This window comes from Lissotriton vulgaris, chromosome 1_1 (genome assembly GCF_964263255.1).
Source record: "Lissotriton vulgaris chromosome 1_1, aLisVul1.2, whole genome shotgun sequence".
NCBI lineage: Eukaryota > Metazoa > Chordata > Amphibia > Caudata > Salamandridae > Lissotriton > Lissotriton vulgaris.
In genome coordinates this window covers 1,065,985,375-1,066,057,463 of record NC_141685.1, presented here as the reverse complement: position 1 = coordinate 1,066,057,463, position 72,089 = coordinate 1,065,985,375, and the positions used below count along the sequence as shown (strand labels likewise).

At 48.2% G+C, this 72,089-nt stretch overlaps 1 pseudogene; it reads right to left on the bottom strand.

Annotated features, from left to right (window-relative positions):
- Positions 1–29,904: 29,904 nt before the first annotated feature.
- LOC147748560 (large ribosomal subunit protein uL24 pseudogene) lies at positions 29,905–30,383 on the bottom strand (annotated as a pseudogene).
- Positions 30,384–72,089: the final 41,706 nt, after the last annotated feature.

Here is a 72,089-nt window from a genome sequence, read left to right as displayed (position 1 = left end):
TGGTAGCAGACGCCCAAATAGGTATATTGCTGTGTGCTTTCCAAAGACAGGTGACCAAGCCTCCATTTGGCTAGTTTGTTTTTGGATAGCACCCGAAGATTACTATTTTTGACTTGGAAGGGTTAGCTACCAACCTGTTTTTATCGTTATATATTGCCAGGGCAGTCAGCACCTTTTGCAGGCCTGTCTTAGTGTGATCCAGGAGTACCAGATCGTCGGCGTATTGCATGAACTGGATTTTGGTCCCCCCATCCTTGGAGTGGCTAAGGCTGCCCCGTACAGGGCTATCTCCATGTCTGCTGTGTATAGATTAAACAACAGTGGTGCTAAAACGCACCCTTGTTTTAGACCTCGATCCGTGTCAATCTTCTCAGATGCGGAGTCGCTCGAAAGTTAGATTCTGACCCACGTTTTTTGGTACAGCGACTCAATTGCTCTTAGCAGGGTCGGATTGATATTCCATTGTGCCAGCTTTCTCCATAGGACAGCGCGATCTACCCCATCGAACGCTGCAGAGTTGTCGATGAAGCAGGCGAATAAAGGGAGGCTTTTGCGCAACTGTGCTTGGTGGGCCAGGTAAGAAAGTGCAGAGATGTTATCAACGGTTGAAGACCCGGGTCTAAATCCAGTTTGACAGAGGGGCAAAAGACCTTCTTCGCTTACCCAATCTGCAAGATCTGACAAGATGGCACTGGCATAGACTTTGCCCTCGATGTCCAGGAGGGCAATCATTCGGTAGTTGGACGGGTCTGATTTAGGCCCATTCTTGTGGATTGGGTGTAAGAGCGAGCCTCTCCAGGAGTCTAGCACATCCCCCAAGAGCCAGCATTCGGCATATAGGTGGGTCAGGTTTTTGGACCAGAATTCTATGTTCGCTTTAAACAATAGATCTGGAAAGCCGTTGGGGCCCGGTGCGCTGTTTTGCCTGATTTTTTAAAAGATTTTAGACACTAGCAATTTTCCAGGAGGGGCCTTCTTATGGGTAATGGAATCTGACTCTTCTCTTACTGTGGATGCGTTCTTTGAGTGAAGGGCGGCTTGGTCTTCGTTGTATAGGGCTTTTACGTGGGCAACCCAGGTAGAGGCCTCGAGGGAGTTTTCTCTGTGATTTGTACCTCGTCAGAGATTGCTTAACCCCTTTGACGCTGATGACGAGCTCAGCTCGTCATGAAGTACACCTCTCGTACGCTCATGACGAGCTGAGCTCGACATGAACCGCAGGATTTTTCAAAGTTCAGCGCACAGCGGGAAAATGAGCCGCACCGATAGTGTTAAATAGCTCCAGAACTCTTGCGATTTCCCGGGGCTCAGCAGGTCAAAGATTTTCAGCCATTGTGCTTCGCAATGTTCGCGTTTTGCGGCCCACACCTTCTTCGAATGGCTTTTTGTGGCCTCTTGTAGCTGTTTTTTGTCTGAAGCTGTGCCATTTTTCCGGAATGCTTTTCGTTTTATATTCAGAAGTTTGGCACTTTCTTTAATTGCCCGGATGAATCCGAATGTGGATGGTGGATGCCAACGGGTTACCCTTGCTGTATTCCCTCAAAGTATCGCCGCTAAGGTCCCGGTGATTCCATCCCATGTTGCTATTGCGCCCTTGTTGTGGTCACTCGGTGGCCAGCCTGCCCACAAATGTTTTCAGTTATTGAACGTGATGGTTGCTGCCTGCCCCCATTTAATTCTTCTGGGTAGCTTTATCAGTTCTTCGCCGTTTGTGGCCCCAATGTTCAGTGTAATTGTTAAGGCGGCATGGTCGCTGTCGCTGAGCGGGTGAACTGAGTAATCCAACATCAAGGGTTGCAGTTTGTCAGTTTGTCACTTAGGATGACAGCGCGGAAAACCAGGAACAGTAGGCTGTTCCTGGTTTTCCGCGCTGAAGAGCGGGTAATACGTTTTTAAGATTATGGGGTATTTTTGTACGGGCTGAGGCTTTATTTTTATGCCCCAGCTTTCCAGTAGCGTATGTTGTCTCTTCAGTGTCTCTACCATGTTTGAGCTGATGAAAGTTAGCTCTGTAGTTTCATTTTTCTCCTCCGGGTCCAGCGGTAGGAGGGAGATAGTCTCGATGTCTGTGGTTTTTGTCCCTTCCAGCCCTGGGATGTTTGCGCAGAGTGTTAAGAGATTGCCGCGGTTGAGAATGTCCCACTTACCCTGTGAGACGTATTAAGGGTACAACATTATTTTCCGGTCCTGGGGTGTTATTTGAGTTAGGTTGTTGGCAGAGTCCACGTCCTTCAAGTTTTTGGCCTGTATGCCAATGAGTGGTGGCTGTGCCGCGCTGGACAAATGGATGTTTGCCTGGTTTATTGGCCCTGTTGTCTGCTGGGGTGCCGCTGCGAGGGGTGGACTAAGTGGTCTGGTGTTGAGTGACCAATTCCCTGCTTGCTCGGGTGTAAGTCCAAGAGTGCCTTGGGGTGCGCGCTGAGAAGTTTCCGACATTGCGTTGGTCGCTGATAATTTGTTGGCGACTAATGTCGCTTGGGTCACTCTGCTCATTGTGGTCTTTAGGTAACTTGTTGGGTGGAACTCGTGGTCACTTGAAGGGACTTGATTTACTTCCCCATCGCATTGTCCTTGCGGGTCGGGCGCTTAGTTTTGTATTTTCAATGACAGAGGTAGCTGGGGGGCTGCAGGGTAGGCCAGCATGCTCGGGTCTATTGCTGAATTAGTTGTATGTAAGGCTTCCGTGGATTACTCAATTTTTCCTGTCATTTTAGTTATGACTGCCGGGTGGGTCACTTTCTGAGTCTCGGTGTGACCGGACATCTGGTTGTCGGGCAGTAGCCATTGCCGAATTGAACTGGTGGAATGTGAATTATTTTTGCTCTTCTTGTTGAGTTTTCTTAGTTTTTTCTTGTTTTTCCTGGATAGATTTTGGAGTTCTGGACTAGCCAGTTTGAAGGTGTGATGGGAGTCTTGATTGTTGGCCTGAGTCAGGATAGCATTTGTTCCGCTCGCGTTGATCGTCGCTGAGGGCGCCGGGCCAGCGGTCTTCTCCCCTTCAGGAATTTCTATGCTACAAATTTGAGGATTTGTTATGCCTTGTGTTTTTGAAAATGCCTGGGCAATGTCCTCTACGGGTAAATTCTGATTCTTACTTGCTTCGTTCTTAAGATCCTCGATTGATGTGGTCATGATGTTTGGTAATTTTTCTAGACTGTGCAGAATTGGGCTGCAGCCACATGACTCTGGCTTTAAGTGTGTACTGTCCTGTGCTCTGCGGATCAGAGAGTTCTGGTGGTCCAATTTAGAGTCTATCCCGGAGATCAGACCCGCGACAATTTGTAAAATGTTGATTTGGGCGTCGAGCTTGTCCACGTGCATTATTGCTGCGCCTGTCATTGAAATGAGGGCCTCATTGATCAGCGATAGATGGTTTGTGATCAATGGGGACTTCTCCCCCTTGTCCGCACATCTGCTCGCAGAAGTTGGTGACTGGGCCATTTTGTCATATTCCAGAGCGCTCGGTCTTGACAAGTTCGGGGGCTGGGTTTGTGGAATGCCAGGTGATGTCGGTGTTCTTCCTTCATTGTCAACATAGATGCTATTAGGCACGTCGGGCATGGTCGCTCCGTTTGGAGTGGAACTCAACTGAGGGTCCTCCGGGCATTGATGGATCAGAACTGGGGGGGCTTGTATGGAAAGGCCTGGGTGGAACCACATTTGGTGTTACAGGTTTGAGAGATGTTCCGCCGTAGAGAGTGATTATTTTTGGTGAAAGAGGAATGCCGAATACCCGAGGAGCTTTGGGGCTTGGAGTCTGCCCGTCCTCCGTTGCCTTATTAGTGGATGAGTTGATCGAAGTCGGGTGGGGTTCAGCTGGTATGGGTACTTTGGGGCTCAAGAAATCTCTTATATCTCTGTTTCCTGCTGGCCCGGTGGATTTTTTTTTGCGCTGAGGCAAGACTTGTGGGCTGTTGACTTAGGTGGGCTGTGTGTCTTCCCTGGTGGGGCTGCTAATATCGGAGCTGGAAATTCCGGTGACGTCGGTGTTGCTCCGGTTGCTCCTGTTTGTTCCCCGTCTCTGAGCCCTGGTCCTAGGTAAGAGCCCCCTAGTCCTGGAGGATAGAATAGCTTCGCCTTCTATCTCCTGGCTGATCTGTGGGGGCGGGGCTTCTCCTGTAGTTGTATTAGGTTTGAATTTCTGGTCCTCATTTTTTTCTGGACACAACGCCCACAACTTAAGTGGGGGGGCTAGGCGGAGCAAGCCTCTCCCTCCTCCAACGACACCTCTGCACTGTCTGCACTGTCTCCGGGTCTCGATTCCGGGTGCTCTGGTTCTGCATGCAGTGGTTGTCGGGCCGCACCTGCTGCCTACCACTTGCCTTCTGGGGACGTCAAAGTGAGGGCAAGGTGGGGGCGTACGGGATCGGGGTATCACGGCTGGATCGCGGCTGGCCGGGTCCACTCGCTTACTCGCTGCTGCCCCGGTGATCCTCTGTGCTCCTCCTATGCTCTGTCGCACAGAACCACTCTTGTGTCGCTCCTTTCCTGCTTCTGCTCCTGCCCGCTAACCCGGTAATCCTTATCCCTCCTATGGCGGCTTGGAGCTGAGCTGGCTGAGGAATGGCTCGTGGAATGCGACGCTCTCCAGGTGGATCTCACCTTGCGGCTTGAGGGTCCGGGCGGAACTCTCCCATGGGGTTTCTCAATTCTCAGTTTGTCTCCCGTCCCCCCGGTATCCTTCTATCGCATCGACTGCACGGTACAAGTCGCTGCTTCTCGCGGCCGCCACGGCTTCTGCTTCTGCTCGCACTCTCGCACTCTCTCACGCCGAGATGCAAGACCCGGACCGGAGTACGCTCAGGACTTTGACTTCGACTTCCTGTCTCTTCCGTCTCTACTAGCTTCTTCCTCCTGTGCACGTCGTTCACTTTAACATTCCACCATAGAGGAGTTCTGCAAGACGCAGATGGAGTGCTGTACTCTTGAGGGCCTATGCCGGCAGGCCAATGCCAAGCCAGCTGACGACACGTCCACCTGATCTATGGAGGGAATGGTATCCTATATAGCGAGCCTAAGGTCCCTGGGCCTGGGGCAAAATATGTGTTGGTGGCCCCCCAGTTCTATAAGACCTTCCTACTGGAGCTGGCTCATGATGTTCTCCTGGCAGGTCATCTAGGACAAAAAAATACCTTTGACATATTAGTCATCTACTTTTATTGTCTCCAGAGATGAGGAAAGCCTCAAATACCTTCTGTAGGTCATGTCCTACCTGCCAGACCAGTGGCCAGTCAGTCAGGAAGCGCAAGGCTCGCCTGTAACCTTTTCCTGCCATTGGCATCAACGGAAGGGCTTCAACATTGTTGGGCCTCTTGACGCCAAGACAGCAATGGGCAACATGTTCATCCTGGTCTTGGTAGACCTTGCTACCTGGTACCTGGAGGCCATCCCTCTGAGGATGGTAACTGTACCTGCAGTGTCCAGGGCGCTGATGGGGATATTTACCCATGTGGGGTACCCCAAAAGGTGGTGTCAGACTGTGGTACAAAGTTTATGTCAGCATACATGTAGGCTATGTGGAAGGAAAGCGACCCCCACCCCCAAACAAATGGGCTTGTTGAGAGGTTCAGCAAAGCCTTCAAATGCATGATCATGGGCCTGTCAGAAGCCATGAGGCGGAAGTGGGACGTCCTCTTGCCATGCCTGTTGTTTGCGTACTGGAAGGTGCCGCAGAAGGGGGTTGACTTAGGCACCTCTGAGCTTCTGTATGGGCACCCAGTGTGAGCACCTTTCAGTCTGGAAAAGAGGGGTGGGAGCAAGCTCACAAGAGGGCCTGCCAGGTTGCTGTCAACTAAGTGCTTCTGGAAACAAGCTACGGTGCATCTAGAAGCCAGCCAGGAGGTCATGAAACAGGGTTTGGCCAGAAGGCCATGTTGGTCGAGTTTTAGCCTAGACAAAAAGTGTGGCTGATGGAGCCTGTGTAGCCCAGGGCCCTACAATACCATTGATCTGGCCCCAATGAGGTGAAAGAGCACACAAGTGGGGTCACTTACTTGGTGGACCTCAAGACTCCCAGGAACCCTTGAAGGGATTTGCACGTCAATCGCCTCAGACCCCACTTCTCAGTTAACTATGCTCCTGGTCATGGATGATGGGGTGGAAGCGGTGAGTGAACCTTTCCCCGACCTCCTTTATTCCAATGAGCAGGATGAGTGAGTGGAAGATGTCAGCCTTCCCCTACTCTGACCTTAGAGCAACAGAGAAACTGCAGCCAGTTGTTGGAGTTTGCCTCTTTATTCTCCCTTACCACAGGACTCACTACATTGTGTACCCATTATATTGACACAGGGGGCAGCACACTGGTGAACAGTAAACTACTGGCTGTCTGATAAGGTGAGAGCCAGCATTAAGGAGGAGGTCTCCACAATGCTGGAGCTAGAGTTTAATTAACCCTCAAACAGCCCTTGGTTTAGCCCAGTAGTGATGGCCCCCAAGACTGCCCCTCCAGGTGCCTGCCCTGAACTCCAGATTTGTGTGGATTACATGATGCAGTCATCAAGACAGACACACACTCCATCCCCAGAGCTGATGATCTCATAGATCAGGTGGGAGCTCACTAGTTCCTCAGAACATTTTACTTAACTTCTAGGTACTAGCAGATTGCCCTAACTGAGGAAGTTAAAGAGAGGTGTGCATTATCTACCTCAGAAGGCCACTTCCAGTTCCGAGTGATGCCCTTCGGGCGGAAGAACGCCTCAGCCACCTTTCAGAGGTTGGTCAACCAGTTCCTGGCTGGGCTGGAGAATGTCAGTGCCGCCTACTTAAGCAATATTCCAGTCTTCAGCTCTAGTTGGGAGGACCATTTGTACCACCTCCGGGAGGTGCGTCAGGCTCTGCAGAGGGCAGGCTTGACTATCAAGGCTAGTAGCTGACAGATAGGGCAGGGTTTAGTGCTCTACTTGGGACACTAAGTAGGAGGAGGCAAGGTGCAGCCCCTCCGGGACAAGATTGAGATCATTCTGACTTTGGAGATCCCCCCCCCCCAAGAACCAGACAGAGGTGAGAGCCTTGTTAGGCCTCACTGGCTTATATAGGAGATTAGTCCAGGAGAATTGCACTTTTGACAGAGCTGACTTCCAAGAAGCAGCCCAGACATGTGATGAGTGCTTTGACACCCTGAAGTAGGCCATGGGCTCAACACCCGTGCTCAAGGCCCCTGACTTCTTCAAGGAGTTCATTGTGCATACAGATGCCTTCGAGCATGGCATGGGGCAGTGCTCTCACAGGATCAACCTGAAGCTTTCATCAATAAAAGGTACATTTTCCCGGGGAACAGAGGTGGAGTGCAAATGTAAGGAAAGCCTTTACAGTGGTTTGGGCACTGAAGAAGTTAAGACCATACCTATGTGATGCTCACTTCCTGGGTTCAGACAGACCACAGACCCCTCAGATGGTAAGTGCATATGAGGGGTGAGAATTCCAAACTTTTTAGGTCGTCCATCTCCCTTTAGGGAATGGACTTTACAGTGGAACAATGTCCTGGAACAGACCATGCCAATGCTGATGGTCTCTCCAAGTTCTTCCACCTTGGTGAAGAGAACTCCCAAGGAGTTGGGTAGTTCTCCCTACTTTCAGCTGGGGGGCATGAGTTAGACCTGGAAACCTTGGCATGGTTTCCCACTGACTTTTTGCCTTCAGACCTCCTGTTTTTTCTGACTTAGTTTTTGCTTGCCTTAGGACTCTGCACACTTTACCACTGCTAATCAGTGCTAAAGTGCTTGTGCTCTCGCTTTAAAACGTTAGATTAGTTTATACCCAATTGACATATTTAATTTACTTGCAGGTCTCTAGCAAAGTAAGATACCTGTGCCCAGGCCCTGTAAATTAAATGCTACTAGTGGGCCTGTGTGGGTGCAGTTTTAAACTGACATTCCGACCTGTCAAAATAAACCTTTTGCCGAGCCCAAACCTTCCTTTTCAGTACATATGTTACCCTTAAGGTAGGCCCCAGACAGCCCAGGGGGCAGGGTGCCATGTATTTGAAAGGTAGGACATGACTTTTAGGTTTTACATGACTTGGTAGTGAAAAACTCCAACATTCCTTATTAGGTCTCGCCTGAACTAGCACATGCGATAGTTCAGGCGAGACCTTTAGTAAGCAGGTTTTCAAAGTGCTACCAGAGAGGCTTTTGCTGGCCTCAAGCTTTCGGGCATGCAGCGTGAACGTGCACTGGCCACCCGGCTTTTGTAACGGCTCATTAAGCCTTACAGTGCGTAAATCCCCTCCCCTCCCCTCCCCCCTCCCTTCTCGTCAGCTTCATTTTCATGTTCCCCTTTTTCTCGCCTTCTTTGCGATGTTCACTTGATCGCGATCAGTTTCATTGTCATGGGTTGCCGCGCGGCCGCGTCACTATTGCTTGTTTTCCTTTTAGCGTTGAGCTTTAACTGTGGTTATATATGCATGCTTTTCTCTCTCCCACATATTTACAACAAGGGGTGGTGAGGGACAGAGTCTCTGAATTAAGCAGAATACTCTCACCCAGTCAAGAGATCAGGGCTAGATCCAACACCGTTTTTTAGCTCACTGCACCATCCCAGTTTCAGAACCTGGCTGTATGCAAATTAGTCTGTTCCTGTCCCAGTGCATGATGGGAACAGGGCAAACCAAACTACAAAAGCCAATTCTTACACTGGGAAGGAAACAAGCTACCGGGGACCGGTTTCTGGCATTTCAGCCGTCTTCGGCCCGGCTTGCTTGAATCCTGATGGTGCAATGAGCAAGGGACTCACATCTGAGTATACCCTTCCACGCTTCGGGTGGACAAAAATATTTACAACAAGGGGTGGTGAGGGACAGAGTCTCTGAATTAAGCAGAATACTCTCACCCAGTCAAGAGATCAGGGCTAGATCCAACACCGTTTTTTAGCTCACTGCACCATCCCAGTTTCAGAACCTGGCTGTATGCAAATTAGTCTGTTCCTGTCCCAGTGCATGATGGGAACAGGGCAAACCAAACTACAAAAGCCAATTCTTACACTGGGAAGGAAACAAGCTACCGGGGACCGGTTTCTGGCATTTCAGCCGTCTTCGGCCCGGCTTGCTTGAATCCTGATGGTGCAATGAGCAAGGGACTCACATCTGAGTATACCCTTCCACGCTTAGGGTGGACAAAAATATTTACAACAAGGGGTGGTGAGGGACAGAGTCTCTGAATTAAGCAGAATACTCTCACCCAGTCAAGAGATCAGGGCTAGATCCAACACCGTTTTTTAGCTCACTGCACCATCCCAGTTTCAGAACCTGGCTGTATGCAAATTAGTCTGTTCCTGTCCCAGTGCATGATGGGAACAGGGCAAACCAAACTACAAAAGCCAATTCTTACACTGGGAAGGAAACAAGCTACCGGGGACCGGTTTCTGGCATTTCAGCCGTCTTCGGCCCGGCTTGCTTGAATCCTGATGGTGCAATGAGCAAGGGACTCACATCTGAGTATACCCTTCCACGCTTAGGGTGGACAAAAATATTTACAACAAGGGGTGGTGAGGGACAGAGTCTCTGAATTAAGCAGAATACTCTCACCCAGTCAAGAGATCAGGGCTAGATCCAACACCGTTTTTTAGCTCACTGCACCATCCCAGTTTCAGAACCTGGCTGTATGCAAATTAGTCTGTTCCTGTCCCAGTGCATGATGGGAACAGGGCAAACCAAACTACAAAAGCCAATTCTTACACTGGGAAGGAAACAAGCTACCGGGGACCGGTTTCTGGCATTTCAGCCGTCTTCGGCCCGGCTTGCTTGAATCCTGATGGTGCAATGAGCAAGGGACTCACATCTGAGTATACCCTTCCACGCTTAGGGTGGACAAAAATATTTACAACAAGGGGTGGTGAGGGACAGAGTCTCTGAATTAAGCAGAATACTCTCACCCAGTCAAGAGATCAGGGCTAGATCCAACACCGTTTTTTAGCTCACTGCACCATCCCAGTTTCAGAACCTGGCTGTATGCAAATTAGTCTGTTCCTGTCCCAGTGCATGATGGGAACAGGGCAAACCAAACTACAAAAGCCAATTCTTACACTGGGAAGGAAACAAGCTACCGGGGACCGGTTTCTGGCATTTCAGCCGTCTTCGGCCCGGCTTGCTTGAATCCTGATGGTGCAATGAGCAAGGGACTCACATCTGAGTATACCCTTCCACGCTTAGGGTGGACAAAAATATTTACAACAAGGGGTGGTGAGGGACAGAGTCTCTGAATTAAGCAGAATACTCTCAACCAGTCAAGAGATCAGGGCTAGATCCAACACCGTTTTTTAGCTCACTGCACCATCCCAGTTTCAGAACCTGGCTGTATGCAAATTAGTCTGTTCCTGTCCCAGTGCATGATGGGAACAGGGCAAACCAAACTACAAAAGCCAATTCTTACACTGGGAAGGAAACAAGCTACCGGGGACCGGTTTCTGGCATTTCAGCCGTCTTCGGCCCGGCTTGCTTGAATCCTGATGGTGCAATGAGCAAGGGACTCACATCTGAGTATACCCTTCCACGCTTAGGGTGGACAAAAATATTTACAACAAGGGGTGGTGAGGGACAGAGTCTCTGAATTAAGCAGAATACTCTCACCCAGTCAAGAGATCAGGGCTAGATCCAACACCGTTTTTTAGCTCACTGCACCATCCCAGTTTCAGAACCTGGCTGTATGCAAATTAGTCTGTTCCTGTCCCAGTGCATGATGGGAACAGGGCAAACCAAACTACAAAAGCCAATTCTTACACTGGGAAGGAAACAAGCTACTGGGGACCGGTTTCTGGCATTTCAGCCGTCTTCGGCCCGGCTTGCTTGAATCCTGATGGTGCAATGAGCAAGGGACTCACATCTGAGTATACCCTTCCACGCTTAGGGTGGACAAAAATATTTACAAGGGGTGGTGAGGGACAGAGTCTCTGAATTAAGCAGAATACTCTCACCCAGTCAAGAGATCAGGGCTAGATCCAACACCGTTTTTTAGCTCACTGCACCATCCCAGTTTCAGAACCTGGCTGTATGCAAATTAGTCTGTTCCTGTCCCAGTGCATGATGGGAACAGGGCAAACCAAACTACAAAAGCCAATTCTTACACTGGGAAGGAAACAAGCTACCGGGGACCGGTTTCTGGCATTTCAGCCGTCTTCGGCCCGGCTTGCTTGAATCCTGATGGTGCAATGAGCAAGGGACTCACATCTGAGTATACCCTTCCACGCTTAGGGTGGACAAAAATATTTACAACAAGGGGTGGTGAGGGACAGAGTCTCTGAATTAAGCAGAATACTCTCACCCAGTCAAGAGATCAGGGCTAGATCCAACACCGTTTTTTAGCTCACTACACCATCCCAGTTTCAGAACCTGGCTGTATGCAAATTAGTCTGTTCCTGTCCCAGTGCATGATGGGAACAGGGCAAACCAAACTACAAAAGCCAATTCTTACACTGGGAAGGAAACAAGCTACCGGGGACCGGTTTCTGGCATTTCAGCCGTCTTCGGCCCGGCTTGCTTGAATCCTGATGGTGCAATGAGCAAGGGACTCACATCTGAGTATACTCAGACATGAGTCCCTTTCTCACTGCTCCATCAGGATTCAAGCAAGCCGGGCCGAAGAGGCTGAAATGCCAGAAACCGGTCCCCGGTAGCTTGTCTCCTTTCTGGTGAAGAATTGGCTTGGTAGTTTGGTCTGCCCTGTTCCCATGATGCACTGGGCCAGGGACAGACTAATTTGCATATAGCCAGGTTCTGAGCTGGGATGGGGCAGTGAGATAAATAACGGTGATGGATCAAGCCCTGATCTTTGGACTGGGTAAGAGTGGTCTGCTTAATTCAGACACTCTGTTCATCACCACCCCCTTTTCTGTATCGTTTCTCTCTCCCACAGCGCGCGACCACTTTAACTTTCGCGGCCGCATCACTTTCACAGCAGCGCGACCAATGCTTGTTCAGAGTGGGCACAGGGACGTGATCTGCACACTTGTGCAACCCACAGTCACGTACAAAGCTCCTTGGAATTGCTGGAAACCATAGTTACTTTGTGCAGTGGATGTTTACGAGGCAGCGCCTTGCAGATAGTGTAGAGTGTGTATAATTAGTGTCTGTTCGTGAATGCGTAACTTGCTGTCAAACATCCTTTCACGTTTTCACGCGCAGTGTGGCGTTTGGGCTACCTCCTCCGCCCTGCACAGTTTCCCGCCACTGCCCGGCCTAGCACAGTGCTCCTTGAAGCTTGGGCAGGCAGCGCCTCGACAGTGGCTGTTCCTGAGGGCTCCCACTGTCCACGGAACCCCCAGATTTCAGAGCAGCCGCGCAGGCTGGGGGTGGGACAGGTCCTAGTCTGGAGAGACAATCTCGCTGCTCAGCTGCTCGAATCACAAACCAGGGACTCATGTAGCAACATAATCTCAATTTGTAGCTATAATAAGTCCCTTATTTCTACCACTGCTCACACAGGAGATGTCACACCTTCGTATATGAACACTTCTACTACTGCCCTGTGAACGCACGTGCACCTGTGCTGCGATTGCTTTCCACCCTTGACGTGAGCTCCCCTCCCCCACCGCTCACTGCCACAACCCCAGCCTGCTCCTGCAATTACATGCTCCCAACACCAATGATCAGTGTGGCAGGGTAAAGCGCGCTATCGTTATAGGTTTCCAAATAACGCATCCAGGGCGTCTAGATCCCAAGTGGGCATTATACGGTGATAATGACTGAGAACGGCTCCGAGGTTGGGAGGTCAGGGGCAAACACTTTGCCAGCTAGAGGCGACTGCTGTCCGATATGACAGAAGGCTTATAACTACGAAACACAGGTTTATGGAGTTTACTTTGTTGATTTCTTATTTCGTTTTAATCAATATTCTCATTTTCTCCTCTTAGTCTATTTATTCTTGGTCGATGGAAAAATTAATTAGCCACTTGTATTTCCACATGTATTAAACTGGTGCTTGTATACTTGCTAATAGGTGTGCGTTTTTTTAGTGCTCACTAGCCACATACTATGAAAAAACAATATTCTCTTCTGAAACTATTTTCACTGCAGTACAGGTATATGCTTGCATGGGCAGCTACTTCAGGTTCATTTATAAACCCTATTCCCTTTTAAACTTCCAAGGGCTGCTGATATGCATAGCTTTTGGGCTTATTTATTCTTGACTGGCAGAAAATAGAAGCACTCAGAGTGCATAATGTTTATATTTTCCTAATGCAGACCGGAAGACACGTTTTAGGTCTGCAGTATTCAGCATATTATTATTAAAATAATCGAAAATCCATAGTGCTATTTACAAAAGGTGAACACAAACACACAAAATATGCCCTATTACACAACACAAATGTGTCTTTTCATGGTAGTGAGCCCTTACGTGTGCATCCTAAAATTCCTAAAATTCCTTCAGCTGTCACCACCCCTATGGTGCAAATTGGAAACAATACATCAGTACATTTTGCAAACAAATGTACACTCCTGACTGGAATATCCTTGGCGACGTAATAGGCATTAGAACTCAACCATACATATGCAGAACATATTATAATGTGTCTTTAAAAACATGGACCTCGTAGTGATTAGTCTTAGACAAATTCCAGAAAGTCATCCAATGACTCTGAACCCACGCCACAAATATGGCAGGTGAAGTAGTGAAAACGGTAGTGTTCATAGTCATTACATATTTGAAACCTCAGAACAACTTCTTCAGAGGGGTTAGGTAGAGTATATGGGGGGAGAAAGAATAAGCCCAAAACCGGTCCTCCAGGAAGAATTATTTATTTATTTATTTATTTATTTTTTAAAAAACCTTTATTGTGCATAAACAGCAGACAAATACGGGCCTACAACCACCTGGCCGGCCACAAAACTGTGAGCACTGTTGCGAGCAATACGGTACATCGGCAGCGAGGTGACATTATTAAGCAAGCAGTTAGTGTTACAGTGGACCATGCCATACCGCCGATATACAGGAGGATTGAGGTTAATTTTAAAGTTTATAAAAACACATAAGCTAAAATTAAGTCCAGGAGAGCCATAGTCCAGTCCATCACTTTACAGAAGTAATAGGCAACGTGTAGCGGGCGAATTCCATGAAACACAGGAAATTTGCAATCAAAATAACAGCATCGCGGAGGTAATGACAGGAGAGGGAAGCAAACACTACTCCGAGATCAAACACAAACCCACCCAGATTCAAGCCAAACCATAGCCCCAAGGATAAAAAGGACAAGAAAAATAAAAGAAGAAAGAAACAAGGCCCATAGAAACGAAAAATTACACATATATATCCCCCCACCCTACACGCATGCAGAGGCTACGGCCTACCCCCCCCCCCCTTGCAGTGTGTCTGTCGCCCATTAGAGTACCCGAAATATAGAGACAAGAGACAAGGAAATAGAAGAAAGAAAAAGAGAAGCAAAAGAAAAAGTGAAACAAAAGGAGAAAAATATGGCCCATAGAAATAAAAACGAACCAATGAGGACCCCCCACCCTACACGCATGCAGAGGCTATGGCCTACCCCCCCCTAGCAGTGTGTCTGTCGCCCCAGAAAGAGACCCGAAATATAGGAATAAGTAAGAAGGAAGAAGAGAGAGAATACCATAAAGAAGAGGAAGAAAAGAATTACCAATCACATAAGACCGGGGGAGGGCCATAAGAACATATCAAAAGCAATTCGCACACATTATTCCGGCCACCCTTACCCCAGCCCCACTGCCAATACTATATCAGTTCGCAAGATCCCCGGCAGTCCGTCAGCACCCCAGCAGTACGAGGGAAAGTTCCGAGTCGAAAGAGGACACCCGCGTCCCTGCCCCTTACAGTAAAACGCAGCAACTTAGCCCAACTAGATAAATAACAGCAGCACAGTGATACCCAAAAGCCCCGGACAGGTAGTACTCAGGCCACCCGTACCCCGTCCCCACAATCAATACAATACCAACGTGACACAGTCCCAGCAGTCCATCAGCATCCCAGCAGTACAATTAGGACAGTCCTGACTAGGTAAGGGGTGATCTCAACCCTGACCCTGTCGATACGGAGTAGCAACACAATCCAACTGCACAACAGGCGGTCCGGAGACGGTGAGAGAGCAAAGGGACCACAACAGGACGAAGAGGCGGTCAGTAGAATGCATCCAACGCATAGGCAGGTGGTCTGCAGTGTTAGGGGGAAAAATCACTCGCAGCCAAGTCACCACAGGGCCCAATACACAAGCGAGTGGCAGCCGATCTCGGAGAGGGGGACGGGTCACGGCAATGTTCCACAAAGAAGCCACGGGGTACGTTTCGCAGTGATGGTCCCCCGGGCATAGCGTGGCTCCAGAGGCGGTGGACCTCCGTGAGGGTGTTACCGCCGGTACCGCAACCATATGGGGGTCCGATAACCCCAGTGTATCAATAGCCACCAGGGCGGAGGCACCACAAAGGCCAGAGACAGGGTATGGCGTAGCATCCGGCTTTAGATGGCATCCTTGGCAAGACAAAGAGGGTACAGTCAGCATCGCGTCCAACCGGGCCCCCAAGTCACAGGCCACTGTAGACATAGCAGCCTTCAAGGCGTGTAGGGCTCCCATAACATCACTGAGCTGCAGTGGCTTCGCAGGGAGAGAGGTCGCAACATGATCCTGCTTCCAGGGCAATTCAATGTGGGGCTGTCCCGGCAATCGGTCTCCGTCACTCCCTGCAGGCGTCTGCGCGTCCCGCCAACGGTCAGACCAGCCAAAAAAGTCCAAAGACACCAGGGCAGCCCCATCCATTCTTCCCGGTGTCAAGGTGGCGTGGGCAACAGGTGGCGTCAGCTACTGCAGCCCAGGGTCGACGATCGCGGAAGATGAGGAACAATCGGGAAGATGGCGTCAGCTCCACACTCGGGGACACAATGTATCTTCAGCGCCGTTCCCGAGTCCGAGAGATACAACGTTGCGCCTCCCCGCTAGAGTGTCCATAGCCCAGGGATCAGGCGTGGTGGGAAGCGGAGGGTGTGGAACAGCTGCTCCTCCATGCCAGCCGACCCCGTAGTGCCAGCAATGGCCGCCGTCGTCACACAGGGAGCCGGACGCCAACAAAGAACAAGGACCCGGGCACCTCCGAGAAGCAGGAGAGGAGGGTGAGGGCGTTTTGGCGCTTCCCCTGCCGGGATCAACCCGAGGAGCACACCGGCGTGATCAGCACCGCCTCCCGATTCCGCTGCCAGCAAGCAGTGCACGAAACGGGATCAGGATGAGGCGGAAATCGGGAGAGTGGCGAGATGGTCAGCGGAGCTGAGGAGTCAGGCGGCCATCTTGCGCGCGAGCCAGGCTCCTCCCCCCTCCAGGAAGAATTTTAGTCGCACTCAGTGCTTTAAATGGACAGGTACTGTCTCGCACTGGGTGCCTGCACTTCGATTACCTGTACTCTTCAGCAGCGGTCCAAAACTTTCAACAGGAGGGTACTGGCAGCTTTATGTAGTAAAGAGGTACTCTGGGATAGTGTGTATCCGCGTCTGTATTTCCATTTCAAGCTCCGATCATACTTAAAACTCTGTGCTTCTATACCATGTTTTACAATCATTGTGAAATTAGGTGAGAACATATTCTCGAGTCCAAAGTCCATCAAGCTTATAGCCACAGAGTTACTTTGTTAGCACCAAAGCAAATTTCCATGATTATTTGTGGAAATCATCTCCCACATTAAAGAACAAATAAACACTGTTCCATTATTCCCAGCCTTACATAGATAATGTGAGCAGAGTAAAGCAGACTCCTCATTCTTCATTTATTATTGATCAATGTGCTTTTATGGTTTTTTCTGTCTGAAAAACCAAATAAAGATATTTGAAGAAGACTCCTCATTCAATTTGTCAACCAAAATCTTACCGAGTTCTAGTGGTATGTTCTCTGTGGAAGTTCTCTGGTGTAAGTTTAAAAGGTTCTCTAAGTAAAGTGCCTCCAATGTGTGGAATTCCTCATTGTTTTTCCCTTTATAATTGAGCAGCAATGGAAACAAGCATTTGCATAGCCAATAGGTCCAGCCTTTGGAACCTTATAAGTATTTAGATATGCAGTACAATATCCTTGGTGCAGCAATATCAACTGTTGCATGTCTAAACACTTATACAGTCCCAAAGGCGAGACCTATTTGCTATGCCAGTGCTTGTTTTTCAGTGCTGCAAAGCCTACCTCTCCTAAAGGATAACATTGAAGTAACCTTATTACATTTTATAAGTGAAATTTCCAGATGGGAGCATGTAACCATTTCATATTTGGTGTCTCTGGAATCACAATTTAAAATCCTACCTTGTGGTGAAGGTTGAATTTAAATTACAATTCTGAAAATGTCATTTTTAGAAAGTTCACATTTTCTTGTCCTATCCAGTTGATGCCTGCAGCCTATCTCTGGGTCACATTCTTGGGTGTGAGGAACAGTTGGCATTGTGTATTCCTCCTAGACAGCCACACACAATAGGGATCTTAGTTGTGACTGGATGGGCCATCACTGGCAGGATGGGAGGGAGAAGCAGGACCCAGCCCCACTTACACTTGAATAGGCTCTGTCCTGTCTCAACACAAAGGGCTGCATTTCCCTTGTCTGGAGCCAGGGACAGAAGAGCAGGGCACCTGTGCACTTCAAACGTGCCTTCCAGGGCGACTTTTTAAACGATGTGAGTATGCAATACTTAGTGTGCATAAAGCAAACTTTTGTGTATTTTCTCAGCCTGGTTGCTTTGAAAGCGAATTGTTTTACGATCTGATTCAGTTGACAACTCATTCATGTGAGTGCCTGAGGGCAGCTTATACTTTTGTGTTATTTCACGCAGTCACCTGGGTTTTTCACATATGCACACACAGTTGATTGTTATTGATTTGTTTATTTTGTATGTCATATTGATTACACCATTATTGTACCTTGTTTCAGCTTATGGTCCCCGATGAAGGGCCTCATAGCCCGAAATGCATTGAACTGATGAATTAAGAGAATGTTAATTGAGAGGAAATGAAAAACTATAAGTTAAAAGGACATATAAAGAATATCCTACGGATTTATGAATAAAATAGGATCGTTGGATAACTTGAACTATTGACTCCACAGTATCATTTGAATAAGGAATCCTGGTAACCCCAGGAGACTAGAGAGAAGTGCGCCAGGGGATGCTTTCAATGTTCTATTGTGAGCACTACTTTTTACTCATTGGGAGTATGCCATGGAGTGCTGAGAATGTACTTTACTTCACAGCTGTCCCAACCCCAGCAAGTAATCCAAAAATGTTAAGAAATCTGATCAATTATTGCCCTAGCGCCAACAGCTAATCAAACAAGCATTTGCAATGCAACAGACTCTGCGTTAGTTAAGCTGAAGCAATTCTGTGTGTAACTAGGTTGCTTTTAGCTTTGCTTTTATGAGTTTCTTTTTAACGTTTATGTGCTTACCATGCACATGAATATGAATTTGGGGTAAAATATTACATATATATTCCACACGTATATATCCTCTCTCCTCGTTCTAAGATATGTTTTTAAACCTTTCGTGCGACCGCCGAGTGGATATTAATTTGTTGGCACAGATGCACATGCACGCGCACAAGTCTTTCATAAAAGCACTAGTGCAGTCACCGTCTCCCCAAGCTTAGCTCCTGGTCGGGTTTTGGGAGAAATCACAAACAATGATGTTCGCAGGGTTTTGAGGTTCGCATCGCTGGAGCTGTGTTCCAGTTAATTAATTGTACTTTGTCTTAAGTATTTCTGGGGCCCTGGGCAACACGTATGGGTCTAGGTTAGTTGACGTTGGTCGGTCGACGCCTGTGTGTGTCTGTACATGTCTGAACATGCATATCCACTGAGGATGGAACTGAAACAGAGGACAGGCGGCTTCCGCGTGCTGGGGGTCAAGCCCTTTGACTGACCATTTACATGACAATGCCTGTCGTTAGGTGACAGCAGGCAGAAAGGCAGGGTGAGCTTAGGCCATCAAGATAAGGAAAACAGATGGCTGACAGGCATCCGGTGCTGCTTTTGATATGCGCGCAGCCGAAACCGAAACCTAACAGGACAATGGGGCTAGGTTAAGAAATGGTGGGATCCTTCTGAATCACCCTCACAGTTTGAGCCCTCAGGGCTCCCCTCAAAAGAACAAGAGCATTCACATGGTAAACACTTTCAACTTTGTGCAATTCCTGAGTGGCAGAAGACGTAAGTGCTTGGTTCCTAAGGTTTCTACATCTGAAATAAAAAATGACAAAGAGCACAACTTTTACAGCAGTGGCATGACACAAATGTGCTGGGACTGTTCCCAACAAGTAACCGTACTGCAAAAAGTATGACCTGAGGCACTGGTGACTATTGTCCTCTTAAACGCTCGTGTTACGGTCCTTGTGGGAAACAAACATATGAGGCGGTTAATACAGGCTATAAGAATGAAAGCATCTGAAAAGCCTCTAGGTGGTGCAGGCGCTTAGCCCAACTGAGGAAACGTATTTATTTCTACAGGCTTTAGGGTAAAACAACAGTGAGCAGAATCATGTACTAACTAACCAATCAGTGTGACGAATTTGTGCCCAACGAGATTTTAACCATATGACTGCAGCAATAAATAAACTGTCAATTACATCGACTTGTAGCAATAAAAAAAATGCACTGCACTGATAAAGAGTTGCAAACGTTTGCATGTACTACTAAAACATACACCAGTTCCTATGTGTAAAGCACTGAGCTAATATGTAAACCAGAGGCAACACAATGCGCATCCGTATATGCCATTAGCATATTACCACTATAAAGGGTTGAGCACCTCGCTTTCTATCCAAATATTTGAATACAACATCGCAGCCTGTCTAGAAGCACAGCACGAATAATGCAGGCTCGCAAATCCGGAGACATCATTTTTAAACCTCATTTATGCTACAGCGGCAGCAGGCTTACCAAAGTCCAAGAACTGCTTCATGGAGAGAGGGGACGGGGAGAACTTGGAGAATCGCTCAATGTGCTTGGGTATGTTGGCCAGGGTGTATTCTTCATCAGAAACCTCGCAAACTTCATCTTGGGTCCGGATTCAACGCTTGCTCTTTCTTGTCTCCTCTGTACCAGCAGCCTGCACCTTGCGGCAGAGCCCCAGCCAGCAAGCTTCTTTGCACAAAGAAGCAGGCAGCCTAGCCTCAGCAATGAAAGAACAGCTGTTCAAAGCAAACCCCCCTCTGCCACTCAGTAGGGTTATCTATCCCCTATGTTGGCTTTCACACCCTGATGTCCCGCCCCTCGTCTTTAATTCTCTTTCTTCAACTCTCTCCCCTGAACACTAGCACAATACATGTGTCATAAGGCTATATCTCCTCAACCTGTGCGCTGGCTACATCAGGAAAGCAGTGCCCCGAGCCGCTCCCAAGTGCACGCGTGCACATATTTGAGGGCGACAAGAGGTACAACACCTCCCTCTTTTAACACAAGCGCTCGCCATAACAGACAGTTTCCTCTCTTTCTGCCGTCCCTTTGAGACTGGCTTGGCCTGACTTACGTTTGTGGTAAAAGCTTTTTAATCTTCTTTATGGGGCGAAACAGATGGCCCCATAAAGAAGGTAAGAAAGATTTTACCACAAAAGTAAGTAAAGGAACCCATTCTGAAAAGGACGGGGCTAAAAGAGAAAAAAGAACATCACTGGAACCTCTTCTCCAATGGCTGGCCACCGTTTAGCATGAACGGTGACGCCAGCCAACCGAAAAGAGTGGCGGGGCTTAACCTCGCTAGTGAAAAATACTCTAAGTCATTAAATCTCGCCAGCTCGACTGCGCATGTGTGCAGTCTTTCACAGGCCGAGACCTAAAAATGTATAAAGCCCAACCAGCCCATCTGAACTGCCTTCCGTGTGCAGCTTAGCTCTGCGCCTTCACCTCTGTCTCTGTGAAGGCACTTAACTCTGTGTGGGAGTTTCTTCATTTTGCTAGCACCAGTTTTTTGGTGTTATTGAAGTGTTTTTAATCTCTCCTAATGTCAGTCTTTAAGTATGGGGGTGTCAGTGATAACAAAATTAAAGAAATACCCTGACTTCCCGTAAGTGAGTACCTTTTGCACAAAATACTTTTTGTTCCAACTTGATTTAATAATGGAATGTGTTTTTTAATTTTATTTAACACTGTACTAATTTAGCTCCCGAAAGAAACACAAAACATTTCCACTTTGTGTTAAATGGGAGAGAGAAGAGGATACCCATCCTGAGGCTGAATATCAGAATGTGTATGTAGCATGGAGACTTGATTTCAAATCCTGGCTTCCTCACATGACCAAATTGTTTGATCCTAAGCAAATCACTTTACTTCTTCACTTTGCCTCATTATAACCAAGCATAAAATCTGAGACGACCTTCAAGAATGTAACTGCCTCATATAAGGGTTAATAATCAATATTGTTGCTCCACATACCATGTCGGCCATGCACATGACAAACTAACATCTCTTGTGTTACCCACAACAGTGCTGTCAGGTGGGAAAAAGTTAACGTTTTAAAACCACTGATGGATAATGCAGCGATATATACTGATGCACTAGAGTGAAACACAAACATCCAAGAAATAACCTGTTTCCTATTCGAAAGAGTCGTATCACATATTTACTTGCCATTTCCTGTATCATTTACATGGCAAACCATTTAATCGCTCCGGAACATTTGAAGTAAAGGTCTCCACTGCTCCTTGAAGCTTATGCTTGCATTATACGAAATAACAAAACAAATCTAAACATAAATTATGAATAAGAGCTGCAGCATTTCAATGTGACACCAGCCTAGAATCTTTCTCGGTCTGATCGTAGCCTGATTTAGCAGTCTGCCAGAGCTCGAAATCTGCACCACATTTTCAGTCTGTACTGAGTGATATTTAACAACGTATTAATGCTGCTGCCCCTCACTGAACCCTCTTCTGAGAAACAATAGCCTACTCATTTTTCATGTGATTTTATTATGGCCACCGTACATTAAACAAAGAGAGAGCATTCCAGGGGCTTATTACTATTTTATTCCCTTATCTTGTGGTGCACGGGCCATGTAAGCAAAGAAGTGGGGAATAAAAATATGGCACTGCACCGTACGCCACTTTACTCTGTAGAATTCCACTCTATGCCACTGTTCACTACTCTACGACACTGTACTCTATGCCACTGCACTTTATCCTGCACCACTCTAAGCCACTGCACTCTATGTCACTCCACTCTTCACCACTGCACTCTTCGCCACAGTACTCCACACCCCTGTACTCTACACCACTGCACTCTACGCCACTGCATTCTATCCCACTCTACACCACTGCACTTTAAGCCACTGCATTCTATCCCACTCTACACCACTGCACTTTAAGCCACGCTAGTCTACTCTGCACCAATCTATTCTACTCCACAGCATTCTACAATGTTGTGACACTCCACAACACTCCACTCTTCTGAACAGCAGCCATGCTGGTGAACGACATGGCTATCAATAGATCTTGCATAGGCGTGAGGTATTGGCTTTGCCAATACTTGCTTTTTATCCGAAATTGTTGGGCACTAGTCTCGTATGGTATCCTGCTCAGTGCTTTAAATGGAAATATAAGATGTTTCTTCAAAATAAATATTTGACTACTAGTACTAAATATAGAGTGCATGTACTCACTATATGTAAATGTTATGTTATGATATATGTTATATTTATTTGTACCGCGCACAGCTACTCAACAGTGTCCCGGCGCATGCAATGGAAAAGGAAGCTAAAGCCAAGCAGTAACTAGAAAAGAAGGGTTTTTAATTTTTTCTTAAAGATTATAGGATCCTGAATGCCACGCAATGCCAATGGCAGTGCGTTCCAGGCCAAGCCAGCTTTCCTAACAAAAGAGCCCCAGACAAGCCGTTGGCGGTTGAACCTAGGGGTCTGCGTCAGTAATTGAGAGAAGGAACGCAGCTGTCTCCCTGGGTTATATTTAGAGTACGTGTTTGCTCCTATTAAGAGTATGTGTTTGCTTCCATTAAATGTATTGCACAAGGGCTGAGAAGTACAGGTACTCTCCTTTTCAAATTAAAGAAGTGCAGATAATCAGTACTGGTCAGTACCTGTCCATTTAAAGCACTGTACCCACCTGCTTAGTGAACTTTTGAAAGTTCTGTCTTGTGCTCAGCTACCAAAGGTGTACTAATGGTGGCCTGAGTCAGTCAGTGAGTCTAGCCATTGCCCGGCACCAGAATAAAAGTGGCCCACATTTATGAACTTGACAGTAAAAAAAAAGTGGCCCACATTTTTAAATCAAGCTACTCTCTACTTTTTAAGACATGTCTAGATGGTACTTGAGGGGTGGGAAACCATATGTGATTGTGTATGCTGCTTTCAGTCAGTGTGGTAATATTTGAGAAATGCAACAGTGAAATTAACTACCTTCCTTCCCGATCAAAAACGTATAAACATTGACACATCCCTGCTCTTCTGCCCACAAAGTGTGATGGTGTATCCACGCTGCATGCAATAAGATAGCAGCATCCACAGCCTGCACAGTGCTCCTTGGTACTGCCACCTACTCTTTATTTAAAAATGTTTACAACACAATCCCACACACAGCTATGAAACCTGCCCACACACTGGCCTGTTCGACTGGCCCATCTGACACTGCCAGATTGCCCTATATGTTATCCGAACCTGTCAATATACAAGACCAGGCACCCCTCTACCAAGCAATGGGTCCCGCCAGCAGAGAGGCCAAGGATTGCACAGCTTCTTAGGTGACCGTCCTTTTGTCCAATGTGGGGTGCCCTCCATCCCCTGGTAAAGAGGCAAGGAATGGCATTGTATCAAAAGAAAAATACAGCCCTCTCCCTAATACAAAGTTATGCTTCAATCAGAGAGGCCAATGATTGGATGGGCTCAGGGGCAAATCATTCCTCTGTCTCAAATGAAATGTGATGCGTTCAGCAACACTAGCATTGGATGGTAAGAACAGACTCATCTTTCTTTAAAGCAAGATGATATCTCGATCGGAGACAGGGCCGGCTTTAGGGGAGTGGGACTGGTGCGGCCACACTGGGCGCTGACCTGGGGAGGGGCGCTTACCTCATGGGGGGCACTGTGCTTAGCAACAACTTACGATTTCAAAACACCTTCTGCAGAGTTTCTTGTGCATCCAGCTTTCAGGCAGCAATAAAAATGTCAAGAACACTCTTGTGAATATTGTTCCTGTTAGAGAGAGAGAGAGATCGGAGTTTTTCATAAAGTAGTACAGAGGGTTAATATGCCTGCTGCAAAGAGCATGTACCGTGCACATCACAAATTGTATTTTGTATGACTAGCTGAGTGGATTACTGTTTTTGTCAAAGAGATCCTTGTGTTACCATAGTGCATAAGATATGTCCCTAATATAGAACAGTGACTGTTACATACTGTCATCAACAAAGAGCTGCATGTAAACTGTAGAAAATAGGTTAGGACGTTCTGTTTGTTTCTCCAGTCTTTCTGCATCTATTCCTAATGTTGCTAAAAAGGGTTAGTTTGGGTAGATATACATTCTTATTAGTAAAACCAGTCTTTACCAGCGTTTTAAAACAAATGAAATGCACGTGAAAGAGGGGCTATGGAGAGATGAGAGGCACTTTTGCCCAGTGATAGTCAGGGAACCGAGAAGGAGGTCATGGAGTGGCACCAAAACTGATTGTCGCACTGTGTGCCACCAGCGCTAAAGCCTGCCCTGATCGGAGAGTCCAAAGATTGATTGGGGACCAATACTTCTGTTTCCAAAGGAAGGGATGTTTGCCGCAGACAGGCCACAGAAAAAACTGCCATGTAGACTAAGTCTGTCAATGTCTGCAGTCTTTCAAGTTAAGCAGCCTGGTGGACACACACGCTGCAGCCCGCGGCTTCACCGACGTGGCTTAAAGCGCATGGTGGACCTGGTGGTCCACCACACGCTTCACCTCTCAAAAGAGTGATGTTCCATCGGCAGAGCCAGGCGCCGTGGTCAATGCACGCAGTATGCCATGACCTGCAGAATCCCCACTCCGGGGCCTGCAGGCAGAAGAAGGCCCGGTTCGCGTCACCCTCGGTATCCAGACCGCATGTCCTCCTCCGACAGAGGCTGGCCCGAAAGACGATCAGCCTGTGTCGGCTATTTAATGTTCGTCGCTTTGCATTATACTTGTATTTATTGACATACAGAGTTTTATAAAGTGGTACCGAGGTCAGAGAGACAAGACATACGAAATTCACATACAATTCGCTTGTACCCGCCACCTCTTGCGTCAACGCATGTCGCGATACACGTCAGTCAGATTCGGCCCTTACTCGGGTAATGATCTGGGCGGAAAGAAATTTGGCACCCTCGGTGCAGCTGATGAATAAAACAAGGCAGCAAGTGGCCTGTTTTTAGTTGGCAGGTCAGTCACACATCAAAGCAATGACTGGCCTCTGAGCACAAACTCCCCCTCCTGTTTCTGATTCACTCACAGTTTAACTCCGTGAGGTTAGTGCCAGGGGCGCAACAAACGCCCCCGCAGGCCCCGCGGTGCGGGGGCCCCACTCTCTTTATTAAATGAAGGGGGCCCGGCTCCCCCCTCAGCTCTTCAGTGAGAACTGTGAGAGAGGCTTGCGCTGAAGCAAGCCTCTCTCCCTCTAAAGCAGGTGCAGGCTGTCTGCAGCCTGCTCTGAGCCCCTCGCCCCTCTGACTGAAGAGAAACAAAGTATCAACATACATTGTTTCTCTTCAGTCAGAGGTGCCAGGCCCGGAAAGAGGATGGGGTGGGGGCCCAAGAGAGCAGGAGGCAGCACAGAGCACTGCTCAGGACCCTGACAAGGTCGGGACCTTGACAAGGATGGGCTGGGGATCCCCATAGAGAGAGCAGGAGGCAGCACCGAGCACTGCTCGGGACCCTGACAAGGACGGGTTCTGGGGGCCCCAGAGAGAGAGAGGAGGCAGCACAGAGCACTGCTCCGGACCCTGACAAGGACGGGGGCTTAGCGCAGAGCACTGCTCAGGACCTGACAAGGACGGGAGCTGGGGGCCCCAGAGAGAGAGGAGGCAGCACAGAACACAGCTCGGGACCCTGACAAGGACGGGACCCTGACAAGGACGGGGGCTGGGGGCCCCAGAGAGAGAGCAGGAGGCAGCACCGAGCTCTGCTCTGGGACCCTGACAAGGACGGGTGCTGGGGGCCCCAGAGAGAGAGGAGGCAGCACAGAGCACTGCTTGGGACCCTGACAAGGAAGGGGGCTGGGGGGCCCAGAGAGAGAGGAGGCAGCACAGAGCACTGCTCAGGACCCTGACAAGGACGGGGGCTGGGAGCCCCAAAGAGAGAGGAGGCAGCACAGAGCACTGCTCGGGCCCTGACAAGGACGGGGGCTGGGGGCCCCAGAGAGAGAGGAGGCAGTACAGAGCACTGCTCAGGACCCTGACAAGGACGGGAGCCAGGGGCCCCAGAGAGAGAGGAGGCAGCACAGAGCACTGCTCGGACCCTGACCAGGGTGATAGTGGGGGCCCCCAGAGAGAGAGAGGAGGCAGCACAGAGCACTGCTAAGGGACCCTGACATGGACAGGGTTGGGGGCCCCAGAGAGAGAGCAGGAGGCAGCACAGAGCACTGCTCGGGACCCTGACAAGGGTGGGAGTGGGGCCCCCCAGAGAGAGCATTCTCCAGGGCAAAGCTCATATGTGAAGGGATGAGGCAGCAAAATGGTGCCCTCAGGTAAGCACTCTTGTTAGAAGCACCATGTGGGCGTCCGCAGGGGGAGGCAAGGGGGGGCCGAGAAGGGTGCAAGGCATAGGGAAGAAGGGTGCAAGGTAGAGAGGAGATGGGGGCAAAGGCAGAGAGGAGATGGGTGCAAGGCGGAGAGGAGATGGGTGCAAGGCGGAGGGGAGAAGGGTGCAAGGCAGAGAGGAGAAGGGTGCAAGGCAGAGGGGAGAAGGGTGCAAGGCAGAGGGGAGAAGGATGCTAGGCAGAGGGGAGATGGGTGCAAGGCGGAGAGGAGATGGGTGCAAGGTCGAGGGGAGAAAGGTGCAAGGCAGAGAGAAGAAGGGTGCAAGGCAGAGGGGAGAAGGATGCAAGGCAGAGAGGAGAAGGGTGCAAGGCAGAGGGGAGAAGGGTGCAAGGCAGAGGGGAGAAGGGTGGAAGCCGGAGAGGAGATGGGTGCAAGGCGGAGGTGAGAAGGGTGCAAGGCAGAGAGGAGAAGGGTGCAAGGCAGAGAGAGGGGAGAAGGGTTCAAGGCAGAGGGGAGAAGGGTACAAGGCAGAGAGGAGAAGGGTGCAAGGCAGAAAGGAGAAGGGTGCAAGGCAGAGAGGAGAAGGGTGCAAGGCAGAGGGGTGAAGGGTGCAAGGCAGAGAGGAGAAGGGTGCAAGGCAGAGGGGAGAAGGGTGCAAGGCAGAGAGGAGAAGGGTGCAAGGCAGAGAGGAGAAGGGTGCAAGGCAGAGGGGAGAAGGGTGCAAGGTAGAGGGGAGAAGGGTGCAAGGTAGAGAGGAGATGGGTGCAAGGCAAGGCGGAGAGGAGTTGGGTGCAAGGTAGAAAGGAGAAGGGTGCACGGCAGAGGGGTGAAGGGTGCATGGCAGAGGGGTGAAGGGTGCAAGGCAGAGGGGAGAAGGGTACAAGGTAGAGGGGAGAAGGGTGCAAGGTAGAGAGGAGAAGGGTGCAAGGGGGAGGGGGAGAAGGGTGCAAGGCAGAGGGTAGAAGAGTGCACTTGGGATGGCGATGAAGTAAAAAATGTGCCCCCCCTGGAAACATTTCTGTGGACGCCCATGGCAACGCACAATACTTTGTGAGAGAGAGTGGAGTGAGAGAGAGAGTGGAGTGAGAGAGAGAGTGGAGTGAGAGAGAGAGTGGAGTGAGAGAGAGTGGAGCAAGAGAGTGAGCTGAGCAAGAGAGTGAGAGGAGCAAGACAGAGAGAGCGGAGCAAGAGAAAGCGCAGGGCAAGAGAGAGAGACTGGAAAGAGAGTGGAGAGAGACAGTGTAGAAAGAGAGAGTAGAGAGAGAGGGTGGAGAGAGAGAGTGGAGAGCGAGACAGTGGAGAGAGAGAGTAGAGAGCGAGAGTGTAGCCCCCCTGGAAACATTTCTGCGGATGCCCATGGTAACACACACTACTTTGTGAGAGAGAGTGGAGAGAGAGAGAGAGAGAGTGGAGAGCGAGAGAGTAGAGAGAGTAGAGAGAGTTGAGCGAGTAGAGAGAGAGTAGAGAGTAGAGAGAGAGTAGAGAGAGAGAGTAGAGAGACAGTGGAGAGAGAGAGAGAGAGTGGAGAGAGACAGTGGAGAGAGACAGTGGAGAGAGAGACAGTGGAGAGAGAGTGGAGAGAGAGAGAGCGGAGAGAGAGTGGAGAGAGAGTAGAGAGAGAGAGTGGAGGGAGAGTGGAGAGAGAGTGGAGAGAGAGTAGAGAGAGAGAGTGGAGAGAGACAGTGGAGAGAGAGACAGTGGAGAGAGAGTGGAGAGAGAGAGTGGAGAGAGAGAGTGGAGAGAGAGAGTGGAGAGAGAGAGAGTGGAGAGAGAGAGTAGAGAGAGAGAGTAGAGAGAGTGGAGAGAGAGAGTGGAGAGAGTAGAGAGAGACAGCGAAGAGAGAGAGAGAGAGAGTGGAGAGAGAGTGGAGAGAGAGAGAGTGGAGAGAGAGGATAGAGAGAGAGTGGAGAGAGAGAGTGGAGAGGGAGAGAGAGTGGAGAGAGAGAGAGTGGAGAGAGAGAGTGAGAAAGTGGAGAGAGAGAGAGGGAATGGAGAGAGAGAGTGGAGAGAGAGAGTGGAGAGAGAGAGTGAGAAAGTGGAGAGAGAGAGTGGAGAGAGAGAGAGTGGAGAGAGAGAGAATGGAGAGAGAGAGACTGTCTGACTGAGAGAGAGAGAGAGACTGACCCATTTCGAGAGAGAGAGAGAGAGTCTGTGATGGAATTGGGGTCACAGTGTGTATGAAGCTGTGCAATGCCTCTTAAGATTGCTATTGTCTACTAATAAAAATGTATTATCAAAATGCGCTCTTTGTAGTTACATCTGCTTTTGAAATACTGCATTGTCGCTTTGTCTAGTGTTTTAAAACGGAAACGAGAAGGAGCAGTGGATGCACTTTTGTCAAAACCGAACGATGAGTGGGTCCGATGTTGTATATCATGACAGGAGTCTGCATCAGGAAACCCACCTAAAATTGGGCAAACTTCCCTGGCGTACTGATGGCAGGGACCCTGTAATGAATGGACCACCACCTATGATAGCCTGTTGGCAGACTAAGCCCAACCTTTAACTCCACCATCCAGTGTTACTTACAACGGCTGTATTGGTGACAGTGGTGTAACAATCGCCCCGCATCCCCTGCAGTATGGCGGGTCGCTGGCCTGAGAGCTCTAGAGTGGCACGGAGGATGGGAGGGGGGTCCCCTCAAGTTTCGTTACGCCACTGGTTAGTGCCAAATTGTTGGTGGTGTAGATGGCAGTGTTGGTGAGTGGTGGCAGGGAATGGGATGGAGATGGGAGGGGAAGGAAGGAATTATTGGGGTGTAAAACGCTACCTGTGGCAAGTAAATTTAAAAAAACAAGCATTGGCAATGCCAATAGTTCTTGCCTATGGGAGAGCTATTGGCTTTGAGAATGCGTTTTAGCTATGTTGTACACCAGTGTGGCTGCTGTTCAGTATAGCCAAAAGTTAGTGGTGGGGTAGATTTGAGTGAGGTAGATTGGGGAAGAGTGAAATGTAGATTTGAGTAGTTTGGAGTGGGGTAGATTGGAGTAGAGTGGAATGAGGTAGATTGGGTAGAGTGGGTTAGAATGGGGTAGATTGGGATTGAGTGAGGTGGACTGGGGTGGGGTAGATTGGGGTAGATTGTAGTGGTGTAGGATGGAATAGATTGGAGAGGAGCTGAGTGGGATAGATGGAAGTGGGGTGGGTAGAATTGAATAGATTGGAGTGGGGTAGATTGACTTGAAATAGATTGGGATAGAGTGGAGTGGGATAGAGTGGAGTGTGGTGGGGTGGAGTGGGGTAGAGTGGAGTGTGGTGGATTGGGGTGGAGTGAAGTGTGGATTATTGACAAAGTTTTTTTATTGATTCTTAACAGCAGACGATTTTACTCTTGCATTTTTTCAATGGTTTCCTCCTTATATTTGCCCTTCTCCTTGCCAACTTGCCGAGATTTGGATTTGCACTCCAAGACCTTTTTGCGATCCTTTTCCAACTTGAGTCTGGTGATCACCACCTTGCTAAGGTGAATTTCAACATGGGCAGTTGTTCCATTGGCCTTTTCATGCTGTACACGCTCAATGTATATTACATACTTTTTTCTGTAAACCTGAACTACTTTGCCAATCTGCTGACCTTTGTAGTGTCCCCATACGACCTGGACCTCATCATCCTTGCGGATTGGCATGGAACGGACATTGTACTTTTGCCTCAACTCCTTTAGATAGAGAAGAGGACATTATCTTCCTGCGCACATGGGAAGGTGCATTGAAGTGTCTCTTGCGGTCAAAGGTTACAAAAGGACTGAACTTCATGACGGCCAGCTGCACAACCGACAATGGCGGCGGAAAAGGGCGAAGTGTGGATTATTGAGATAGATTGGAGTGCAGTGGAGAGGGGTGGATTGAGAAAGAGCAGGGGCGGATTCTCTTGCGGAGGAGTGTCGCCTCCCTACTGCTTTTGAGCAGTGCAAAGAAGAGGCATAAAATGATAATAACTTTATTTGCTGCTTTGGGGGCAGGCGGGTCTGCTCTGCTGTCCGAGCAGGGCAGGGGATGATTGATTTGCCCACTCCTAAGTGCGCAATGTCTGTTTGGTTTGACCTCTTGGGCCGCCCAAACCAGTCATGCGCACTTTCCCCATTCTCCATGCAAGCTGCATTACAGCCTGAATGGAGAACAAGCCCAGGCTCTCAATCCCTGGTTGAGCGTCCAACCAGGACTCTCAAAACCAGCCACAACGCTGCATTGTATCGTTGGGATTAGTCGGGGGAGCCTGGGTGCCTACCAATCACAACAACGTATTGCATCATTGGGTTTGGTTGGTCAGGCCTTGCTGTGCTTCCGTCCGGAGAAGGGTAGCAGCGAAGACACGGGACCCAGTGCAACAGTACGTTTTTAAATTATAATTATTTTTAGATGCGCGAGCCTCGCATGACCCCCCCTATCCACTGCGTGACCCGCCCGCCCAGCACCCATGAGTCATGCCGGCCACCACTGACAAAGAGTGGGGTAGAATGAGGTGGAGGGTATTGTGTAGGTTGGATTGGAGTGGATTGGGGTAGATTAGAGTGGAGTGGAGTGTGGTAGATTGGAGTAAACTGGAGTGAGTTGGATTGGAATGGAGTGGGGAAGTTTGGAGTGAAGTGGGGTAGATTAGGGTAGACTGGGGTAGAATGGACTGTAGCAGGTAGATTGAACTGAAATAGGGTACACTTGAGTGGGGGTGGCGTTGGGTAGATTGGGGTTGGAGTGTAGTAATCTGAAGTGGAGTAGATTGGGATGGAGTAGATTGGGGTGGGATAAAATAGATCAGAGCGGGGTGGAGTGGGTTAGATTGAATTGGAGTGGGGTAGATTTAAGTGGAGTGATTGGTGAAATGGAGTGGGGTAGATTGGATCGGTTTGGAGTGGTGTAAATTCAGTGGATTGGAATTAAGTTGAGTGGAATGGGGTAGTTTGTGATGGATTGGAGTAGGGTAGATTGGGGTAGAATGGTGTGGGGTAGAGTGGAGTTGGATAAAGTGGAGTGAGGTAGTTTGGGACGACTGGAGTGGGGTAGATTGTAGTGGGGTAGATTGGTTGGATTAGTGGAGTGGGGTAGATTGAAGTGGAGTGAGGTAGATTGAATTGGATTAGGCCAGATTGTGTTTGGGTGGAGTGGGGTAGATTGGGGTGGTATGGGTGGATTGTAGTGGAGTTGGATAGATTGGAGTAAAGTGGACATTAGAGCGGAGTAGATTAGGAATGAGTATAGTGGGGTGCAATGGGGTAGAGTTGAGAAGAGTAGGGAAGATTAGGGTAGAATGGTGTGGGGTAGAGTGGAGTTGGATAAAGTGGAGTGAGGTTGTTTGGGGAAGAGTGGAGTGGGGTAGATTGGGTGGATTAGTGGAATGGGGTAGATTGGAGTGGAGTAAGGTAGATTGGCGTGGATTAGGCCAGATTGTGTTTGGGTGGAGAGGGGCAGATTGGGGTGGTGTGGGATGGATTGTAGCGCAGTTGGATAGATTGGAGTAAAGTGGAGATTGGAGCGGAGTAGATTAAGAATGAGTATAGGGGTGCAATGGGGTAGAGTTGAGTGGGGTAGATTAGGGTGGAGTGGGGTAAATTGTAGTGGTGTAGATTGAGTGGATTAGAACAGGTTAGCTTGGAATGGAGTGGGGTAGATCAGGGTAAACTGGATTGGGGTAGAGTGAAGTGGGGTAGATGGGGTAGTTTGGAGAGAGATAGATTGGTGTGGGATAGATCGTGGCAGATTAAAGTGGAATTGGTTAGATAGAAGTGGAGCGGGGTAGATTGGGATAGATTGGAGTGCGGTAGGGTAGAGTGGGGTGGGGTGGGGTAGATTTAGGTGGGGTGGATTAGGATAGATGGGAAAAGATTAGAGTGGAATATATTGGGGGTAGAATGAGTGGAGTGGGTGTAGGTTGGGTGGAGGGGGGCGGAATAGATTGTAGTGGGATAGATTGGGGTTAAGTTGATTGGGATAGATTGGAAAGTGGTAGACTGAAATAGATTGCATTGGGTAGAGTGGAGTAGATTGGAGTGAAGTAAATTGGAATGCAGTAGGGTAAATTGGACTGGGGTAGATTGGGGTGGAGTAGGGTAGATTGGAGCAGAGAGGGGTAGATTGGGATGGAGTGGGTTGGATTAGGGTATATGAGTGGAGTGGGCTAGATGGGAGAGGAGTGGGTTAGATTTAAGTGGGATGGTTTCAGGTAGATTGGTGTAGAATGCTATCAAAGAGAGTAGAGTGGGGTAGATTGGAGTGAGGTTGATTGGGTGAGGTGGGGTAGAATAAAGTGGAGTAGATTAGGGTCAATTGTGGTGAAGTGGAGTAGGGTAGACTGGAGTGGAGTGGGATAGATTAGAGTAGGGTCATGGAGTGAGAGGGGTGGAGTCAAGTGGTGTATTGTAAAGTATCTTAGAGTGGAGAGGGTTAAACTGAAGTGGCATGTAGTAGAATGGCGTAGAATGGAGTAGCATGGCGTTGAGTGGAAGGGCATAGATTGGAGGGGAGTATTGTAGAATGGAGTGGCTTAGTGTGGAGTTTTCTTGGTGTGGTAGCGCACTGCCATTACAGGCAACGCATTTTCAATTGAAATGATCATTACATTTGTACATGCATACAATTTCACTGCTCTTCAGAATTGCAAAAAATGTGCTTCATTTGTACTTTAGTAATTCTGATATATTCTAAAACATCAGCACAGTTCATTTTAGTTGTGTGCTAGAAAACATAATATCCTACACCCTCTCCTCCCTCATGGCTACTCAGCAGGATTGCCACATAAATTCTCTCACTTTGAAATCAGAGAAAGAAAAGTAAACACCAAGCTCCCTCAGAAGCATGACATTTGACCTCTGTCTTTTAACACACAGCAAATGTGACCGGATAAGAACACGATTTAAAGGCCTGTTTACAGAGTACTCAGAAGACTGCAGTAAACTAGGAATGGTCTTGGTAGGGATGAACTCAAGCGGGACAGCCTAAAACAAATAAAGCCAGCAGATAGAAAGCAAGCAACTGAGAGCTACAAACCACAAAGCCAATAGTAAGCAATGGATGAAATGCATTCCCAGGGAAGCTCTCCAAATGCCCACAAGAAGTCGTAAGCAAACCAGACAGCTGCAATGTCTGGTAGCTCCGGCCTAAAAAATGATTAAAAGCAATTTAATCGGAATAATTGGAGCCGAGGGACGCTGCTGTCTGCAGGACTTTAATGTAGACAGCTCCATCAGCCCCTCTGAAGATTGGTGCCCTGGGCGCAGCTCGTAAATGTCAAAAGCCGACCTCAGGGCCATCACATCTTGAGGGGGGGGAGGGGGGGGGGGGGTTGCACATTACTCTTTTGACGCAAAATTGCTGAGAATTATGTGCATTTTTATAATTATGAGTAATTTGTCTAAAAAAACCTAACCACAGTGATGCTGGCTGCTGTTATTTGTGTTCTGTTGCATTTAGCACTATTTTTATTGATTTTATTTTTTTTACTGCAAAATGCATCCTCAGGTCTATTTTGGACCCAAGGGTGCATTTTGCGCTAAGAAAACAGTGCTAAATACTAGGTTATATTCCTCATGTAATTCTGCATAATCTCATATAATTTTGCTGTAATTTCACATAATTGGGTTTGTTGGAATGGAAACATCCCTCACATGGTGATGGACTGACTCCCCTGCCCTGAGTGCCCCAGCAGTAATGATGTCTGGATCCATAATACTGATTTTTGTTGTCATGGATGAACATGGATCATGCATGTGCACCATGACATAGACCTGCCTCACAGATTTTGGTCTTTTTGGACCAGGAGGGGTATCCAAAGTCTATCCTCATACTGGTGAAAGGCTACTGCTTTTGTTAGGCATTAAGCAGCATGAGCTGTTGGTGGCAGCCTACCATATAGTGATCAGTAGGAGTGAACAGGATATTTTTACCTGTCACTGGAGTGAAGCCTGCAGGCTTGCAGGCTCACTCATTTAAAGTTCTGCTGCTGTGTGCTCAACTCACCCCTGGCCTACTTCAGTTTGGTGTGGAGTGCTGTGCAGTGTGTGTATGGTGCACATATGCTGGAAGTATATCTACCTGTGAATAGCACAATAAAGTTATAATGCAGTGCTGTGTAGTGCATGTACATTACATGAATGTGAAGGGTGTGTGCATGTCCATTAATAGTACAATGCATAAAGGATGTAGTGCTGTGCAGCGCGTGTATGCTAGAAGTATGTTCTGGGTATACTTGTGAAAGATAAAATATATGGAAGACACCCTGGGTTCCATTTTGGGAGACCCAGGGCTGATTGGGAGAACATGGGGGCAGGAGGTAGAGGATTCCCCCAGACAGATCTGTGGATTGCTGCATTCCTTGTGCTGGGTGGAACACATTGGAGAAAGGGAGAGCCAGGCTCTTCGGTACACTTAAAAGGGTGCTCTTTGATTCAGAGAGGGGTCACTGGAATCAGGGCCGGACTGGCTGTAGCAGGCACTGGGCGTTTCCCCGGTGGGCCACCATGGTGGGGGCCAGTTTTGGGTCCCAGGGGGCCGTATTTGTTACCGGGGCCGGCAATATTGACCTCTTGTAACAAATTTGTCTGAAACCTGCCCTAACAAACAGCTCGGCCGCACCACCCCCCTCCCCCCAGGGAGGCCTGCCTAGCAGTTTGCAAGGGCTGGATTCATTTCCCAGTCCAGCCGTGACTGGAAAGGGGCCTGGGCTAATAATAGAATCGTAAAGAGTAGGGCTGAGGCCCTGGTGTAATCTTTAGATAGCAAAACCAAAGGGGATGATGGACGGAGTGTTGAACATTGCAAGCACTCACCCCCAGTCAACTGATCTGGGTTTAATCCATCATCATTCTTTAGCTTACTGGTTCCTCTGAAGGGTTTAGAATTATGACAGGAAGAAATGGTGCTCAAGCAAGCACGCAATAGAGTTTGAAATGTGAACAGATGAATACGGTGCCGCCAGGTCAGGGGTAACAAACCCAAGCAAAAACAACCCCTGCAAGTGTGTTGGTTAGAGCCACAATTGTACAATTGAACCAAGTCCTGTGCACACGTTTTTTGGATAATTGGTTTTAGTGTGAAAACCACTCATCAAAGTACTTTCAGTAGAGAAATATGAAGGTCGACATCAGAAGTATCTTTACGAAGATTTTTTATTATCAAATATTGCTTGGTCAAAACAAAGAGAAAACCAGTCGACACGTGTATCGTCCAAAGGAAGTAAACTTGTGACTCTTCAGGGCTGTGGTGAAAGAACAGTCTTTAGCGCAGGAGTCGGTATACCGTTGATAATTCCAACGCAGTAGTTGATACGGGTGCATCTAATTACACAAATGTTTTGTCAAAAGAAAGGGGTAGAAGGGGAAGGCAAACGTTGCCTGTTCCCAGTGTTTTCGTGGTAAATGAAAAACACCAAACGAGCAGAAGGGTACGTCCTTGTGGTGGGGAGACCTCAGCTCCGTAGTCTGTCGGGCGATAGTGAAGTCTCGATTTCCGGGTAGTCTTTAGCTCACTCCGCCACCCCAGTTCAGACATGGCTGTATGCAAATCAGTCTGACCCTGGCAAGGGACCCACGTGAGCAAGGGACGTGGGTCCCTTGCTCACTTTGAAACTGGATTCATGCTAGCACGACTGATGATGCCTGATTAGCCGAAGCAGGTCCCAGGATTCTTATTTCCGTTCCAGGGAAGACATGGCTTGGAAGTTCGGGCTGGACTGTTCCCATGAGGCACAGGGTCAGACTGATTTGCATACGGCCATGTCTGAACTGGGGTGGCGGAGTGAGCTAAAGAATGATGATGGATTAAACCCAGATCAGTTGACTGGGGGTGAGTGCTTGCAATGTTTAACACTCAGGCCATCATCCCCTTTGGTTTTGCTAAGTTGGCCCTAAGTTGGCAGGGTATGCCCGACGTGGGTCCCTTGCTCACTTTGCCACTGGATTCAAGATAGCCTGGCTGATGAGGGTTATGAACCCGAAACCGGTCCCAGGATGCTTGTTTCCAGTCCAGGGAAGACATGGCTTGGCAGATCAGGCTGGACTGTTCCCATTAGTCACAGGGTCAGACTGATTTGTATACGGCCATGTCTGAACTGGTGTGGCGGAGTGAGCTAAAGAATGATGATGGATTAAACCCAGATCAGTGACTGGGGGTGAGTGCTTGCAATGTTTAACACTCCGTCCATCATCCCCTTTGGTTTTGCTAGGTAATCTTTAGATACACATATCACTGTGGCTGACATTTGGGTGTGAACCTCCAGTCACTCCCATGGTCTGTGTTAAGGGTCTATACGATTTGGAGTTGTTCCTACTGTGACGGACTGCTTTCTGGAGTATGGGCAGGGCAGAGGAGAGGGGACTTCAAAAGGAAGTGGATGACCAACATATCCTTCAAAGACTCAGAAGCTTATTTACAAGCCTGGTGCGCTGCCGAAACGTCACTTTTAATGCTGCTACAGTGGCACACACTGTAGAACCATATCTACAAGGCCATGTAAAGCCACCCTGCGTGGCTTTTCATGGCCTCGTAGATATGGTGTGAGACAACACAGCTCAAGTCACTGCATTGCCTCACACCTCGATTGGGAAACATGTCATGGGCGTTACAGTGGGTGTTCCCACATAACACCCATGGCATTTGACACATTTCCATATTTACAACATGCTGTAAACCTGGGATTGCTTGAAAACCTACGCCTTCCGAGGGGTGGTGTGACAGTTGTTTTTGTGAAGGAAGGGGTCCCACCCTGCACAAAAACAACCTGATTTCAATACAGGCTCCCTTGCACCATGGTGCAACAGTGCCTGCGTTGGTGCTAGGCCACCATTTGTGCACCGGCGCAATAAAAGAGGACAGGAATGTGCCATATCTCATAGATACTGTGCATTCCTGCTCTTTTCTTTTGATGTAGGGCAGCGCAGCTGCAAGACTTGTGGCAATGCCCTACGCCAAAAATAATTTAATGAGGCCCCGGGACTCTAAATCAAATTTGGTGTCTGGAAATGGAGTATAAGAAGGGGAGCTTGAGGCCCCCTACATTTTCAACTGCCAGTTAGGCTGTGCGAGGAGAATAAGATCTGCAACACTTCTGCCTGTGTCCAGCTCTGGAGGCCAAGGCTTGCCACTCTCCCAGCAAGGTGAGGGCACATCACCCAGGGACTTCAAGACCACCTGCCCCTAGGGCCTGGCGCACAAGCACATGCCTGCATGCCAAGACCAGTATGCCCTGTGAGGAAGATGAGAGCGTTGGAGGGAGGGTTCCTGGCGATGGAATCCCTGTAGCGACGCGTGAAGAGATGGCTGCTGCACTAATCGGGTAGTTGCCTGTGTGCAGGGAAAAGTCGGCGATCCCCCATATGCCAGAGGAGGGCCACCATGAAGTTCGTCGTGAATGTTGCTGCATGATCGGATCATCACAACCCCACATGCGGGTTGGGGACTATGTGAATATCACTGCTGTGCTGATCAGACCATAGCCTCAGCACAGAGGGAGAAAAGTGAACCTGCATACCAGGGGTAGCCATTTGCACAGGGCTCCTTGCGTGCTTTGGTTAGGACCATCAGAGGTGGAAGGAGTCCACCATTGTGACCCAAGTGGGCTCAAGCCGCAACTGAGGACCAGCGCCAGGAGCATCGCAGCCCCCTCCCTGACTATGGAGAGTATCCCAAGGAACGTACTTGCATCAGTGGCGCATCAAGTACCTCCCTGGTCACTGTAGAACTGTGTGTGAGGAACTCCTGGGCACCTGACTGCAGCCCTCCTGGGCTGCTTGTGAAAGATTTAGTAGAGGCAGCTGCTGCAGCTTAAGCGCCTGCAAAGGGGGCACGTTCAGACACTGGTCGCTTAGATCCTGCTGGTGCAGGTAAGACTGATTTATAGGCCAGACGGCCCCGGGGGAACTTGCCTGCCAGATAGCGCTTTGTTGCTGGAACGATTTTGATTTTAATAAAGAGTCGGATTGGGAATCCTGGGACTTGGACTACTATGTTGCCTATAGTGAATGTGGAATAATTACTACTGCTAGAGAGAAGGTGGTGGGACTCGGGGACCCACATATAAAACACTGGAGCCCTGACCTCAGGGGATTGCATGTAGTGTTTGTGAATGTCATATTTTACTTTATGTTCATATATAAATGCTCCTTTTTTCATAAAAGCAAGTATTTAATTGGACAATCATGTATTGCTGCTCCTGAATGTATTTTGAATTGTGAGCCTGTGTTCACCTCCTGTGTCTACCTCCCCCGAAAAGCCTTGGACTGCTCAACCCACGCTACCAGTGAGAATCAAGTGCTGAAGGGGTATTTTGCCCAGTTTCTAAGGGTCCATAGTAGGGCAGAACCTGGGCCATCAGGAGTCAAAGGCCTCAAATCCCACTGTTGAACTCAGTGGCTCCTGCTCCTTGCGTGTTCCTCTGAATGGGTGCAGCATGCGGCTACTAGACAATCAGATGTGATTTAGTAAATGTAGAAGTGTTAATTCATTCTTCAGATGAGGGACCCACAAGCAGTAACCTCCTTAAAGTCAAAGAGAGCAGCAATAACTGCTTTCCTTAGAACAAACACTCTATAACACCCGAAACATTCTAACACTAGAACTCACAATACCATTACCCTAGAACCAAATATGGATTGATAAATGCATTGTTCAATTAGCACTAAGCATATCACATTATTTCCCCATCACCGATTTTTTTTCCTTTTAAAACTTTTTCTTTAAAAATAGCACAAAATCTTGCATTTTGGCCTGCAGTCTTATCATTCGAGATTACCTGGCAACAACATCACTCTTATAACCTACACCAAAAAAGATTCATCATCCTTCCTCAAGGAGGATTTATCTTCTAAATCAGTTCTATGTAAACAGAATTATCCTCAAACACATCAAAATTCTGGACAGAACAATGTTCATCTACATTTTGCTCATGTTCTCCTGACTTTGGTTTTGAACTGTACTCTTCATTGTTCTTTTTCACGTCAGTAGTCAACATTGAATCAGAATAATATAGTTCAGAAGAATATTTCCTCTTGTTCATTGGAAATAGGATCCACACTATTTTTGCTCCACGACCATCTACCACAAAGGAGAACAGAAGCTTTGCTCGTCTTCACCACGTTAACCAATATTAAAAACGTAGTTTCTCCTTTCATCACTTTAGATGGCTTGTTTATCAAAACCCAGCTCCCTTCTACAATTTCCATATTGTTCCTGTTATCAACCTTTCCTTCTGCTCTTCCTGTTTGTTTCTGTGCTTCCCTTTCCTTCAATCTATCTACCCAATTCGCTAGTATCGACTTATTGGTTTGACATTTCTACTTGAGCCAAACTGGTAATAGCTAATAGCTGAATTCTAGCTTCCCTACCCCTCAAAACTGAAAAGGAAAATACCTGTAGCTGTATAAGGTGTAGTTCAATAATACCAAGTCTTCTGTTTAAGAAAATCAAAAACATCAAAACTTGCCGGCATGGCAGTGTGGATGCGGTCTTTCAAAAATCGATTTGCCCTTTCTACAAGACCGTTTGCAGCAAGGCTATACAAAGCCACTTGCAAATGACTGATGTCACACAATTTCATGAAATTATTCATCTCTGTAATGACATATTGGATGCCATTGTAAGAGACAATCTCTTTATTAGGTCCCTGTAAAAGGTAACCCCCCTTTAAAAAACGAAATAACATGTGTTGTGTTAGTAATTTTGACAAAAGAAAAATAGAACCATTTAGAAACGTAGTCAATTAACACAATAAGATAATTATTAACCCTGGGCAAAGCACTACACTACGCTTGCGTAGTTTGCGAAGTTTCCACTACTTCGCCTACGCGAATTGCACGTAGCACAGTGCAAACAAGTGCAGTGGTAATTTTTTGCTTGCTAGCGGTCCTCAACGTCAAGTTGGCGACCGCGAGCAAGTAAAATTACATCCTGGCGAGACTTTTTCCTCGTTCGCGATCAGCAACATCAAGTTGCCGATCGCGAGCGTGGAAAATAAACCTCACGGCGAGATTCTCAACGCGGGGATGTCAGGTTGCGAGTGGTCGCATATGCTCGCAATGGGAAACTACCAGTCCACGTTGAGAAAATTGCCGCTCGAGTAAAAATCTACTCGAGCGACAGAAAACTACAGCTCGCACTGTGCAAGATGCCGTTTTCAATGATTGCACAGTGCCAGATGCTTGTCTGCACTGTGCAATCATTGAAAATGGCATCTTCCACAGTGCAAACAGGCTACTACGCAGTTCGTGTAGTGCTACGCGTAGCTCGCGAAGTGCCTTTGCGTAGCTATGCGTAGCGCTACTTCGCGAATTACGCCCAGGGTTAATAATTATTAGCTCCAGGAATCAGATGAAACGGACTCGGAATATACATTGCTACTTTCTCTCATACTTCTTCATGAAGAGGAACTGGAAAAAGGGGCTTGCTAAACATTTTCCAGCATTTGTCTGACAAAATGCACTGTGGACACAACCAAATCACTCACATTAAGGATCAAGATGGCTTACAAAAATTCCATACCAAAGAGATTCTTGAGGTTTTTATAGAATTTTTATAGAAAGCTATATACTAAAATTCCTGGAACTCCTTAACTCCCTTCTTACCTCTTCAGTTTCCGGAGAAGACAGGGCTCACCTGAATGATCCAATAGAAATGGAGCTGATTGTTATGGCAATAAAAGCTATTTGTTCAGGAGAGACACCAGGCCCCAACACCTTCTCCATTGCTTTTTATAAAACCTTTACATTCTCGGTCATCAAGTACTCAAAAATACCCTTGATTTTTTTAGCTCTTCATGTCACAGTCTCTGGCAGTCAATACGCTGTGTTGTCCCACCCCCTGGTGAACCAATTATTGATTGAGAACAGTTGCACCTCCAAGTAATATAAATAGTTATCTGAGAGTCCCAGACCTCCTTCAAATGGCGATTTACGCAGTGAGTGAAACGCTACTCTATATCAGCACACTCCCACACAAATCTGGTAATTTTTGCAGTTAGGGAGCAAAACCATTTGTGGGGGATGAGGTATGGATAATTGCTCAGCATGTACAGGTAGTGTGGCAAACACATCATTTTAAAGAGGGCCGTGCACCCCATGGGATTCAGGGGGAGTTTGGCCCACGGATTGAAGTCGCGATCAAGCCGCAGATCCAGATCCTGGATGTTAAGGGGCAAGGTCAGGTACTGCATGGGAGACACATAGACCCCAAGATATTTAAACAAGTTATGCCAAGAGGGAATGTTCAGACACAAAACCCGCCCTAGAGCATCACTCCTGATCACTACTAGGCAGGATTTGCCCTCATTAACTTTGAGCCCAGACACCTCACCGTAGAGCTGGAGAAGTTTAAGGCACCAAGGGCCGGATCACTGTGGGTTACTCAGGAACAGGAGCATGTTGTCCGCATTTAACAATACGTGATCCTCGAGACCAACTCTCCATTGCCAGCCCCACAATGCACTGTATGACCCGTGCCAGAGGCTCCATCACTAGACCTAATACCAGTGAGGACAGGGGTCACCCCTAGCGCATGTCACATTCAGTGGGGAACACTGCAGACAGAACCCCATTCATTCTGACCTGAGTGGTCAGGCGTGGTAGAGGAGCCGAACCATGCAGCAAAACCCTCCCCTAAACTATCCCAACGAAGAACCCCCTTCAGGAAGCCCCATTACACTGTGTTGAATGCCTTGGAGAAGTCTATCAACAGGAAAGCCAGATTACCCTCAAAGTCAGTCCCATGGGAGAGTGCCACCTGAACCCTCCTGGCACGTGCTGCGGCCCGGCATAAATCTGCAGTAGTCTGGGTGGATTAGAAAGGGCAAAGTTTTACCCAGCTGCATGGACAGCACCTTGGCATAAATCTTGATGCCTGCGTTGATCAATGAAATCGGCCAGTAAGAGGAACACTGATCTCCAGGGAGCCCATCCTTGGGCAGGGCCACAATGGTAGCTCTGTCCAGTTCTGGTGGAAAAAAACCCTGCTGCAGAGCTACGACATAGAAGTTCAGAAGATGGGGACATAGGGTCTCCCAGAAGCGTTTATAATATTCGATGGGTTACCCGTGGGGCCAGACATCTTGCCAGACTGCAATCCTGACACAGTGGCACATACCTCCTCAAGCTAAGGCCTGGTCCAACTCTTGGGCCAAGGCATCTGCCATAGTCGATAGAGGTATACTATTTAGAAGAGGATTGGCTATTTCCTCGGGCGGAGGAGGACAGCTTGAATACAACTGCCGGTAGAAATCCGTGAGGTTCGCCGCAACCACCAAGTTCTCCTCCCGGTGACAACATGAGGAGTCCTGAATCACAGGGACCACTTGGTCATATACTCTGCGGGCGCCAGCCAATAAAGTTGTTTACCTGACTTGTCGCCTGAGACATATACTCTCTGCATGGAGGCCTTCTAGCATTTTCTGGCGTTCTCTAGGGAAACCTGACGCATTTCCTTACGGGCCAAAGCCAAAAGTCAACAAGACTGCTCGTTGTCTCGATGCCGAAGAGCGGCCTCCTCTTGGAGGATCTGAGCTTCCAAATTGGTCAGGCGCACTGCTCAGCGCACCTCGGCCTGGTGAACAAAGCCACTGATTCGGTCTCTCAAGGATGGTTTACTAGCAGCCCATAGTGTCGCTGCTGACTCCATCGATCCTCCATTAAGCTCAAAATATTGAGGTACTTCCTCTTCAACTACCGCCTCAGATCAATGAATCCTGCAAGTACCAGGCTCTAAACCTCCAGGTCGGGCGCACCATAGGAGATTGGGTTCCCCACAACAGTAACAGGGGGCATGATCAGAGATCCTACGAAGAAGTATATGTATTGACTGAATCAAGAGCAAACCAGTAGCTGGAAGCCACATAAGACTATATGGGAATCCACCGCATGTGCAGTGGATTGATGGGTATAAGCCCACAGACCGGGTTGCCAGGAGCGCCACGTGTCACATAGGCCCAGTGAGTCGGCCCAGGAGGATAGACAAGCTGTTTGGGAGTGCCTGGTTGGATATGGAACGGAAGAGGCATAAAGGACAGGATCTGGAAGCGCATTGAAGTCTCCTCCAATTATCATGACACCCTGGGGGAGAGTCAGAATAAAGGATCTAAAGGTATGTAGGTAAGGCTGCAGAAGGGGGGGGGGGGCGGAGTACAGCAAGATATGAAGTTGTAATGTTACACCTCAAGGCGGTCCTCAACGCCCACATAACAACCCTGCAGGTCCGTGTGGTGTGCAGTAAGCGCCATGGGAAGAGCCTTGTGGAGCAGTATGGCAACCGCCCTGGAACCGCACGCAAACCCCGCGTGGTACACCCTATCGCATCCGAAGCGACCTAGGAAGGGACACCTTGTACCCAACTGGTGAGTCTCCTGAGAGAAGACGACCGCTGATTTGTTGCGCTTAATGTATCTCAGCACTGCGGACCGTTTAATCAGGTCCAGAAGGCCGTTCATGTTCCAGGAGAGCACTGTAACTTTTGGGGACGTGCGGGTGCACATGGTCTTGTGTGGACTAGCATGTCTCGTAAATTCTTTCCTCTCTTGTGGGAGAACATTGGTTTGGGTGGGTTCAGATGGCCGTTCTTCAGTAAGCACAAGTGTTTATTGACAATCTTTGGCCATCCCCCATGGAAAAATCCTTGGCCATCCATCATGGGCCCAGCACCGAACCCCAAAACAGAGATCAAAAGCCTTGGAATCTGGCTTGACCAGAATCTCACCTTTAAAGCACAGGCAAGGAAAACTGCCGCCCTATGCTACGGCCTATTGAGAATCATTCGTAAAATCCTTCTCCTTTTGCCGCCGATTGCAAAAAGATTAGTGATTCAGGCCCTAATTTTGTCCAGATTGGATTACGGAAATGCTCTATATTTAGGTGCCCCAAAGGAGGTGATTTTAAAACTGCAGGTTGCACAGAACTGCGCGGCGTGGGTGCTTACTGACACCCCCAACCGATGCTCAGCTAGACCTTCATTACACTCTGCCCAATGGCTTCCAGTGCATGAGAGAATACACTTTAAGGCTCTTTGTATAGCCCATAAGGCACTGAATGAAGGAAGGCCCATAATTATAAATGCTATGATCAGCCCCCACAGGGCAAATAGGAAACTCCGCTCTAATGAGCTCCACCTTGCGATGGTCCCTAGGATCAAGAAGGCGAGAAGTGGCGGAAGGCTTTTTTCGTTAAATGCCTACAAACTCTGGAATGATCTCCCGTTACACCTATGGAGGGAACCAAACCATCTAAAGGTCCAGAAACAACTTAAGACCTGGCTCTTCCCCTAAATCAGTGCCCCTAGTGACGTTCACAGCGCTGGGATGCCTCCAGGTAGCCATGCGCTATACAAGTGCCAATACAATACAATACAATACAATCTTGCTGACTTGATTGGAGCCAATATTGAAAGTAGTGATGCATACTGGTCTCTGTTGTTGTTCCTTGCTCGTTTGAAGGCTTTTTCCACTATTTTAAGTGGATAGTTCAGTTTCTCTAGTTTCTTTTGTAGGTCTGACGCTTGTTCCTTGAAGTCACTGACCTCTGTGCAGATCCTCCTTCGGCGTAAGAATTGCCCATATGGTAGATTATCCCGTAGATGTCGCGGATGAAAGCTGTCAAAGAGTAGAAGAACATTTTTTGAAGTGGTTTTGATATGTGACGTGGTTCTTAGTGTACCCTCATTAGGGAAAATGTTCAAGTCCAAAAACACCAGTTCCATGTTTAAGATGGTGCTTGTAAACTTCAGGTAATCATTTTGGCAGTTAAGCCTGGTCATGAATCTGTTGGCAGTTGCTGCTTCTCCCTTCCATATGACTAGCACATTAAGCCAGGTCATGAATCTGTTGGCAGTTGCTGCGTCTCCCTTCCATATGACTAGCACATTCACCTATGTACCATTTCCATACCTTGATGTGTTCTTGGAAAGGGTTGCTCGCATGTAGTATTTTGTGTGTTTCAAGATGGTAGACGTAGAGACCAGCTGTACTAGGGGAGAAAGTACTGCCAATACTGGTCCCGTGCTTATGGAAGTATAATGTGTCCCTATCTTCAATGAAGATTTTCAGTTAGTGCCAAGTTATAGCAATCCATAACAATGTTGTGGGGGTGTTTCATATTCTCAGTTTATCCCAAATAAGACGTCCTCTTTGATGTTCAGGGTTTCATCATGGGGAAGGTTTGTGTAGAGACTCTCCACGTCTAATGGTGATTCAACCATGAGAGAGTGTATCTCTACACATGTGAAGATTATGTATCCGCATCAACCCATCAAGACTTGAATACTGCTGGAGAATCGTCGGACAGAGTGTCCAATAGTTTGGGCTCCAGCCGGAACAGCTGTCCTAAGTACCAAGGAAGGAGAGGCCAAGGCAGACGAACACATTACAGAGGACAACAGGGATGGGGCCTGTACCAAGGGCCACCGTTAAACCCACTTTATCCATATGGCCCACCTGTGACTCTGCCCCCACCGGGACCTTACTGTCATTGGAACATTGCACAACAGGAATTTCCCTACTACGATCAACCCCCTTTTTTAGGGTCACGGCCTGGACCACGAAGGGGAAGAAACCAGAAAGTGAACCAAGTCCATTGGACAACGAGAGAAGACGAAGCAGCGGGAGTTTACACCAGGAGCATGACAGGTGCCTTGAACAACCCACCGTCCACCAGCAAAAAGACCACCTAGTGGTGAATTTAACGGACCCGATACTGACATCAGCACAAATAAGCATCCTGAAAAAAGGTTTGGGATTGTACCGACTGAGAACCTGGACGAATTCAAACTCTGCTTAGAAATGAAAGAATTCATGAGAAAACTTCAACTCAAGTTGTCACGGTGTTAGTAGCAAATGAGAAGGGTCAGCCACTAACCTCGGAAGATAGTCAACAGGAACAATGGTAAGTAGAAAGAACCCCCTACTCCTCTGGGCGCAACCCCACACAGAGTGAAGCAAACACTTCTATGTACAAATGCGCCCCGGGGAAAAAGGGAAGTGGATAAAATAATAAACGCTGCGGACCAACCGATTCCTCCTAGTCCTACTTCTGTTACTGTTGGACCCGGCCCTTTGGGCAGGTTCACCCCTAGACTTTTTGCTTTTTCCTAGCCTGTTTCTGGAACCTGGTGTTGGTGATTCTAGGCCTCTGCGCACTTTTTTCACTGTGGTACAGTGTACAGTGCTGGAGCTCTCTGTATGAAGGGTGAGTGGCCTGCCCTCCCATAGGAATGAATGGGGAATATGTATGCCCATGGTAGATTCCTGATGCGTGGGGAGTGCAGGGTCGAGTTTGATATGTGTGAACTCGTGAGAATGAATGCTGCAAAATGATGTATGCAGCATGCCTGTGTCTAGTCTAGAAGTACCACTTTTGGAAGTTGGCATAATTGTGTAAGTTGGTGCTAGCGTGTGATTGGCTGGTGAGTCTGCCCAGGAGTGCCTGGACCTGCTGGTGGATGGACTGTCCGGTTTGAGTAGGACAGGGTCTGCAGGGTCTGCAAGGCCCCAGAGGAGGGGGTCTGAGTCAGCCGTGGATGAAAGGCCCCTCTGCTGTCAGGGATGGGAGGAAAGAGCGTCTGGTGGTGCCGGGCCGTGCCTGTTGCCCACCCTGCTAGCTCTCCATCCTGACGGCCCACTGTCACCTCTGGCCCTGAAGCTGTCAGGAAGACGAAAACCAGAAACATTCCAGCACTCAGGGTCCCTTGCACGAAGTACTTCAAAGGCATTTCTGGGTATAAGAAGGGGATGAGTCTCCTTCCAACTTGTTCTTGTTCTAGCTCTTGTGGCTGACTTGGATCTACCAGGGGTGGGCGCTGCCCAGCCCCTGGGTGCCTGGATTCCTGGACTCCTGGGGGACCCTTCTGCCCTGCCTGGGCTGAAGGGGGAACTTGGCTTTGCCCCTGGGGAAGCTCTAGGACCTTGGCAGCATGGAGAAGCTGCCTTTTCCTGGGGAGAGCGCTGGAGTTGGTTCCTAGCGCCTGGAGGCGCTGTGCTTCGCCTTGAGCGCCTGGGAGCGCTCTGCCTGCTGTCTAGCGCTTTGGAGCGCTTCATTTCCCCCAAGCGCTTGAGGGCGCGTTTTCTGGACTTCCTAGCGCTTAGGAGCGCTTTCATGCTCGTTTATAGCGCTGGACGCGCTGAAGATCGCTGCCTGAATGGATTTAATCAATTACGAGTGCCCACCTCGATCTGCCTTGTAGGAAAACAAACTACGAAGGGGCCGCGACGGGATTGGCCCGTGCGGCGCAGCGTCATCAGCATGGTGGGCCGTGATTGGCCGAAGTAGCGGAGCGTCATCGCCTGACTGTCCCGGGAGCCGCTCTGTCATTGGCTGACTCCCGGGTACTGAAGGGGCTCGACCGGAGGGCCGCGACGCGATTGGCTGGTCCGCCCCCGAGTCCGGGGCACGAGGAAGAAGGCGCCGAGACGCATGGCGGCCGGGAGAGGGCTGTTCCCGCTTCCCCCTGCCTGGGGGAAGCTCTAGGTCGTCGTTGCCGGTCTCCCGTGTGCAGAGGGAGACCAGAGCCGCCCCGCCGCCAGCAGAAGTCCCGCCGCCGCAGCCCGGGTGCCGATAGAGGATCACCGCCGGGCCCGGGGAGAAGAGGAGGAGCGCGAGGGCGGCCTGCCGAGAAGAGCCCCCGCCGAGAACAGCCCGGTGAGTCCCGAGGGCTGGGGGGGGCTCTGTGAAGTTGCTGCTCCGCGAGGGAGCAGATGAGTTCTCGTGGTGCCGGTCGAGGCACCAAGGAAGGGCGGCCCCGATTGGCAGTAGGTCGCCCCACCGTGAGCACAGAGCCCGCGAGGGGCTCTTGAGGGTCCGCATTTCTTCATGTTGGTGCCGGTTAAGAGGCACTGCTGCAGGGCGGCCCCGGATGGCAGCGGGCCGCCCCAACGGTGTGTAGGGCCCGTTTGGCTCCAGAGAAGGCCATAGTCGAGAGGGGGGACTTCGGGGCATATTGTCGGTGCTCGTCCCTTCCTGTCCCCGAGCGCGAGGGCTAGAGTCCGGTGAGGCTCATGGGGGCACCATTGCTTTAAGAGCCTGTGTGGCTCCAACATTTGGCTCAGTGTTTGTTTTGAGAGCCTGGGTGGCTTAGGTGGCGCAGATTTGGTCTAGGGGCTACTGAGAGCCCTGCCACTGCTTTTTGTACACAGGTGCCCAGCACTTAGTGGGCACCTGCCACGTTTAGGCTTTTTTTTTTTTTTTTTAACTTTGAGACTGGCGCTGCATGGCAGCGCACCCTGACACTGAGACTCAGGGCGTCTGAGCCCCAACAAGGCCGTTGGCCTAGGGACTGCCACAGGTGGTGGCTTATGTGAGTTTGCGCAATGGTATGGTTATTGCACCTCTGAATGTGATCTTTTGCATCATGTGTTATTCCTGCACCTCTGAAGGTTTTTAGGCCTCATGTGATTTTTGCGCTATTGCTTTACTCTTGACACCTCTGAATGTTTGATGCATTATGTGTCTTTCTTTTCATGTGCTGCACCTCTGAATGTTTAGTCATCATGTGTCTTCTTGCGCTGCACCCCTGAATGTATTGTGATTACATCATGTGCTCTGTCCTTAACACCGCTGAATGTGTAGGTCTACACATCATGTGTTTTCTTTCTTTGCTACTCCTCTGAATGTATATTCATGCATCATGGGTAATGTGTTCTGATTTATACCCCTAAGTGGATTTTATCCTTAGGTGGTTGTTCTTTCTAGTACAGGGGGTCCTAGTGAGGTCCTGGTTACCTGCGCGACATGCTCCTAAGGGGTTTAGGGTTGCGTAGTGGGTACTTACCTGTTCCAAGTAGTTACTGGATGTGATTCATAACTGTTACTTTGTGCTACAGTGATTTTTATATTCTTTTATTCTAATTTCTGACAAGTATTTCTATTTCGGAAAGTGTTGATTATGACAGTGGCCCATGTGGCCCTGTCTTGTGAATAATCCCATGTGAATATTGCCCGTGCCAATTGGCACCATGTATATGTGTGATTTTATCTGATGTGCGTTTACAATACAAAAGGTATTTTTATAATAACCTTGTGTGGAGTCTCTTTTGTGGTGTACCTAGTATGTTGTTACTATTGTGCGCTGACGCAAATGCTTTACACATTGCCTCCGAGTTTAGCCTAGACTGCTCGTGCCAAGCTACCAAGGGGGTGAGCAGGGGTTATCTTGGCGTGTGACTTCCTTGTCCTGACTAGATTGGTGGTTTCTGCCTGGCTTTGGCGTCAGCCTTAGCCTACCAGAAATAGCCAGTTCTAACAGTTACCATACATGCAACTTCAGGGCAGGAGTGTAGGGGTTCCATGGAGGCAACTGTATAGGGAAATGAGACAAGAAGCCAGGGGTCAGGCAAGAAACGCGTTACGAGTGTGTGTGTTTGCTGATGCAACGGACTTTAGAACACACGGGTCTCCGAGCTGGGTTTTAAGAGTGTTGGGCTCAAGTGTGATTGGGCTCACTGTGGTAACTGTCTCAACAGGCGGCTAGCGTGCTCCTGTCGAGCATGCAAAAGAGGTGTGTCTCGCCTGTTTGACATCGGCAGCACGAGCTAGATGCAGCACTCTATAACGAAGTATACAGTGGGCATTGATTTTTAGATGCTGTATTGGTTTAATGTATGCACAATCCCCATGTGGAAACAAATCGATTAGTGGGGTTGTAGATTCTACACCAGAAGGTGACTAAGGGAGTAAGGGCTAGTTGTTACAAGTTAACATTGTAGTCTGTGTGGTGTCTATGAAGCTGCATGATACAAGCTGTTATACACTCTCTTTTCAACAGAAACCTTAAGACTAAGGAAAAGGGAAAACTTACGATTGGAGCACCCTGTTACCTTTTTGTTACTGGAGCGGCGGGTATGACTAACTTGGCTGACTCCTGGTAATATTCCCCACACATCACCACATCTTCCATACATATTGCTAACCTTGGGTCCTCGTGTTTTTAATTATGCTCTTCCACCTGTTCTCTCTTGGCAGTGCATTACAGAACTAGTGTCCAAAAGTGGAGTGGCAGCATATGAGTGCTGCCCTGATGAAACTGCTTAACGCATTATAGCAGTAAAACATGTTGGCACTGGCATTAGGTAATGGTATGCATGAATAGCTACCAGCCTTTTTAATATAAACAGCACATTATCACCTCCCTATGAATAAAGTTGATTAAGGGACTTGTGTGCTGTGTTTTTAGGCACTCTGTTATATGTGTGTGTTTGTCACTAGCAGATTTTTCTGCTCTCCACTGTTTGTCACAATTTCTGTTGTTTGTTTTGGACACCTCCTTTTCTTTCTTCTTATTTCTTTTGAGAAGCAAGTGACTACCGATGATGAGACAGGGGCCTGTCTGGAAATTACATACCAGTTACCCCGTTGGTGGTGTTTCCGTGAGGCGTCTCTTGCTTCTCGCACATTTTTTCTATTAAGATCCTAGTCCAACACCAGGTGTGGACTGCTGCGACCAACCTTTTTTTGGGTCACAACTTGTGCTGTTCTGTGGTACTGTCGGGGAGAACAGGTGTGTCTTTTAACGTGGGCGGAGTACAGTGCATCACCTCCTTATAACGTGTATAAGAGAGTGTCTGGGAGCAGCATATTTTGACTGCCCCTCTTTCAGAGTCACTGATATACCTTGACGCTGTTGGATTGGGTCTGTAGTTGAATTACAAGAAAAAATAGGAAACCAATCATACCATACATCAGGAGAGAACTATCTTACACACACGCTCCACATTGCAGTTGTCAAAATATACTGTCAAAGGGTTTTCCATAGAAAGGATATATCCTGATGTCTCAGTCCTTTCTTTAGAGTGAAAATCAGCAGCGCAGATTTAATAAGTCTGAAACAGGAATCCAGCGCAACAGAAATAAACAAGCAGTTTAATTTGCCACCTGTTTGCCCAAAGAACCAAAATCAGCAAAGGGAAAAAAACTCTTATCCTAAAGGAACGGAATCCAGAGGAAGCGCTCCTGCGCAGTACCTCCTGGAAGCAAAACTTAAATACCTGAATTTTAGAGCACGCTGAATGGCTTTGATGTCTTGTAACGAAGACCGAACGGCGCCCCAGTTCAATCACTGGAGAGGCATCCGGTAGCCTCAGCAACGCGAGGACAGGAACTGTCAAGCCTCCTCCTGACTCACGAAGGCAGCCTGAAAACAGGGAGCCCTGAGACTCTGCTCTCCGGCGGGGAACACCTTCCGCTGGCCAGAGCTCAGGGACGTGATGATTTATGGCGGTGGCAGCATGCAAAATGGGAGCACGGGCCACGAGAGAAGACAGCCTGGAAACAGAAATTCAAGAGCACGCACTCCAGCGGACACGGCTTCCTCTGACTGGCGTACAAGCAATGGGAAAGTTTGTCAAGCCCCGATCCTCGGATGAGGAGGGGCTTTGTAGCTTCTGTGTGGGCCAAAGCGCTGGCTTCTATTTCTGGTATAGCGCACAGTAGGCTTCTGGGACATGTAGTGCCTAATGATTCGCTCGCTCCCTAGTGGTCCTTCACTCACAATACTTCCATACTCAATCATTCTAGGGGAAAGGGGAAACGTGCCAAACACCTTGTGCCCTTTCCTCCGGCACGTGATCGTGACACAAGGTTTTTTTCAGTGGGAAAGAACAGCCCTACAGACAAGAGGACAATACGGGCCTGAGGGTTAAATCAACCTTCACACTGTGGAAAATGTGTAATATTTTACTTGGCATAAGCTGCAGCCATTTTGGCTGTGATATCCATTTAGGTGTTCCTTAATAATTTTCCCATCCTGCTGCTCGTCTTTTTCCCCAGCCTGTGCAGTCTATTTTAGTTGACTTTGCTGACTCAGCTAAAAGCAATGTGCATGCTAAGAGTTTGTAGCTGTCAGAACACCTGGTCTCAGACTCAACTGTCAATAATTTTCTGCTGTTGTAAACAGTTCTGTTCGCCCTCCCACTTTGCTGACTAAGTAATCTTTCATCTGCCCATGTTTGTCTGTAACTATTCCTGTGTAGGTCTGTACCTTCTATTTGTATCCACATGCTTACCAGTGCAGAAAAAGCTGTATATATGGCCTGTGTTCTGTGACTTCAACGTACTACCTCCTCCAGCACTTGAGAGTACTGTCTGGATGTGGTCCCACTCATGAGTGATTAATAAACTTGTTATTTATTCCCTACTCCAGTGCTGTTCTCTACTTTGTTGGTTTTTGAACCCGTGGACAAAAGGGTGACCCTGCACCAGTGTACTCCTTAAAGGGGTAAAATTCCACAATTGGTGCCCAACGTAGGGCCCCATTGGTGACGCGGCCGTCCGAAGGAGTGGTCTTGACGAGGATTGGAATTTTCCTGAGGAGGTGCACTGCACAAGGAGACCTTTGTCTTTGCAGGCCGGCGGGACTTTTCCGGTTTTCCCGATTTGACCATCCAGGTGGTGGCCGGTCTCAACTGGGATTTTATTTGGCACGATTTTGGAGAGACCATTAGGTTGCCCGGAGATCAGCAGGTGGGAGTTGGAGTCTCCTGTTTGGTAAGGTCGCTAAAGAGGCACTCTTGATTTGTTAAGCCTGGGCTTTTTGTTTGAATTTGTTATTTAATTTTTGCAAAAATTAAAGGCAGGTAATGTGGAGATTTTTCTCCTTTTTAAATATTTTGAAGTAGTAATATTTTACAATACATTTTTGAAGCATGCCTGTTCTCAGCACACTCCGTAGGTGGTGTTGCTGTTCTGGTGGTACCAAACAAAGTTTAGAAAGAAGTCATCCGGCTCCCCCAGAGGGGACACCAAATAAAGTAATAAATAAAATATGGTATTTCTTCCATAATATACAGTACAATGTGGAACATATATACAAAGAAAGATTCTGATCTACAATGGCCTGTAAATGGGTCATTTGATTTTAAAAAGGTTCAATATGTAGAGTAGTGTTTATTTGAAAGAAAAAATAGACAGGATATGTTTGATTGTGTACGAATCTGGGAGAAAGAAGTACGAGGGAGAGTGAAAAGAGCAGAAGTTATAGCAGAAAAAGAACAATGAAAAACGGTATATCAAAAAGAGCTAAAATTAAAAAAGTAACGAAAAGAAGGAAAAAGTAGAAAAAGACGATAGGGAAAGTCGATCAGAGGTAAATGGCCAGTATCCTATTAGGCGCCCTGTTCATCCCATACTTAATAAACCTCAGGATGACTGCATCTTATTAGATCAACCCCCACCCCCTTAAAAATTCCCCACTCCAAGTGCCCCTGAGGATGAGGTTTTTGATAAGGAGCATTTGTCTTCTGAAGAAAAAGATAAAGATAAGCAAATTGGGTGGCAGACTCGCTCTACTTTATCTAGGGAAGCGAAAGATAACTTGCAGGATATTGCTAGAGAGGAAGCACGTCTAATTAGTACAGCAACGGCCCTCACAGTTACAGTTCAGACTTATTTTTTTTGTTGAAAAATTCACTTTGGAGGTAATATATGGTTGGCGGCATAGTTCTAATGCAACAGAACCAGATGATATAAGTATTGATTATAAACAGTTAGGAGATGGGACCTTCCTTTTTTCGAACCTACGTGATATGATTAGACGGGTGGTTCAATTACAAGATGACACATTTAGTTTGCGAAAGGAGCAAGAATTAGCTAGGAAAAAGAAAGTTGCAGAAGCAGTTCAATCTCAGGCAAAGAAAGTAGATGCTTTGGTTGATGCGAATAAACCTAGTAGTAGAGAGTCTGTTATGAAACCTTTGCGGGAAGCTGCACCCCTGTATGTTCCGCCGAAAGGTGCAGGAACCAATAATGATACAACTTCGGATGATGCAAAGGGATATTTTATAGAATTGGGTTTACACTCCTTGGAGTAGAGCTGATGTGATGTGATGGCTCTTAAAGCTGCTTTGCCCGACCCCCGGAAAAAAAATCCTGCCTCCTTCTATCTGGAGGTGGAAGGAGCCTTTAGCTCCTGCACAATGACCTTGCCAGATATCGATATGTTCTTTGGGCTTATTTTGCCCCCTGATATGTGGAGAACAATACGTAAAATAGATGACAAATGTGGCATTTGGCGACACCTAGTTGGAATTAGAAAGAATAGATACAGAAAGGGAGCCTGCGCAGAAACCTCTGAAGGAAATATTAGATATCCCTAAAGCTATTGTGACTAAGTTAAAGACTCTCATTCCCCCTAAGAAAATAGATTGGATCACGTTAGCGTCCTGTAAACCTGTAAACAGAAAAAGGATCAGTTTGTTTCTGACTTCTTTTCAAGGTTGGAGGAAACATTCCATGATTTTAGTGGTCAGTCATTGGCCGATGATACTAGTAGGCATTTTTTTGTTGATAAATTGGCCGCTAATATGTTGCCAGTAATAGCTAGTCGCTTAAAGGCCAGCCAGAGTTCTTGGACCACGTCTTCCCCAGTTTCCCTTTTGACTATGGCCCAATATTATGAGCAACAGAAATAGGAAGCAAAAGGCAGGGAGGATAAGGTGGGTAAGGAATTAAAGACAAAAGTTATGTTGGCTCAAGTATATGGTCCACCATTTAGGGGAGGTGGAAGAGGTGTATGTGCAATGTATACACCTGGAGTGCTCCCTCTTCCTCAAGCAAATGTATCCCCTGATACTGGGCATTGGCGTTTCGAGCGCCCCCCTTTCGCGAGGTCAGCAGTATCAGCAGGGAAGAGGACGTATGGGAGGACGCCCAGGGAATTCAGGAAACAGGGGAGGTACAGAAGCTCACCCCAGATGTGAAGCAGTTGAACAAGGACCAATATCAAATGTCTGATTATTCTGCTGATGCTCTTGCAGATTCCGTTTATGCATAGGGATGCCTAGGATGGGATAAGGGACTGGTTGAGGTGCCAGTTGATCAAATGGGTCCTTATGTTGATTCAAGCGTCTTGGGATCTACTGATCGGTTTCTGCTTGACACAGGGGCTGCCTGTAGTACTCTGTCTAAAATTGGTTCCTAGGGCTCTCCTGTCCGGCACAATGATAACATCGATAGGATTCGATGGGACACCTACGCCTAGCTCACTTTCACAGTCACTTGAATTCAGACTTGACAAATTAACTGCAGCATGTCCATTTTTTGCTTTTCCCTACCACACCTGACAATATTGTGGTATTGATATGCTTAAGTATTTTCGTGCCGCAATACGTTGTTCTCCGGAAGGTGTGCGTGTTATTTTAAATAACAATTATTCAATGGTTGAGAGATCTTGTCTTATCAATCAGGATGCCCCTCTGGCATCCTTATCTAGTGTGAAGAAGGAACACTGTTATTGTTCCTATTTCTTGCCTCCCATTATCACAAAGTCTCTAGAAAGAAATTACAATTTTGTAGACAGCAGGTTACTTATGTAGGACACTTCCTGTCTAAGGAGGGACGTGCTCCCAATTCAGATGGCATTCAGACTATTCCAGATACTCCTGTACCCGCACTTGGAAGGATGTTTGTGCACTGATTGGCCTCACTTCATTTTTGTAGGCAGTTTTTCGCACATTATTAAACCTTTGTTTGCCCTTTTTGACTAAAGACACTCCGATGTCTTTACCATGGACTACTGAATGTCAGAATGCCTTCCAACAGTCACACCAAGCTCTTTGTTCTGCACCAGTATTAGGAACTCCAGACTACACTCACTAACAAGAGCATGTGAGCTTAGTACAGACTTACTTGTCAATATTTTTACTGACAGCCAGTACACAGTCGGGGTGGCATATATTTCTGGTCGCTTATCGAAAGAAAGGGGTTCCCTCACCTCACATGGGACACAGAGAGTGCATGGAGAATTAGTGCATAATCTTCTTATTGCCCTAACCTATCCTAAGAAAGTAGCAATTGTTAAATGTAGTGCACACTAGAAAGTGACTGATAAAATAGGAGCAGGTAAATGCATTTGCGGATCACACAGCCCGTGAGACCACAATACAGCGACGTACCACCTCCATGTATGAGGTGAAGTCACAAGCTGAACATTGGCATGATGCCAGGCAGGAAGTGCTGGACATGCAACAATCTTCCTCTGCTGATGAACTAGATCAATGTTCTAAGGAGGGAACACTGGATGATGAGGGCTGTTTGAGGAATAAAGGTATGACCAAATGGAAGTTACCCACGGCCTACTTATATCCCTTGATTCACCTAGCACATGGGCTGGCACATGTTGGTGCATCCTCAATAGCAAAACAACTTATGCAAGTTCGGGATCATCCTGATATTGCCAGCACTGCTAAAAAGATAGTCCAGTCTTGTCTGGTCTGTCTCTAGTATAATCCTGGAAAGTGAACGCAAACTCCAAAAGGAGGGTTTGTGACACCAACTGCACCTTTTGAGGTCCTGTAAATGGACAATGGACCTCATTTCTTTGGGCAAGTTGTAGAATATGTCATGAAAGGGTTGGGGATTAAGCAGAAATGTCATGCCTCTTTTTACCCACAGTAAGCAGGCCTGGGGGAGCGTTACAACTCCACATTAAATTGAAATTGGCTCAAATACAGGCTTCCACGTCTTTGAAATATCCTGATGCCCTGCCCCTAGCACTACTTTCTATCAGATCAATACTACATACACGATCTGGCATTACGTCATATGAGGTTGTGTTAGGCAGGCCAATGAATATTTGGGGAATCCCTAAGCCTTGCCCTATACATGATGTACCCCATGTATTGATGAGTAACTATTTGTCCCAGTTAACAGACAGCTTGTCTTCTATTTATCACCAGGTATGGGAAATTCTTCCAGTGTTACAGATGTCTACGAGAGGCCGAAGCAGCTTCCTTCATCACGTCACACTTATTTTGGTTGTGGAACTAAGGCATACTACTTCCTACATCCAGGCTGGCCTGGTACCTGTTACATAGCTTTCCTTCTACCACCTGTGTTTTTAGCTCCCCCAACCTACCATCAAGATTTGCAATTGTTCAATCACTATGCTGGTAGTAGGGGAAAACATGCAATCGATGTCTCTGTAGTCGACCAGACAGATGCTTTGTTCCCTCTCTATTTCCACTTGTACTACTTGTCTACTATTTAAAACAAATGTCCAAAATGTAAATGCCCATTTTGTAGTAGTTCAAGAAGTCAGCAACATGATACGAATTGATATGTATAACATTTATCGTACCCCTTTTAAAGCATAAGAAAATGTCTTAGCTGATGCCAAAAGGGCCGTCTGTGGAAAACGTGTAATATTTTACTTGGCATAAGCTGCCATTTTGGCTGTGGTATCCATTTAGGTGTCCTTCATATTTCTCCCATCCTCTGCTGCTCGTCTTTTTTCCTGCATGTGCTGTCTATTTTAGTTGACATCCTGACTCAGCTAAAAGCAATGTGCATGCTAAGAGTTTGTACCTTCCAGAACACCTGGTCTCAGACTCAACTGTCAATCATTTTCTGCTGTTGTAAACAGTTCTGTTCCCCCTCCCACTTTGCTGACTAAGTGATCTCCCATCTGCCCATATTTGTCGGTAACTATTCCTGCGTAGACCTGTGCCTTCTATTTGTATCCACATGCTTACCAGTGCAGAAAAAGCTGTATATAAGGCCTGTGTTCTGTGACTTCAATGTACTACCTCTTCCAGCACTTGAGAGTGTTGTGTTGATGTAGGCCTACTCATGAGTGATTAATAAACTTGTTATTTATTCCTTACTCCAGTGCTGATCTCTACTTTGTTGGTTTTTGAACCTGTGGACAAAAGGGTGACCCTGCACCAGTGTACCCCTAAAAAAAGGGATACATTTCCACAACACAACCGGACACCTTGTTGCCCATCGAGTTACTCACTTTCGAAAAAGCAGTAATGAGAGACATCTAGGACACCCTGACACCAAACATGTCTTTCATACCACAACAAAAGAAGAGAAGCAAGCCATCAAAGAACTGGCTAACATCGATTTGACTATAAAACCATCTGACAAAGGAGGAGCGATTGTGATCCAGACAACGGAGGCACACAACAATGAGTGCCAAGGTATTTTGCAGGACCAGAGAAATTGCAAGGTGTATCTGAAAGAGACACGTTAGTGTTAGATTCCTTACCTTAGAATATCCCCAGGCGGAAATTTTTGCATAGCAGTACCCTTGCGCGTTGGTAGGCGTCGTCTGCGGCTCCGCATCCGTCGTCGGCGTCGTGGGCGCTGTAAAGACGTCGTCGGAGTACTTAGACGCCGCCTCCGCGTGCTGACGTCAGTTCTTCTTTTTTCCGCGCCAGCAAGCACAGATCTGGAAAAAGCAGTACTTTAGTCACTTTTTGACTAGTCTTTTTGATCCCTTTTGATCATTTTTCTTGAGTCTTGCGACTCCGGACGGTGCCGATAAGGATGCCAGGTTTCAAGCCTTGTGAGGATTGCGACCGACTGATGTCGGTCACCGACCCTCACCGTCGGTGTCTCCACTGTCTCGGCATCGACCACGACGACAAGACCTGCTCCGACTGCCGGGCCCTGACTTCGAAAGCTAAGCGGGAGCGGTCCCGCAAGTGACTCAAACTCCGGCAGTCGGCCCCGCGCCGCGAGAGGTTCTGGTCCCACCGGAGGTCGAGGGACAGGTCGCGGGGTAGGAGCCATCACAGCTTCGAGAGTCGACATCACTCCTCCGGGTCCAAGTCGTCGTCAGGTAAGCACAAGAAGTCGAAGAGACGTCAATGCTCTTCTGACTCCCCCCGACGCTCGCGCGACGCGGTCGGGGGTTCGGGTGACACCGCCCATGCGGCTCCGTCAGAGTTGCGGGCGTCGCGGCCTGCTCCACACCCTCCGGTCCCTGGCAGAAAGCGACGCCGGGGGAGATCGAGTGCTTCCGCATGGCCATGAGGTCCCTCTCTTCCCCGGCGGGCTCCGCGGTGCCTTCGAGCCCAGTGGACCCGTCTGGAGCCCCTAGCGGGTCGGGGGCTTTGGCCCGACGCTGTTGGGTGCTTCGGCCCCGACGATGCCGGCGCCTTTGGGCCCGGCGCCGCAGGGCCCCACTGGATCCGCTTCGGGATCCGGGTCGTCGCCGGTTGACCTAACGACCTTACCAGTGCCGATCCCTCAGGTGTCACCTCCGGCGCCGTCCTCGGGCGGCGCCGTCCCCGATGCCTCCTTCGCTCCAGTTCCGGCGTCAGAATGGCGCCGCTGGGCGCCGCTTTCGACGTCGCTTGGGGAGTTTACCTTCTATAAACCGGCCCCATCGTTTGACAACCCTGATTATCAGAGGATGGGTGATGAGGAGTATTTGGAGGGGTCTTATGACCCTCTGACACGGGAGTGTCAGTCTCAAGAGGACTGGACAGGTGAACTTGGGGATGCCAGTGGTCTGGACACCTCACCAGACACTGGCTTTGTCTCGCCTCCTACCGTGGCTACGGAGGAGGGGGCAACCTACAGTGTGGTGTTGTTGAGGGCGGCCAAGGCCTTGGACCTTGAGCTCCCCGTCGCGGCCATGAGGACTTAACCTCCTCACTGAGGTCCTTAAACCGCAGTCAAGCTCGGCCAAGCCTCTGCTGCCGTTTAATGAGGCCTTGACCGACGTTCTTTTGGGCACTTGGTCCAGGCACGGTACGGGTTCACCCGTAGATAGGAACGTGGCCAGACACCACCGCCCGGCCCCGGGTGACCCATGTTTCCTGTCCACCCACCCCACCCCCGAGAGCCTGGTCATCCAGGCTTCGAATTTCCAGACCGCATTCCCGTCAGCTCCGCCGGACTGGGAATCCAAGAGGTATGAGCAGTACAGCAAAAAGGTATTCTCATCCCTTAGTCTGGGACTGTGGTCTTTCAACACTGCATGCCTCTTGGGCTGCTACACCCACTCTCTGTGGGACACGGTCGCGGAATTGCTGCCAGAGTGTCCATTGGAGGTACGGGCCAAACTCGGCCAAGCCCTTGTGGAAGGCCAGGATGCAGCAAAATATTCTATCCGGTGTGGGCTGGATACCACCGACTCACTAGGCAGAGTGATGGCAACGACGGTGGCGATTCGTCGCCACGCCTGGTTGAGGTCCGCCAACTTTTCGGCTGATGGCCAGAATACACTCATGGACATGCCGTTTGATGGCCGTCGCCTTTTTGGCGACAAGGCAGACCATGCGCTTGAGCGCTTTAAGGACTCCAGGGCTACGGCTTAGTCCTTGGGCCTATCGTCCCGCGCCAGCAAATGGGTGCCTTTCGCTCCTTTCGTGGCGAAGGAAGGGGCGCCCCCACACCTGCTGCCAGCCACGCACCGCAGACTAACATCCAACGCGGTGGCGGCCGTGGAAATTGCTGTGGTGGCGGTCGGGGACAACGGCGAGGCCAGTCCACACCTTCCCCCACAGCATCCGCCTCAAAACCCTCCTAGTCCGTGCTTCCAGGTCCATGCGACGCCAGTGGGGGGCAGGGTTCACCATCACCACTCCCACTGGCGCACTGTCACATCGGACAGGTGGGTGCTGCAAATCGTCCAAAGGGGCTACTCCCTCCCCTTCGAGACGATCCCTCAAGCCATGCCACCGCAATACCACCGCATATTGGGGGATCATTTGCGGCTTCTACAGGAGGAAGTTTCGGCCCTCTTGGCCAAGGGGGCCATCGAGCGCGTTCCTGGGCCAGAAGTAGGATGTGGTTGCTACTCCCACTACTTTCTGGTACCCAAGAAGGGCAAAGGGGGCCTATGCCCTATCTTGGACCTACGGAACGTTAACCGCTTTCTCCGGAAGAAGAAGTTTAAAATGCTGACCTTGGCTCAGGTCTTAGCTGCCCTGGATCCAGGAGACTGGATGGTAGCGTTGGACTTGCACAACGCTTATTTCCACATCCCCGTCCTGCCGGCCCACCGGCGCTACCTGCGGTTCACGGTAGGCCACGAGCACTTTCAGTTTACCGTGCTCCCCTTCGGCCTTACCAGTGCCCCACGGGTGTTCACGAAAATGATGTTGGTGGTCGCAGCTCATCTGCGCAGGCTAGGGGTTTCAGTCTTCCCCTACCTCGACGACTGGTTGTTGAAGGCGGGCTCGCCCTAGACAGTCATAAGCCACCTCCAGACGACGGCAGACCTCCTGCACCAGCTGGGGTTCTCCATCAATGTGCCGAAGTCACACCTGTGCCCCTGTCAGAAGCTCCTTTTCATCGTAGTGGTTCTCGACTCGGCGCAGTTTCGGGTTTACCCACCCGAGCCGCGGGTTCGGGATATACAGGCTCTGATTCCGATCTTTCAGCCTTTACCCCGAGTCTCGGTCAGGTTGACGCTGCGGCTTCTGGGGCTGATGGCTTCCTGCATCCTTCTGGTGCATCACGCCCGTTGGCGGATGCGGGCTCTGCAGTGGGACCTGAAGTTTCAGTGGGCCCAGCATCAGGGCAACCTGTCCGACCATGTCCTGATCTCGGAGGGCACTGCGAGACAGCTGCAGTGGTGGCTTACGGACCGCGATTGGGTCAGCGGCAGATCCCTCTCCCTTCCCCAACCGGAGCACGTAGTTGTGACGGACGCGTCCCTCCAGGGCTGGGGAGGCCACATGGGAGAGGCAGAGAGATCAGAGGCCTCTGGTCTCCGGCGGAGTCCCGGCTCCATATCAACCTTTTGGAGCTGCGGGCGATTCGTCTAGCACTGAAGGCATTCCTCCCCTCTGTCTGGGGGAGTGTAGTGCAGGTGTTCACGAACAACACCTCCGCCATGTCGTACTGCAACAAACAGGGCGGGGTGGGGTTGTGGACCCTCTGCCAGGAGGCTCTGCGCCTTTGGCAGTGGCTGGAACATCAGGGTGTGACCCTGGTGGTTCAACACCTGGCAGGTTCTCTGAGCGCCAGGGCGGACGAACTCAGCCGCCGGTGCATGATGGATCACGAATGGCGTCTGAACTCGGACGTGGCGCAAGGCCCCTTTCAGCAGTGGGGAGAGCCTTGGTTAGATCTATTCGCCACCGAAGAGAACGCGCAATGTCATCAGTTCTGCGCGTTGGAATTTCCAAGGCGGCACTCGCTCGGAGACGCTTTTCGTCGCAAGTGTAGTTGCGGTCTGTTGTACGCCTTTCCGCCTATACCACTTCTGCCCAGAGTGCTGAAGAAGATCAAGCACGACCGGGCACAAGTCATCCTTGTGGCTCTGGACTGGGCACGAAGGTACTGGTATCCCGAGCTACTCAGTATGTCAGTCGATCCCCCGGTTCGTCTGCCTCTTCAGGAGGACCTTCTGTCGCAGCAGCAGGGGACGGTCCTCCACCCGAACCTGTCCAGTCTCCACCTCTATGCTTGGAGATTGAGCGGCGACAGTTGAGGCCATTTGACTTGCCTCCTGAAGTCTGTAACATCATTCTGGCAGCCAGGCGTCCCTCCACAAAGTCGGTATACGCCTGCAGGTGGAAAAGATTTGTGGCATGGTGCACAGCAAAGGCTGTGGATCCTCTCTCTGCCCCTCTCTCTGAGTTTTTTCTCTTCCTTCTTTCTCTTGCCCAGCAGGGCTCTGCTCTGGGCACTATCAAGGGCTATCTTTCTGCCCTTTCAGCCTTCCTAAGGCTGCCTGATCAACCATCTTTGTTCAAGTCCCCTATTGTAAATCGATTCCTGAAAGGCATCACACACACGTTTCCACCTGTTCCCTTCGTGATGCCTCAGTGGGACTTGAACCTGGTTCTTACTTTTCTCATGTGCGCTACCTTTGAGCCACTTCACAACTGTCCTATCCGCCTTCTTACTCTGAAAACTGCTTTCCTGGTTGCCATCACCTCTGCCAGGAGAGTGAGTGAGCTCCAGGCTCTATCCTCTAAACCTCCTTTCCTTTCTATCCATCCGGACAAGGTTGTGTTGCGGACAAAACCCTCTTTCCTCCCCAAGGTAGTCCCAGCCTTCCACATCGGGCAGTCTATCAGCTTGCCCACCTTCTTTCCGCCTCCGCATCCCTCAAAGGAGGAAGAGCGGCTCCACCGTCTGGACCTAAAATGTGTGCTTTCATTCTATTTGGATCGCACACGCCAGTTCGGGGTGGATGACCAACTCTTTGTTGGTTACGTGGGCGCTAAGAAAGGACGGGCGGTGCACAAACAGACCATTTCTCGGTGGATCGTGTTGTGCATCCAAGCGTGCTACTCTTTGGCTAAAAAGGAACCTCCTGTTGGGCTGAGGGCCCATTCCACTCGGGCCACAGCGACTACTACTGCCCTGGGCCGAGGAGTCCCCTTGCAGGACATATGTCAGGCAGTTACGCGGGCCTCGCTGCACACGTTCGCAAAACACTACTGCCTGGACAGCCAAGTCCGGAGGGATGGCTTCTTTGGCCGTTCCGTCCTCCAGGACTTTCTGGTGTGATTATTGGTTCGCAGACCCACCACCGGGGTTGGTATTGCTGGGGTATCTATTCTAAGGTAAGGAATCTATCACTAACATGTCTCTTTCAGATGCACAAGTTACTACTTGGGTAACGATATATCTGTAAGAGATATTAGTTAGTGATAGATTCCTTACTGACCCATCCATCCTCCCCGTTCTGCGAACCGATATCTAGGGTTAAGGTCATCCCCTTTCAGGGCCCTAGTTTCAATGGCACCAGTGTTGGTTTTTAGCATGGCTCTGCGTTTCTGGTGCGGAAAAGCTGTGTCTAAGAACTGAGGTCAGCATGCGGAGGCGGCGTCTAAGTACTCCGACAACATCATCACGGCGCCGATGACGGACGCAGAGCCTTAGACGACGCCTACCGACGCGCAAGAGTACTGCTACGCAAAAATTTGCGGATCCAGTCTGACGCCTGGGGATATTCCAAGGTAAGGAATATATCACTAACTAATGTCTCTTACAGATATATCGTTACACAAGAAGTAACTTGTGCTACAGCAGGACCCTACTGAATCGCTCAGAATCCAGATTGCCAACATGGTTGAAGAATCTCTCACGCATGACTGGATCTCAAAGAAGGAAGGAGAATTTCTCACCAACGAGTCACCAAGGATCCCTCTATTTCTATACCAGCCCAAAGATTCATAAAAATCTGGATAAGCCACCAGGTCGCCCAATAGTATCAGGCATAGGATTCATACTGGAGCCCTTGTCCAAATTTGCAGATGCCTTTCTCCGCCCTCTAGTACAGAAGACCAACACATATTTAAAAGACACCAAAGACGTGCTGCGTCTTCTGCAAGAAGTTTAGTTTGACACAACTAAGGAACTAATGATGGGATTAGATGTGGAAAGTACACGAGACTTCCCAATGATGAAACCCTGAACATCATAGAGAACGTCCCATTTAGGATAGACTGGGAATATCAAATACCCCGCAACATTGTAATGGATTGCTGTAACTTGGCACTAATGAGAATGTTCTTTGAATATAAGGTCACATTATACCTCCAGAAGCACGGGACCAGTATGGGCCGTACTTTTGCCCCTCATATAGCTGGCTTCTATGTCTACCGTCTTGAAACACACAAAATCCTACATGACCTGGCTTAACTGCCAAAATGATTACCTGAAGTTTACAAGCACCATCTCAAACACGGAACTGGTGTTTTTGGACTTGAACATTTTTTCTAATGAAGGTACTCTAAGAACCATAACACATTTCAAAACCATTAAAAAAAATTGTCTTCTACTCTGACAGCTTTCTTCCACGACATCTGCGGGATAATCTCCCATATGGACAATTCCTACGCCTAAGGAGAAACTGCACCGAGGTCAGTAACTTCAAGGAACAAGCGGCAGACCTAAAAAAGAAACTAGAGAAACTGAACTATCCACCAAAAATTGTGGGAAAAGCCTTCAAATGAGCAAGTAATAACAACAGGGATGCATTGTTAGAACCAGCACCCAGGAAACAACAAGAAGAGAGACCAATATTCATCACTACTTTTAATATTGGCTCAATCAAGTCACCAAGATTGCCAATAAACACTGGCGCTTATTGTACTGCAGCCATCTGAACCTACCCAAACCAATGTTCTCCCACAAGAGAGGAAAGAATTTACGAGACATGGTAGTCCACACGAAACCACTTGCACCCGCACAAACTGAGGTTACGAGCACCATGTTTCTGCCAGTAAGGGGTCACCACCATTGCGGTTTTGCAGTGTATGCCATTTGACCCAAAAAAGCAAAGATATCAAATTCACCGAGTGCACAGAGTGGGAACAACACTGCTTTGCCAACTGTAATAGTAAGAATGTAATATACATATTCACTTGCCTATGCCAAATGCAGTACATTGGAATGACAACATAGCCAGTTAAAATATGCATAGGTGAACATAAGAGCAATATCAAATGCAAAAAAACAACAACAAAAATGGCATCCCATTTCATAGAGGTCAATCACACTACTGAGGACATACATTGGACAGTCATCAAACAGATGAAAAATGCTGAAGCACTTTTTGAAAAGGAACAATGCTAGATGTTCCTTTCGGGAACGCATATCTCAGGACTTAATGATGACATCCCCTGGGGACAACTCATGTAGGATTCCGTCCTAGACCTGGTTCTAATTGCAATCCCAGCAAGCCATTTTGGATAACCATTTTTTTAATAAACATATCTGTCATACATAGAAAGTGCCACCACACTAGGACCCCTGATGGGCATGTAAGTTGCCACATTTACATACCCTGCGGAACCCATTATTTATTTATGTGCTCCTTCAGTGTACAAATTTTGTGACAATGTTCTCCCTAGGGGTACTTACACATTTGACATATAGGTGTCACAATTAAGTGGATGCGCTCTAATTTCAAAGTGATCAAACCCTTATTTTTCAAGTTCTCTACGCAATAGACATGCCGCAGAACAACCTTTTGCTACTACTCTACTCCAGCAGCTTAGACATGCCATAAGAGTGTTTGAAAGCAGTATATCGCATTTGACTGCACTCCCATGATATGGTGACCCACTGGTAGCACCTATATGCCCTTCAGGTCTACGTTATTACAGGTCGATGGAGCAACTAATTTTTAACAGCTCTACGCCACACGAAACCATCATCATTTTGTGATCACATGTAGCGTTGAAGTTAGTGAGGGTCCAATGCTATTGATAAACTCTTACACCGATAACGATTAATAAATATTAGTTGATGCGTAAGCTATCGTGTTTCAGGGATTCTGGTTTCGGATTACTGGTGGCCATTCTGTGTAAGTGTACATTCTAGCAGAGGCACGGGCCGTCACATTGCAACAAAACGGAAGTAGCCAATTCCACAGGAAGAGTGTGCCTTCACGGGTAGCCATTTTGGGTTATTTTTACATTCTAGCTGGTTTTATCCATTGTGCGCGTAAAAGCGGAAGCAAGGCAATACTTAAACTGGCTCCAAACATTCACTCCTCGTTCATCGGAGTCACAGAGAGGTAATGTCCAGAGGGAGCGAGTAGTTTTGACGTAGTAAGTACGGCATAGCTGGTCCCCTTAGATAACGAGCATTTTTCTCAGATTTTCCCTCTTCAGATACAAAACAGATTTCAATAACTACTTTTCCATTTCCTGCAGTGTTTGACTACAAGCGCTCCTCCCCTCCTATGATAATAGCTCATGGGGCTATAGTGTGGTAATAATAGTGTATGTTAAACTTGTTTTTCCCCATTTTTTACTTGTAGTGGCATCACAATGTATTTCACCCACATTTTACGATCATGACAGTGGTTAACTGAATCTAGGATATAGACCAACATACTGAGTTTGTAGAGTGTGTGTTTTATGTTTCATGTTGTGAAGTTAAGCATTGTTTTGTATGTCAATTTAATGGGCAGCACGGTACCCACTAAAGATAGAAATAGCTGTGCACTAAGTGAAAAATATATCACTCCTGTAAAACCTTCCACTTATACGGTGATGTGATCCAGTAATTATTTAAGTACTGCATTTAACAAAATGATTAATTTAATCAACAATACCTATCTGGGTACAGTATCGAATACATGTTATTTGTGTGTATTATTCCTGCTTGATTGATATAGCAGTACACCTTATTGTTTATTCTAAGAGTGGTGTAGGGATCATTCCTTTGGTCCAGATGAAAAGCCAAGGGAATGGCTTCGAAACATAGAGACTAGAGCGGTGGTAGCCCATCACAGCATACAATCTCCACTCCCCCTTTTTAACAATACCAGCTAGAAGGAGCATTAAATATTAGTTTTTCACATAGCCTGGTATTTTTTTTAACTTCACTATTCTCACGCGGACCCTTCCACTCTTATATTACACTTAGTTAGGGCTCCCGGTTTTATGGTATTTATTTTATCAACATTTCCGCCTATATTTATCCTTATTTATTTTTTGATCATTTATCCATTTTTATTTTGTGTTTTCTCCATAAATGAATGCATAAATGAAGTTGCAATGGTTATTTTTCCACATTTATTTAACTGATAAATGTATACTCGCACTTGAATATCGAAAAGGTTTAAGCAGTATACAGTGCAATAGAGTTATCTGAAAACACTTATGCTGTAGTATAGCATAAGTAACCATAGATCTGAACTTAATTAAGTTTAATTAGGAAATCTATTGTCTTTTTTCATCCCTCCTACCTCTCAATCTGTACACATACTAACCTCGGACTCATGACTGACAGTAGAAAAAAAAATCATTCAAAGAAGGCATATTTTCCATATTTTTCTGTTTTTAAAAATACAGACAGGAAAATAGATAGTTTTCTGTCTGTATTTATCTGTAACGAGCAGTAAAAACAGAAAACTGGGAGCCTTACACATAGTGTATTCACTCCTAAGTGCTCCCGTGTCTTCGTTGATTGTAGCAGGCCCCGTCCCGCAGTGGAAAGAACCCAATGCCACCAGGGCAGAAGGAAAATGGGTTATACCACTCAGGAAGGTTAATGGGTTTATTGAGTGGTGGGAGCGTGACACACACCACAGCATAGGTGTTCACGTGTAATGAGCCTGCCGCATGTAAAGAATCAAGGCACGCCAGAGATGCTCCGAAGTTTAGGTTTAGTAGCAAATAAATAAAAGCACACCAGATCAGGGAGGAGGGCGCACACAGGCTGCAGGCTGCAAAGCAAACAGACACGTTTTGGGATGCATAAAGCAGATTTGAAATATTATCATTCACGTGTCAAGTTCGCGCTATATAAAACTTTATTAATAAATAAATAAAATAAATAAGGGACCTTTTGGTGGGTGAGGGTTATTTTAACAACACATTGTGTTTCCCTATACATTGGTAGGTAACACACATTTCATGAACAGTGGTAAATATACTTTGCAAGGATATTATCATTTGTTGTGTTCAAGGTGGAATCTTTTTGATTTTTCATTCCAGTCTTTTAGGCTCCAGGTCCTCTTGATCACCCCTCCTGGCTGCCATTATCTGAGTGGTCACACAGGACCACTCATGCAGTTTCAACATTTTTAATGAGCCTTGCACTCCACCTCCTTCCATGATGAACTCTCCAGGTCATTGCCAAACAGACAATCTGCAGGAATGGAAGGACTTACAACGGCCTTCAAGGAACTTATGTCTTCCCCCACTCAAAGGGAACCTGAGCCACCTTACACAGGCGCTCAGAGTTGTCTGCAGCAACTACAGGGTGAGGTACATTGGGGGTGGCCTGCTCTTGCTACACCCACTGATTCCTGACAGATGTCACACTGGCTCCTGTGTCTCTCAGAGCCTCAACCCTCCTCCCATTGATGGTCACCCACTGCAGGTACTTTTAAGTGCTATCTGGCAGGCAGGTTTCCTGGACCATCTCTCTATCTCCTAATGGGATAAGGGTCATCACAGCTGGCTCCCCACCCTCACTAGGAACCAACTCCTCACCCAGCACTACACTATCTAACCCTGATGATGGTGCACCGGTGGGTGCTGGTGGTACCTTGGGGCACTCTGGATCATTCTGCATGTGACCCTCCTGAAAACATGCATAACACTTACAGCACCTCAGTTGTCTCGCCAACCCCTATGGGGCCATGGCTACTTATAACTCGGGGGCTGAGAATCTTTACCCTGGGAACTATTTTGGGGCCCTTTAGAGAACTCATTTTGGTTTCCCTTGGCTCCCCCACTCTTCTGCTGGGGATCCTGCCCACTCTTAGCTGGGTTTCCCACATACCCCTTGTGGACCCTGGTACTCGTCCAGCGCTTCCTAAGCAAGCTTCCTGGGGTCAGTCAGCTTACTCTCCATCAGATGCTGACCCAGCTCTGAAACACAAAGACTACTCAAGTGCTCCCAACCAATCAGATTGTACAACCCCTGATAACCAGTTAACTTGCTGCCCTTTATCCAACCACCCAGTTCTCTGCATCACATGTTTTCACACTCAACCCAAGTATTGGACTAAAGTTTCTTGAAGGAGCTAAACTTTTCCCTGTACTACTCAGGTGTGAACCCATACCTGAGGCATAAAGCCTCCTCCATATTGGGGTAGGTCAGGGCACCCGCCTCCTCCAAAGGTGTCAGGGTGTTCCTCCCATTGGCCTAAAAATGTTTCCACAGGTCCACCCCCCAATTCTTCTCAGGGACCTCATTTGTACGCAGTGTTGCCTCATATGATGCAAACCATGCATACATATCCCCACCCTTCTGGATATATTGTACTAGGTCCTTGGAAACGTAAACCTTACCACCTCGCACTGGCTGTGCGCTGCCACCATTTGTACTGGACTCCACCTGTTTGGCTTTAATGTCCAGTTCCCCCATGCTCAACTCATGTTACAAAAGCTATTTCTTTTCCTCATTACACGAGTGTTCTTCCTGTCCTATGCCATCTTTTCCTTCTCGCTGCGGGTTTTTGGTTCTCCATTTCCAATTGCTTCATCTGGAGCCTCATAACATCCAATTTATGATCTTTATCCCTTTGCCTATCCTCCAATTCCTCTGGAGAGGGATTCCTAGAAGAATGACTGCTGCCAGAAAAAACAGGCAAATCCTGGTATCGGAAACCATTTTCTGCCACACCCCATCCACATCTGCATTCCCTGCTTCCTCAGCTTGTCTGGCTTCCCACTAGGCCCCCAAGGTCTTCTGCAGCTCCTCTTTCCCAGAGTGGCTCTTTATGGTACATCCAAAGCTCTTTCGAAATTGCTTGAGTCGCTCTACTCTGTAACTATTTCAATGTCAAAGTCCAATTCTGCAGCCTCACTTGCTGATTTACCATTTAAAGACATGATGCGTGGACAGCTCAATGGTCCGATCAAAAATAGAACCCAAAATAAAACTCAATATGTGGTTGCATAGTGGTCTGCTCTAAACTATTGATGTACACCAATCACTGTGAGTCAAGTACAAATACATGTTCAAACCCTCACCGCTGACCACCAATGTTAGAAATGGGGGTCTCTAGTTGGCAGAGGTAGGTACCTTTGTCCAAATAGGGACCCTTGCTTCTAGTCAGGGTAAGGGGATACACACTTTAGATAATCCTTTGCTCACCCTCTGGGTAGCTTGGCACGAGCAGACAGGCCTATCCCAAAGGAAATGTATAAAATATTTGTACTCAAGACACAGAGTAATACAGTGATAACATCACAAATGGACACCATATCAGTTTAGAAAAATAAAGTATCTTTACCTAAACTCAACAAGACCAAAACAACAAAAATCCAACATACAAGTATTAAGAATGAATATAGCATGTTACAACACATGCTATTGCATTGCATACTATTACAACACAGTCTTTACAACAGCTGCGTTGTTAGTACGCAATATCCTTACATCGTAAGTCATTACAACGCCTTGCTGTAAGGGGTGCGCTGGACTTAGGAATAGTATTATTTACTATTCCTACTCCAGTTTGCGCAACAGCAGGGAAGGTGTTGGATTTCATATCCAATACCTTAGCGCTCCCTACAGCAAGTCGTTCTAATGACTTGCGATGTAAAGGTATTGGTACTAACAACGTGGTCATTGTAACAATCGTGTTGTAAAAGCACTGCGTTGCAACAACAGCGTTGTAAAGGCTGTTTACCATTAAGAATATTTTTTTCAAAGGTTTTAAGCAACTGGGCCCATGGAAAACAATGGATGTGTGATTTCTCTCAAAGTACCTGTAGTTGCGACAACATTCATAAGGCCAAACAGATGCAGAGATGGGAAGCGTCGAGAATACAAAGAGATGCATCAGTTCCTGAGTCCATGGGGAGGCGGTGCAACAGTTCTGCTGCACGTAGGAGAAGTGATGCGTTGTGTCTAGTTTGTAGGGAGAAGTGATGCGTCGACTCAAAGACGTTTCCGGTCCGAGAGTGATGCGTAAGGAAAACTTGCCGCACAGGTACGATGCGTGGAAATTCGGGATGGGTTGGCGTTTGATGTGGTGGCGCTGCATCAGTTTCTTCAGCTGCGATCCCTCGATGCATCAGTTCTTGCAGCTATTACAGGCGTTGCTTCGGTTTTGGCAGCGGCGATGCGTGAAGATTCTTCTCACACAGCGGTGCTGCGTTGTAAAAACGATGAACGATGCATCAATTTTCTTGTAGTTGCGTTGCTTTTCCAGCTTCCAACAGCAGGAACAACCTCCAGATGCCCAACACAGTCACAGGCACCTCCTGGCAAGTCAGAACTCCCAGCAAGGAAGTACAGGGGAGCTGGGGGGGAAGTCTTTGTGCCCCTGAGACTTCAGAATAGGAGGCAATCTCTACTCAAGCCCTTGAGATCTTCCATAAGCAGCGGGTACACAGCACACAGCAGAGTCCTTGTCCTATCCT